General features: G+C 30.0%; 1 protein-coding gene across 1 annotated transcript; it reads right to left on the reverse strand.

Moving 5' to 3' along the window:
* Nucleotides 1-47,135: 47,135 nt before the first annotated feature.
* On the reverse strand, nucleotides 47,136-51,659 carry LOC120634333. Its single transcript, XM_039904842.1, has 3 exons — nucleotides 51,510-51,659; nucleotides 50,851-51,106; nucleotides 47,136-47,458 (listed from the first exon to the last, which is right to left on the reverse strand). Exons 1-3 carry the CDS (start codon nucleotides 51,657-51,659, stop codon nucleotides 47,136-47,138), a joined length of 729 nt encoding a protein of 242 aa, XP_039760776.1.
* Nucleotides 51,660-60,948: the final 9,289 nt, after the last annotated feature.

The following is a 60,948-nucleotide window of genomic DNA, read 5'->3' on the forward strand; positions in this document are numbered from 1 at the left end:
GCAGGAGGAGTTCTCAGCATGTCCTGCGAGAAGTAACGTGCATAGAGATTATACACAGGGTATGCAGATGATATATAATGAAGAAAATCTCCCGTACGAGTTATAAAAAACTTATGGATAGGCATTGTAAGAGTTATAAAAAGCCTACCCTTAAGTATTTACAACTCGTACTGGAGATTTTCTTCCTTTTATATCATCTGCATACCCTGTGCATACCCTCTGTGCTCGCCACTGCCTGCGAGGTGTTGCTTTGTTTATAGGCTCTGTTTATCTACTTAGACCTTCAAACTCCGTACGATGCGTAATTAAGTAGATAGACTAGTGGTTAGGACTTCGTCTTTCGGGGGTACGAGTTTTAAGCAATTAAATATCACTTGCTTTAAATTGAAGGACAAGATCGTGAGGAAACCTGCATGCCTGAGAGTAAACCGCTCGCTCACTTTTGCACGCCTCATAAGTGGAGCGTGAGGTGATGCTCTCGACATCAAAAAACCCAGTCTTTCAAAACTTAAATGATTGTTTTTTTTTAATTAGTATAATATGAGTGCACTAACATCAAGTAAAATAATCTGTCTACCACATATGATATATATTTTATAGGCAATTATTCTTGTTCAATATGGTAAATAATAATAAAACTAATCATTCTTGGACGTCCGTGTGTGTTTACGGATCCGTGTATGTGGCAGAGAAATTGGACGAAAAAATTATCTTACCGGATTTTTTTTTTTATTGTAAAGTAATGCACTGTGCTGATTCCTAGTTAATATTAGCGTTCTAAGTACTGTCGTTTAATTATAATTTATCAAAAACTATTTTTTCTATATGCAAGAGTATGTGGAAAATCAAGATTCACGCATGCGCTATGTAAATTTCGTCTCATAAAATAGCGTGAGACATAAAGATATTAATTTTATTTGTTATTTCATTTTAAAAAACTTGAGTTTTTGTTTTAGGTTTTTTTTTAAATGTGAATGACCGCTATGAGGCGTGCACTTTTGGATTTTCCATCTACTAATTTTAAAATATTATTGTGTTCTTGATGTAAGTGAATTATTATGTTCTTTTTGAAAAATAAATGTCTTTAAGCCGAAACCGACAGAGACATGCCGCTAAGCGATTTAGTCTTACGGTGAATACGCGTAGAAACATATAAGGGGTATGACTAGGTACCGTACTCCCTAACAGGTTAGTCTGCTACCATCTTAGACTCCAACATCAGTTACCACCAGGTGAGATTACAGAAAGTAACCTAGTAGTGAAATCAAAAAAAAAAAACTCAAAGGTGTGTGAAGTCCAGCAATCCGCATTAAACCAGCTTGCTAGACTACGCCCGTTTTCACAAAACCTAGTCATTACCAGACAATTTACTAAACAATATAATAGTTTGTACCATTAAATAAATAAAAAATAATGTGTACCATATAAGGCACCACATACATCTTATATATTTAAACGATTAATTCTTGTATATATATAATTGGAAACTCGGAATCGGCTCCAACGATTTTCATGAAATTTAGTATACAGGGGGTTTCGGGGGCGATAAATCGATCAAGCTAGGATTCATTTTTAGAAAATGTCATTTTATTCGTGTTTTCCGGTAATAACCGATTTGGTGCAACGAAGTTGCACGGCTCAGCTAGTTTTATTAATAAACAAGGCTAACGAATGTTTCAAAGGAGTTGCTGTATTAATAAACTTATTGAATCAAATTAGCTAAAAAGAATAAAAGCCATGGAGACAGTGATGTGAATTAACACTAAAAAAGAGCACGAAAACAAAAGTCCCCTCCAATTTTAGGTATTGTTTGTAACGAGGCATATTATTAACGATTTCTCCTCTCACATCACTTATGAGATTGTTCACAGGGTGTTGAGTTTACACAATCAAACGTGCAAGGTCATATACAGGTTGATGTTTTTCCAGCCTCACAAGGTATCACGTTTCATAGTCTGATGTCTGTTTTGTCTGGCCGTGGCTTATTACCACACTAACGTTCCAGTATGTAACGCATAGAAACCGACTAATGTATGGGTTAAATATAACTGTCGTTTTGTCTAACAGGTTAGCCCAATACCATCTTAGACTGCATTATGACTTACCACAAGATTTTTTTTTTTATATTAATATAAAACAACATTTACAACAATACATAACAACATTTTAAATAAAAGAATAATTGCTGTGTGTTTCTCGAAATAATTCGTAAATAGTTAGTTGGATTGATTAGAATAATCTCTTTGTGTCACCTCAAAACTAACATTCTTCAAACCTCAAAATCGACAAAGGTATTTTGATATGGAAATAGTTATTTTTGATTATTTATAAAAAATTAAGTTCCTGATGGACCGGTCATCTTATTAGAAAACTCTTATTAATTATAGATTATTATCTATAATTAATAAGAGTTATCTATATATTAATCATAGATTATTATAGCCCACAGATAATCATCTATAATTAATAAGAGTTATCATTCAGTTTGGTTGTGTAAAATCGAAGGATTAGAAAAAAGGGAACTTGTGAGAAAGGGAACCTGACTGCGACAAGCAGTGAGACACTTATAGAAGGAGGATGATGATTAGATAAATAATTTGATCCGGGTAAGTCTCTTTTTGTAATTCAAACGGTTTATAGAGTTTATAGAGATTAGGTTATTAAAATTATTAACCTAGCGTTCAATAACGAAAGAAAGGGAGCACCCTGTATAAGTAGAAAAATAAGCAGGTTAAAAATTAGTTGTGTATTGTGAGAAAACTAATGTTTATTTATTCTTTAAAATAAATATTTTATAAATATAAAATAGTAATAGTTTATTTTTATATTATTTTTATAAATAAATAATAGTTTATTTTATAAACTATTTAAAACTAAATAAAATCTAAAACGTCCTCAAAACCACCACAGCGAGGCATACTTCCTAAGATGCTGGCAGCATTGCCCCTTTGGATGGCCAAACTAATTCGTTGGCCAAGGTAACTGCCCGCTCTAGGATCACCGGTAGACTCGATAACCCTTTTCGATAATTCTTTGAATATTTTTTTTTCCTAATTTTTCTTTTTTTTAATTGTAAGATATATAAAATGTTTTTACCATAAACAATATAGGTACTTAATATAATTCATACTTCACCTTCTTTTCTTTCTTTGTTGTAACGCTTTTGCCAGAGTGGTCGTGGTCATCACGATGGGACATTGTTTGTGGCAGTTGTTACTCGCTGTTTGTACGCGACTTCGCACCGAAACACTAAATCGCTTAGCGGCACGTCTTTGTCGGTAGGGTGGCAACTAGCCACGGCCAAAGCCTCCTAGACCAGACCACAGAGAATTCAGAAATTATAAATTCCTGCCTAGAATCGAACCCAGAACTATCTGCTTAAATTCACAGCGCTCGCGGTTACGCCAGGCAGGTCGTCAAAATATTTATTGTATAAGTGATATACTGTCGAAACATGAAATAGATAAAATAGCATGACAGTAAAACGTAATTTTTCGGTTTTCTCCTGTTCACAATTTGCTCTATCATGATTCTGAAATGTTTTTTATAAAACTTTTTCGTAAGTCATAAGTTAAGTGAATTGTTGTTAAACCAAAAAGTCATGATTTGAATAAATTACGACGATCTCTCGACGGTTTAGGTGTAGCTTTGCGCTTTCGATTTTTTATAGTTATAATTGACAGACCGAGCAAGCCTTTTGATGGTAAGTGGAATACCATCGCCTATAACCTAACCTACCCTTAGCAGTAGGTGCAAGAACCTTCCACTGTCAAGCACCGCTCTGTGACCATAAACCCAAGGCGTATATGTTTAACCTAATGTGCCTGTAATTGACCGCCGATTGGCGCAGTTTGCAGCGACCCTGCTTCCTGAGTCCAAGGCCGTGGGTTCGATTCCCACTATTGGAAAATGTTTGTTTGTTTGTTTTTTGGTTTGTTTTAAGTCTTCGATAAATTAAACACAAATACAGAAAAAACTTAAAATAATAAAAATAAAATAGAGCGTGCAAAGGCGGTCTTATCACTAAAGCGATCTCTTCCAGACAACCTTTGACGTTAGGAGAAAAAAAGCGAAGGAACGGGTTGGTGCAGCAATTTAAGTATAAAAAATATATATTTATATATATATACAAAATAATTTTAATAAACTACTTACTCATAAATTCTAATACTACATACATATTATAAAAAATATATATAAGTATATACATATTTAAGCAATATACTACAAACTATAATATTACATAGATAAGAAATTGGTGTTTTTTTGATGAGCATGAATGTTTTTCAGTGCTGGGTGTTTATATGTATATTGCTATTTATTTATGTATTTTATTCATAAAAATATTCATCAGTCATCTTAGCACACATAACACAAGCTACGCTTACTTTGGGGCTAGGCGGCGATGTGTGTATTATCGTAGTATATTTATTTATTAATTTATTTATTTAATACGCTTGGCGGTAGAAATAAACATGGCGGTTGGTAATACTTCCGGACGAGCTCTGTCTCAAATCTCAACTATTAAAGCATTACCAGCCATGGGGCACGGGTCTGCTCTCAGAATGAGAAGGGTTTAGGTCGTAGACTACCACGTGGATAAGTGCGAATTGGTAAAGTCACGCCTTTGAGAACATTATCGAGAACTATAAGTTATGCAGGTGTTTTTAAAGCCTTATATTAGAATTTAAAGCCATATCATATCAATATAATATTTGATAATTAAAAACGCACATAACTCCAAAAGTGGAACGTTAGAGGTACGTCCCGGGGGTTGAACTTGGTGTCCCAAAACGAAGCCATAGTCTTAACCACTAGACGGCAATCAGTGCCTTAAACCGAGAGATTATCTCATCTTATCAAGTATTTTCAAGCCATCATCTTACCGTCAGATGCATTAACCATCGGAAAGCTGTAGATAGAAATAGTAGAATTTACAATTCTAATAAAATAATATTAACTAGTCTATTTAAATCAAATCTAGTTTTGCAAAATGAATATATGTTCTGCAAACTAGTTTTGCTGATTTTGCGACAGTTAATTTTGCGATACTATCGCTTTCCAATCACATTAATAAAGCATACAAATCGGAAATGAATATATGTCTAAAGATATATTCATTTCCGATTTGTATGCCGACGCCGGGGCAAAGTTTTATGAGACTATTTGAAGGCATGCCGGATTTAGCGAAAGTGTAGTAGAAACAATGTGTGGCTATTGAATCCAAACGGCTTAATTATGTAATTTTCGACATCTTGACCGTTTGTGTACAGCACAGACATCATACTTTAGGTACAGAACTAGATGAGGTTTTGAGACAGAGATTTACACTAACTTGCAAGACTTTATGAAAATTAAGCTTAACTTGCTAAACTCTGCGAAAAGAAAGAAAGACAATTTTCGCGGAGTATAGCAAATTAAGCTTAATTTTCATAATATATCATGGCATTCCGCAAAGTAACGCCTGGTTCTTTACAAAATGTGCAGGACTTCGGCAAAAATTTTGAGAATTACAATAAAAAAACATACGGGACATACTTAATCGATCCTCATGAAACTTTGTACACATATTTTTGGAAGTGTTAGAAGTAATATAGGATACTTTTTATCCCGACATTAAGCTCGATTCCTTTGGGAGAGGGGATGAAAGTGTTTGACAATTTACACCATAACTCCGACAAATTATAACCGATTTAAATAATTATTTTTGTACTATAGAGGTTATAATATGTGTTTAATTTTTCCCAACTGTAGTTGGAGATAGAGGACAGAACTCTTCAGCGGACAGCAGCAAACCACACATTTAAGGCTTAGCGATACTGAATAATTTTTTTAGAAGTACTACATTCATACACAACTAAATTTAATGCCACATCAAAAAACAAAATCAAACGCAGACAAAGTCGCGGGCAACAGCTAGTACATAATAAGGCAACACACCTCAAAATCATTCACAGCTTTTTACATAAGCTTAAGCTGGAATAAATCTCTCTGTAACCTCCATTTTACGTGTAGGTGAAACATTCTCGCAGAATGGAGGCCTTCTTATAAAATGCATATAAACTCCAACATAATTCAGTTTTTATACTGCTTCAAAGGATATTTGGACTACCTTAAACTGCAATACTGTACACACATGCATTTACATAACTTCGATCATACCTCAACTCAAAGTGCCATGGAAATTTTGTACCCTAGAAAATTACAATAATATTTCAACATCTTTTAAGATAAAAATATTATTAAAAAACTAACAATTCTCGCTTATTTAATAATTTGTTTGATGAATAATTAATATAATGCAATTGAATGATGTTCGTCATAAGACGCTTACGTACATTTCCGCAAAGTAGCGAGTCTATGTTTTTAAAACTTTTTCTTAAACCGTTCTACGTGAGAGGAAGACAAGCCAAGAGTGTACCACGCAGTGGGCTGTCTGATTAGGCTGTTAATCGTCATTATTACTAAGCGCGAATTTTCTAATGTTTCAAATGAGAAAATACGTTTCTTTGTTGACGGAATATAGGCTCCTTTTACGCCCTGGAAAAAATCAAATTCCCAAGGGTGGTTTACAGGAACATTTCTGTTTAGACCAAGTGTCGTCCTTCTTTTAAGTCTAAACAAAGCAACTAGACTTATTCAACACGAGTAACGCCGCGGGGCGCAGTTAATACTTGATCAAATAGAATATTAAACATGCTTCTGCAACCGTCTTGTCGCCACTTTGCGCTTCACGTAAGTGTTCATCTAGCTAACATAACAGTGACTTTTGTTTTCACTTAACTATGATCTCTCTTTGTTTGTGCGAATGATAACGTTTTATTTAAATAAACACTCTCGAGTAACTGGTATTTAAGTTGTTAGTTCACGTAAGTTTTCTTTGACGCTGATGATGTTGCAGATATTTTGAACCCCGGACGTAAATGACGGGGTGTTAATAGTATGACGCGTGTATGTGTGTGTGTGTGTTTGTCTGTGGTATCGTATTAAACGAATGGATAAACCGATATCGATTTTGTTTTTTTTTTCTTTGAAAGGTGAATAAGTCGGAAGACGTAAGATCACCGCGGCCACTAAATTGCGGATTACATATTTTACAACAACTCGCTTAAGTGGGTATGTAATGAAAGTGCTTGACTAGTAGAATAACGTACACTGCATTGAATGTCGGAGGTTTCTAAATATTTAATTTATATATTACGAAGCAAAGTTAGAGCACAAAAATACTGTAACTTTAAGTTTACAGATAAAGTTGTATTTACTCCATTGAAATGATCACAGGTGTTATTGGCTGATTTATTTCAAGGTCGATTAAATTACATATTATGGCGTACATCTAGCCAATAGTGGAACATAATAGCGTCAGCTAATCAGAAAGTTTAACTGCCTCATTAATTAAGCTGACTGTAGTAGTAGAGTTATGTGCGAAAAAAAAAACACCCGGCTATGTTTGTTGAGAGTTGCAAAAGTGCCACCCTTACTTGAATAAAGATATTTTTGACTTTGACTTTGACATTGTGCTCTGCAGTGGCCTAGTAATGGATTGATATGATGATGAAAAAAATATCTATGCACTCCTGGTGTCTACTTTAAATGTATCTATTTTTAAATAATAGCAGTTGATGTTTATTTTACAAAACTTTCTCCTGTTACTTAATTATTTTAATTGTATAATAATCAACACTGTTTAGAAGATGGAAACTGTTTCTTATTTGAAGACTTTCGACTTTACAAGATAATTGCGTATTCACACCATGATGATGCGCAGGTAGGCTGAATTTAAATAAATAAATTAATGCAATTAACATAAGAGATCTAATTTACGCCATTACGAATATTCCACTCGAAGCACTCTAAAGAAACTTCTACGTGAAACGTTTTTAACATAGTTAATTTGTGAAAACTATATGATTAGACATTCTCTATGTGAGAAAGCTCTAATCAAGTGAATAATAGAAAAAAAATTCTAGGAGAATTACTATGTTGCTTTATTTTTTATTGTTTATTTTATTTATTATCATATATTTTTTTTCATTGTGAACTGTAAAATAATTTTGAAAAAGAGCAATCTGAGTTTCTTGCCGACTCTTCTCGGTGGAATCTGCCTTCCGAATCGGTGGTAGAGTCACTACAAACAGATTGTATTGACATTTCAAAAGTGTTTATAAAGTAGGCTACTGTGCCTACCTTAGGTAAATGAATTTTGAATTTAAAATATTGAATTTAAATGAATATCGAATTTTTTTAAATAAAAATAATTCAAAATTCATTTATTTCAAGTAAGCCTTTGTCTTCAGTACTTTTGAATACTTCACTTTCTGTATTTGGAGTCGCCTCCCGGCTTTTAAGGAGTTTGTTTATCTGTTTTTGAACCACCCAAACCCAAAAAAAAGTTTTACTCTGATAATAATAATACTTTAAACTCTTTTGTTTCACGAAAACTTAACTGGGAACAGCTAAGAACTGCCAAGAAACTCAGCAGTTGCTCTTTTCCAACATCAACATGTACAAACATAAATCTAAAAGCGACCCTGGTCTAAGAAGAGCTTACACCAAATGTAACAGGATATATTTTTTACGCTATCACCATCTCACAGTCAATTAATATTTATTTTAATTTTATTTTCTATAAGCTAAGTTTTATATTAACTTTGAAATTATTAAGAGACATTTCGAAGATTTCATTCGGTAATTTGTTATAAAATATATGCATATATGAAAAAAGTTTCTATAAGAATGGTTAGGTCATTAAATGTGTCATTCAGTACAACGTTGATACGCAGGACGTACGGTACAGGGTGCCTATACACTTATTCGATGCCGTTTAGCTGATTTTGATAAATTATGCATTGTCGATTTGCACACGAAAGTTTCTCTGAAATCGATTCTATCCTATCCAACATGGTAACACCCGTTTAATAATCACCGTATCTACGATTTGAAAATATACAAGGTAGGAAAATTTAATCTCCCAATATATTTTGTTGGTAAGATACAGCTCGCTAACAGATATACGGACTGAAGGCTGGTCATCGCTCAGCAGAGGATTAGTAATGGGACCCATTGGCAGCATTCGTTCACGGAAGTTAGAGCAATTTAAGCTGTAGTAGACATTAATATTTTTTATATTTTTTTTTTGTCATTTCACAACAACGATATTTTTATGATCAATTGATTAGAAAACTAGTGTAAAATCACGGTGTTTTATTTGCACGTACAGAAAGTCTTCATGCTATGACTTGATACACGTCGTCTTTACAGGCCAAAGTTAACTGCAATCTGTAAATTGCGAAAATCCAATCTGCATTCTAGTCTATGCATGCCCAAAATCTTAACCGCATGTACGCATATAATGCACTGGTACGAACAAACCTTCTTCTTTCTCACCTAGATACTTACTAAAACCTTTTTTTTTACTGGTAGGCTGTGGTAGGCCAATGGACTTGTATATCGCGGAAAAGTGTGGAAATACCCGCACGCACCTTTCCGTTTACGACGGGCGTGCTAAATAGAGATGGTTGCGTGACTTAGCGAATAAGTATGCGGGTCAGAGCGACTTGGCACGTGGAGCCGTTTGTCTGGTGTTAGTTTCACGCGAGAAAACGTACTCGTATGGCAGTTATGGGGGCATCTCAATTGCTTTATCTTTGACGGAAAGAGATAAAGGAAATACACATGAAATAACTGGATGGCTGTGGTAATAAGAGAGAGAGAGTTGAAGAAGACCTAAGGATGATGAAAAAATATATCTTTATATTTTTCCACTACAAGTTAGACCTTGATTGCATAATCACTTGCTGATAAGTACCGATGCAGTCTAAGATGGTAACGGGCTAACCTAACCTAACCTGTTAGTGTTATGGCAGTTATTTAAATTCACCTAATCTGCTTTGTACCGGAACGTTAAATCGCTTAGCAGCACGTCTTTCTCGCTAGTGCGGTAATTGGCTACAGCAGATGTCTTCCAACGGAATAGAGAAAATTCAGAATTTATAAATTCCCAAACTGCTTCTGCCAGGATCGACCTCGGGACCTACCTTAAATCACAGCGCTCCCCGCTGCGCCAGGAGGGTCGTGAAATTTCAGTAGAAGTAAAACATCTTGTGATGTAGCTCGTCCGGGGAATTACCACAGCTATGCTTACTTCTGCCGCCAAGAATCATTGTTGCAATGATGGGTCCCGATCTGATCTGCTATGGCAGGAGGCTTCGGCCGTGGCTGGTTACCATCTGGTTACCTATGTCTCACGTGGATGGACACAGGGCAGCATGCGTTGTAGGATGTGTTTCCTGCCTGCCCTACGAAGTGTTTTTCTGTTTTTAGGCTATAGTTTTCCATCTGCCATCAGGTGAAACATCAGCCTGGTCCTTAGTTTATAAAAAATAAAGTACACAAGATGAAGAAGTTAAAAATGATGACTCAAAAATAGATCTAGTGATAAAGCTTCTTGTGACAGATCTCGTACGGGAAATTACTGCCGCAATGCTTATTTCTGTCGCCAAGTAGCATTGCCTGAATAAAAGCCAAAAAAGCACGGTTGCCTGTGCAGTTTTTTTTTTTTTAATATGCCGTATGTGCACACGGCGTTGTAGTTGCTGCTTTGCGGCAGAAATAATCGTGGCGGTATTATTATTTTATTTATTTAACTGCTTATTTGTACACCGCTATAAAGTTAGGGAAATAAAATAAGAATAGAAATACAAAGACGGAAGTAGAATACAAAAGGCGGCTTTATCTTTATATGGTACGGTAGTGCTTCCCCGGACAAGCTCTGTCACAAAAAGCTCAACTAGAATTGATTCAAACATTTTATATTCTGTTAATATTATTTTTGCATTTTGTACGGTTAGATCTTTTAAACTATGCAACGGATCATAATTCGGTTTACATCATAGGATAGAGTTATTTAAGAGAAAGGTTTATATGTAGCATACATGAATATTATAGAAGACAAAAGCAAAGAAATTCAAAGATTTTTAATGTGATGTCGTAACAAACGTATTTTTGTGCGATTCCATTGCAAGCGCTGGCTTAACCTAAGGAGATAGATTAAATTAATATACTACGGAATTGCTAATGAATCCAAACTGAGTATCTACTTTGCAAAGCCTGGGCGGGTCACTAGTATGATTTAGTAAAATTTTTGACAAAAAAGAATCGACCTCGAAATAAAACTATAAAGCAAGAAATTATTTTTTTTACAACATTTTTAAGTCGGTGCATAGTAAAATGTACTAAGAAAAGTTTCTAGTATTTTTCTAAATTTTACATACAATAAAGAATACGATAAAAATATTCAAATCGCTATGGGTGTGCCCATAATATTTCCCTCCCTCCCCTCGATTTTTCCAGGATCCCCCAATAGATTTTCACTAAATTAAAATGGCCCCACCACAAATATGACATGACCAAAAAAGGTACGATCGAATTGACAACCTGCTCCTTTCTTTTAGACGGTTGAAAACACAGTTGCAGGTCTCTTTAAAACCAGTTCAAACAAGTGTGCAAGAATAACGGTTATGATAATATACTCAGCTTTAGTGATGGATTAATTATTAGCAATAGCATTATTTTTTAGCAAGTTTTATTTTAATTATCATTTGATAAATTATATTCCGTTGTGAATTTTGGTGTCGTGCGAATATGACAATGTTACACTATAACACTGGTGACCACGAAAAATACATTAGTTTTAAAAGCTCAAAGGGCATGTTGGTGGTTTAAAAATTAATATCCCAAATGTAATTGAGGATAATAACGTAGCCTTCATCTCATCTCTTTGTAGGAATTTCGTTATAGAAAACCTCAAAAACTAAAATCTTTTTGGTTTAACGGGAATCCAAAAAGAGCACCGTTATCTGCCTTCGGACATGCACACCTTCAACTTTGCATCTGCCTTCACTATTGAATTATATTGAATAATAATTACTGTAGATATTTTTCTAAAGGCAGGCTTGGAGGGTCTAAAAAAAACCAAATGCATTTAAAGTGTGGAATTTAAGTAAAAAACGATGATGATGTCATATGAATTAACATTTAACACTTACAATTTCCGTATATGCCTATTTTGTGTTAGGTTTTTTCACATTTAATCAAAAAACTAAAAACTCATCGCACTGATTGCAAAAAAAATTCTGTTAGTACATTATATACTTAAGTACGTACGTATACTTCAGTATATTACGATATCGATATTATGATAGATATCGATCATAATATCGATATCGATATAGATAATAATATCGATATCGATACTGACATCGATGTCAATATCGATATCGATATTGATATCGATATTACGATATTACGATATCGATTTTATGATAGATATCGATCATAATATCGATATTTTTATCAATTTTAATATCGATATCGATATTATTAAAATCGATGTCAATATTGATATCGATATTATGATCTATATCGATATCGATAACGATACTGACATCGATTTTAATATCGTAATGTACAGTAAAGTAAAGTACGTAATGTACTTAAGTATATAATGTATTTAAGTATATAACGTACTTAAGTATATAATGTATCTAAGTATATAACGTATTTAAGTGTATAACGTACTTAAGTATATAATGTATTTAAGTATATAACGTACTTAAGTATATAATGTACTTAAGTATATAATGTATTTAAGTATATAATGTTCTTAAGTATATAATGTATTTAAGTATATAATGTACTTAAGTATATAACATACTTAAGTATATAACGTATTTAAGTATATAATGTACTTAAGTATATAATGTACTTAAGTATATAATATACTTAAGTATATAATGAACTTGAGTATATAGTGTACTTAAGTATATAATGTATTTAAGTATATAATGTTCTTAAGTATATAATCTATTTAAGTATATAATGTACTTAAGTATATAACGTATTTAAGTATATAATGTACTTAAGTATATAATGTACTGACATCGATTTTAATATCGATATCGATATTGTGATCTATATCTATATCGATATCGATATTCAAATCGATGTCAATATCGATATAGATATAAATCATAATATCGATATTGATATCGATATCGATATATTATCTATATTTCGAAAGTGCTTAAATTCATAATATCGATATTTATATCGATATCGATATCGACATCGATATTTATATCGATATCGATATCGATACTAAAATTGATATCGATATCGATATTAAAATCGATGTCAATATCAATATCAATATCGATATTAAAATCGATGTCAGTATCAATATCGATATCGATATTATTATCTAAATCGATATCGATAAAAATATCGATATTTTGATAGATATCGATCATCGTAATATCGTAATATCGATATCAATATTGATATCGATATCAATATTGATATCGATATTGTACTTAAGTATCGATGTCAATATCGATATCAATATTGATATCGATATTGACATCGATTAAAATCGATATAAATATCGATAATATTATCGATTTCGATACTGATATCGATATCGATATTAAAATCGATGTCTATATCGATATTAAAAACGATGTCAATATCGAGATCAATATCAATATCGATATTAAAATCGATGTCAGTATCGATATCGATATTATTATCTATATCGATATCGATATTAAAATTGATAAAAATATCGACATTATGATCGATATCTATCATAATATCGATATCGTAATATCGTAATATCGATATCGATACTGACATAGATTTTACATAAATTATACGTTTAATTATATAATGTAATTAAGTATATAATGTACTTAAGTATGTAATGTATTAAGGTATAGAATGTTCTTAAGTTTATAATGTTTTTAAGTATATAATGTAATTAAGTATATAATGTTCTTAAGTATATAATGTACTTAAGTATATAATGTATTTAAGTATATAATGTTTTTAAGTATATAATGTACTTAAGTAAATAGTGTTCTTAAGTATATAATGTAAATAAGTAAATAATGTACTGAAGTATATAATGTACTTAATAAATAATGTAAATAAATAAATAATGTACTAAAGTATATAATGTAAATAAGTAAATAATATACTTAAGTATTTAATGTATTTAAGTATATATTGTACTTAAGTATCTAATGTACTTAAGTATATACTGTCCTTAAGTATATAATGTACTTAAGTAAAATTCAAAATTCAAAATTAATTTGTTTCAAGTGGGTCTAATACAAGCACTTTTGAAACGTCAAGTCTGTCCGAGTGTAGTGACTCTACCACCGGTTCGGAAGGCAGATTCTACCGAGAAGGAGCCGGCAAGAAACTCAGCAGTTGCTCTTTTCCAACATCAAAAATTTACATTTTACATTTTAACATTCATTTTTCTATCTTGTGAGAGATGAAAGCGGAGCCGGATGCTTCCAAGCAACCTTGTCATGACATCGATTTTAATATCGATATCGATAACACTATCGAAATCGATATTATTATCGATATTTATATCGGTTTTTAATCTATGTCAATATCGATATCAATATTGATATCGATATTACGATATAACGATATCGATATTATGATAGATATCGATCATAATATCGATATTTTTATTGATTTTAATTTCGATATCGATATAGATAATAATATCGATATCGATACTGACATCGATTTTAATATCGATATCGATACTGACATAGATTTTAATATCGATATCAATATCGATATCGATACTGACATCGATTTTAATATCGGTTCTGACATCGATTTTAATATCGATATTGATATTGATATCGATATTGACATCGATTTTAATATCGATATCGATATCAATTTTAGTATCGATATTGATATGGATATCGATATCGATGTCGATATCGATATCTATTTGAATATCGATATAAATATCGATATTATGAATATAAGCACTTTCGAAATATAGATAATATATCGATATTGATATTATGATTTATATCTATATCGATATTGACATCGATTTGAATATCGATATTGATATAAATATAGATCATAATATCGATATCGATATTAAAATCGATGTTAGTACATTATATACATAAGTACATTATATACTTAAATACGTTATATACTTAAGTACATTATATACTTCAATACATTATATACTTAAGTACATTTTTTACTAATGTACGTTATTTACTTAAATACATTATCTACTTAAGTACATTATTTACTTATGTACGTTATTTACTTAAAAAAATTATATACTTACGTACATTATATACTTAAGTACATTATATACTTACGTATGTTATATACTTAAATACAATATTGACATCGATTAAAATCGATATAAATATCGATAATAATATCGACTTCGATATTGATAACGATATCGATATTAAATTATCACCCCTCAGGTGATTTCAACCAATTCGAGGATGTAATGGAAGATGTCCTTAAGCGATTGTGTATGTCTACTAAAAATGTAATAGTATGCGGGGATTTCAATGTTGATATCTTATTACATAATACTACTACGACTATCTTACTACGACTACGACTTTCGATGAACCTACTAGAATCACAGCAACTTCAGCATCTTGTTTAGATAATATTTTTTTTAACTGTGATATCTTAGGTAAATCGATATTAAACAATTTAAGGTCAGATCATTGTGGCCAACAAATTACTGTTGTTGGTACAAATAGAAATAAACATATTGTTAAGTACAGGCCGATAACTCAGAGTAAACTGACGCGATTTGAAGGTGAAATATCAGCCAAAATTCCTGCTCTCTTTTTTGAAAACTGTCATCCCGACAATCTTTATCGTACGCTTTTCAATGAAATAGAAAGTGCATTTAATAAAGTATTTACTTTTAAATACATAGATTCTAATAATTTCGATGAACCTACTAGAATCACAGCAACTTCAGCATCTTGTTTAGATAATATTTTTTTTAACTGTGATATCTTAGGTAAATCGATATTAAACAATTTAAGGTCAGATCATTGTGGCCAACAAATTACTGTTGTTGGTACAAATAGAAATAAACATATTGTTAAGTACAGGCCGATAACTCAGAGTAAACTGACGCGATTTGAAGGTGAAATATCAGCCAAAATTCCTGCTCTCTTTTTTGAAAACTGTCATCCCGACAATCTTTATCGTACGCTTTTCAATGAAATAGAAAGTGCATTTAATAAAGTATTTACTTTTAAATACATAGATTCTAATAAAAAAATGAGGTTTAGTGATTGGGCGACAATAGGCATTTACAAAAGCAGGGATAAGTTGTATGAGCTATATGATGAAAAACAATACAATCAGACTCCAACCTAACTTGAATATGTAAAAAGTTACTCCAAAACATTTAAAAATGTTTGTAGACAAGCTAAGTCGCTATACATTAAAGATCGGATAGTAAAATCTGAAAACAAAATACAAACAACCTGGAAAATTGTTAATAATGAATCTGGGAAAACTAAATCTCGAGATGGAAATTTTGAATTAATTATTAATAATAATATGGTAACTACTGATACAGAAGTTGCTAGTACTTTTGAAAACTTTTTTCAGAATGTTCCTATTTTGTTAACAGATTCACTAAATTCCTCACCTACTGCAGCTCAGAATTTATTAAGAGGCAACATTAATGAGTGCAAAGTTTTATTTCATTTCAAACATATAGATGCATCGGATATCAGTAAAAACTTCAAGTTGTTAAAATTAAAGAAAACAGGTGATATATGGGGAATGTCGGTAAAGGTAATATCTCAAATTATTGACGTCATTGCTCCTCTTTTAGCCATAATTTTCAATGAATGTGTTGATTTAGGTACTTTCCCGAACCTAATGAAACATAGTAAACTCATTCCTCTATTTAAATCTGGTAATAAAAATGATATAAACAATTACAGACCTATCTCAATCTTACCAGCTCTTAGTAAGATATTTGAAAAAATTATATTAAATCAACTCTTATATCATTTTAATGTAAATAACTTACTACAACCCTTACCCTGAGCAGTATGGCTTCACTAAAGGTCGTAGCACAACGGACGCAGGCGCTAAACTTATAAAACATGTTTATGATGCCTGGGAATGTTCACAGAACGCCATGGGTGTTTTTTGTGATCTATCTAAAGCTTTCGATTGTGTTGATCATAAAACCTTGCTTCTTAAGCTAAGCCACTATGGTATCCAAAACGTTGCACTAAATTTGGTTGCCTCTTATCTCAGCAATAGAACCCAAAGAGTTTGCATAAATGATGCAAAGTCTCAGGGTTCAAATACCTCAATGGGTGTCCCACAAGGCTCGATTTTGGGTCCTTTTCTATTATTAGTGTATATAAATGATCTACCGTACCATGTCAGTGGAACATGCGACATTGTATTGTTTGCAGATGATACATCTCTAATTTTTAAGACTGATAGGAGTAAAGATAACTCTGACGAAGTAAACCGTGTTATGTCGCATGTGTCGCACTGGTTTACAGTTAACAACTTACTTTTAAATGCAAAAAAAAACAAAGTGTGTCGAATTTATCTTACCAAATGTAAAGAAAATTGATAAAAATATAATGATAAATGGTGAATCACTAAAAATAGAGACTTCCACAGTTTTTCTGGGCGTGACCTTGGATAATAAGCTACAGTGGGGTGCCCATATAGGTTCACTAGCGGGTAAACTAAGCTCGGCTGCCTACGCAGTCAGAAAAATTAGACAGATTACTGACGTTGAAATAGCTAGGCTAGTTTATTTTGCGTACTTTCATAGTGTTATGTCTTATGGAATCTTGTTATGGGGTAAAGCAGCTGATATCGAAACTATATTTATATTGCAGAAAAGAGCTGTACGGTCAATATATAAACTTAAATCACGCGAATCCCTCCGTGAGAAGTTTAAAGAAATAGGCATACTTACTGTAGCTTCACAATATATTTATAACAATATAGTATTTGTAAGACAACATATAAGTCTTTATACAGAAAAAGTGGACATAAACAGTCGACTTACAAGAAATGGTCATAAATTAGTGTCATCTGCATATCGTCTGCGTAAGGTACAGGGATCATTTGTGGGATTGAGTATACGCTTTTATAATATGATTCCTAAGGTGATTTTGGACCTGCCAATGCACAAGTTTAAAGAATTTGTTAAAACACATTTATTAGAGCGAGGTTACTATACAATTGATGAATTTTTTAATGACAAGGTTGCTTGGAAGCATCCGGCTCCGCTTTCAGCTCTCACAAGATAGAAAAATGAATGTTAAAATACAAAATGTAAATTGTTGATGTTGGAAAAGAGCAACTGCTGAGTTTCTTGACGGCTTCTTCTCGGTAGAATCTGCCTTCCGAACCGGTGGTAGAATCACTACAAACAGACAGACTTGACGTTTCAAAAGTGCTTATATTAGGCCTACTTGAAATAAATGAATTTTGAATTTGAATTTGAATTTGAAAATTGATGTTAGTATCGATATCGATATTATTATCTATATCAATATCGATATTTAAATTGATAAAAATATCGATATTATGATCGATATCTATCATAATATCGATATCGTAATATCGTAATATCGATATCAATATTGATATCGATATTGACATAGATAAAAATTCGATATAAATATCGATAATAATATCGATTTCGTTATTAAAATCGATATCAATATCGATATCGATATAGATCATATAATCGATATCGATATTAAAATCGATGTCAGTATCGATATTAAAATCGATTTCAGTATCGATATCGATATTAAAATCAATGTCAATATCGATATCGATATTAAAATCGATGTCAGTATCGATATTAAAATAGATGTCAGTATTGATATCGATATTGATATCGATCGTCAGTATCGATATCAATATCGATTTTAATATCGATATCGATATCATTTAAATCGATGTCAATATTGATATCGATAGATCGATCATAGTATCGATATTGATATGGTTATCGATATTGATGTCGATATCGATATCGATATCTATTTTAATATCGATATAAATATCGAGATTGATGTCAGTATCGATATCTATATTAAAATTGATATAAATATCGATATTATGAATATAAGCACTTTCGAAATATAGATAATATATCGATGTCGATATCAATATCGATATTATGATCTATATCGATATCGATATCGATACTGACATAGATTTTAATATCGATATCAATATCGATATCGATAGTGACATCGATTTTAATATCGGTTCTGACATCGATTTTAATATCGATATTGATACTGATATCGATATTGATATCGATTTTAATATCGATATCGATATCAATTTTAGTATTGATATTTATATGGATTTCGATATTGATGTCGATATCGATATCTATTTTAATATCGATATTATGAATATAAGCACTTTCGAAATATAGATAATATATCGATGTCGATATCAATATCGATATTATGATTTATATCTATATCGATATTGACATCGATATTGATATAAATATAGATCATAATATGGATATCGATATTAAAATCGATGTCAGTACATTATATACATAAGTTCATTATATACTTAAATACGTTATATACTTAAGTACATAATATACTTAAATACATTATATACTTAAGTACATTTTTTACTAATGTACGTTATTTACTTAAATACATTATCTACTTAAGTACATTATTTACTTATGTACGTTATTTACTTAAAAAAATTATATACTTACGTACATTATATACTTAAGTACATTATATACTTAAGAACATTATATACTTAAATACATTATATACTTACGTATGTTATATACTTAAATACATTATATACTTAAGTACACTATATACTTAAGTACACTATATACTTAAGTTCATTATATACTTAAGTACATTATATACTTAAGTACGTTATATACTTAAATACATTATATACTTAAGTACATTATATACTTAAGTACATTATATACTTAAGAACATTATATAATTAAACGTATAATTTATGTAAAATCGATGTCAGTATCGATATCGATATTGATATCGATATAACGATATTACGATATCGATATAACGATATTACGATATCGATATTATGATATATCGATATAAAAATTGATGTCAGTATCGATATCTATATTAAAATTGATAAAAATATCGATATTATGATCGATATCTATCATAATATCGATATCGTAATATCGTAATATCGATATTGACATAGATAAAAATTCGATATAAATATCGATAATAATATCGATTTCGTTATTAAAATCGATATCAATATCGATACTGACATCGATTTTAATATCGATATCGATATCGATATCGATATAGATCATAATATCGATATCGATATTGACATTGATTTTAATATCGATATCGATATTATTATCGATATTTATATCGAATTTTTATCTATGTCAATATCGATATTACGATATTACGATATCGATATTATGATAGATATCGATCATAATATCGATATTTTTATCAATTTAAATATCGATATTGCTATAGATAATAATATCGATATCGATACTTACATCAATTTTAATATCGATATCGTTATCAATATCGAAATCGATATTATTATCGATATTTATATCGATTTTAATCGATGTCAATATCGATATCAATATTGATATCGATATTACGATATTACGATATCGATATTATGATAGATATCAATCATAATATCGATATTTTTATCGATATCGATATAGATAATAATATCGATATCGATACTGACATCGATTTTAATATCGATATTGACATCGATTTTAATATCGATACCGATATCAATTTTAGTATCGATATTGATGTGGATATCAATATTGATGTCGATATCGATATCTATTTTAATAACGATATAAATATCGATATAAATATCGATATTATGAATATAAGCACTTTCGAAATATAGATAATATATCGATATCGATATCAATATCGATATTATGATTTATATCTATATCGATATTGACATATACAGTATATAATGTATTTAAGTATTTAATGTTCTTAAGAATATAATGTACTTAAGTATAAATGTACGTAAGTATATAATTTTTTTAAGTAAATAACGTACATAAGTAAATAACGTACTTAAGTAGATAATGTATTTAAGTAAATAACGTACATTAGTAAAAAATGTACTTAAGTATATAATGTATTTAAGTATATAATGTACTTAAGTATATAACGTATTTAAGTATATAATGAACTTATGTATATAATGTATTGACATCGATTTTAATATCGATATCGATATTATGATCTATATTTATATCAATATCGATATTCAAATCGATGTCAATATCGATATAGATATAAATCATAATATCGATATTAATATCGATATCGATATATTATCTATATTTCGAAAGTGCTTATATTCATAATATCGATATTAAAATAGATATCGATATCGACATCAATATCGAAATCCATATCAATATCAATACTAAAATTGATATCGATATCGATATTAAAATCGATATCAATATCGATATCAATATTAATATCGATATTAAAATCGATGTCAGAACCGATATTAAAATCGATGTCAGTATCGATATCGATATTGATATCGATATTAAAATCTATGTCAGTATCGATATCGATATTATTATCTATATCGATATCGATAAAAATATCGATATTATGATCGATATCTATCACAATATCGATATCGTAATATCGTAATATCGATATAAATATCGATAATAATATCGATTTCGATATTGATAACGATATCGATATTAAAATTGATGTTAGTATCGATATCGATATTATTATCTATATCAATATCGATATTTAAATTGATAAAAATATCGATATTATGATCGATATCTATCATAATATCGATATCGTAATATCGTAATATCGATATCAATATTGATATCGATATTGACATAGATAAAAATTCGATATAAATATCGATAATAATATCGATTTCGTTATTAAAATCGATATCAATATCGATATAGATCATATAATCGATATCGATATTAAAATCGATGTCAGTATCGATATTAAAATCGATTTCAGTATCGATATCGATATTAAAATCAATGTCAATATCGATATCGATATTATGATCTATATCGATATCGATATCGATATTAAAATCGATGTCAGTATCGATATCGATATTGATATCGATCGTCAGTATCGATATCGATATTGATATCGATCGTCAGTATCGATATCAATATCAATTTTAATATCGATATCGATATCATTTAAATCGATGTCAATATTGATATCGATAGATCGATCATAGTATCGATATTGATATGGTTATCGATATTGATGTCGATATCGATATCGATATCTATTTTAATATCGATATAAATATCGATATTATGAATATAACATCTATATCGTAATATCGTAATATCGATATCAATATTGATATCGATATTGATAACGATATCGATATTAAAATTGATATTAGTATCGATATCGATATTATTATCTATATCAATATCGATATTTAAATTGAATAAAATATCGATATTATGATCGATATCTATCATAATATCGATATCGTAATATCGATATATCGATATCAATATTGATATCGATATTGACATAGATAAAAATTCGATATAAATATCGATAATAATATCGATTTCGTTATTAAAATCGATATCAATATCGATATCGATATAGATCATATAATCGATATCGATATTAAAATCGATGTCAGTATCGATATTAAAATCGATTTCAGTATCGATATCGATATTAAAATCAATGTCAATATCGATATCGATATTATGATCTATATCGATATCGATATCGATATTAAAATCGATGTCAGTATCGATATTAAAATAGATGTCAGTATCGATATCGATATCGATCGTCAGTATCGATATCAATATCGATTTTAATATCGATATCGATATCATTTAAATCGATGTCAATATTGATATCGATAGATCGATCATAGTATCGATATTGATATGGTTATCGATATTGATGTCGATATCGATATCGATATCTATTTTAATATCGATATAAATATCGATATTATGAATATAAGCACTTTCGAAATATAGATAATATATCGATATCGATATTATGATAGATATCGATCATAATATCGATATTTTTATCAATTTTAATATAGATATCGATACTGACATCAATTTTTATATCGATATATCATAATATCGATATTGTAATATCGTTATATCGATATCGTAATATCGTTATATCGATATCAATATCGATATCGATACTGACATCGATTTTACATAAATTATACGTTTAATTATATAATGTTCTTAAGTATATAATGTACTTAAGTATATAATGTATTTAAGTATATAACGTACTTAAGTATACAATGTACTTAAGTATATAACGTACTTAAGTATATAATGTACTTAAGTATATAATAAACTTAAGTAAATAGTGTACTTAAGTATATAATGTATTTAAGTATATAAAATACGTAAGTATATATTTTTTTTAAGTAAATAACGTACATAAGTAAATAGTGTACTTAAGTAGATAATGTATTTAAGTAAATAACGTACATTAGTAAAAAATGTACTTAAGTATATAATGTATTTAAGTATATAATGTACTTAAGTATATAACGTATTTAAGTATATAATGAACTTATGTATATAATGTACTGACATCGATTTTAATATCGATATCGATATTATGATCTATATCGATATCGATATCGATACTGACATAGATTTTAATACCGATATCAATATCGATATCGATACTGACATCGATTTTAATATCGGTTCTGACATCGATTTTAATATCGATATTGATATTGATATCGATATTGATATCGAATTTAATATCGATATCGTTATCAATATCGATATCAATATTGATATCGATATTACGATATTACGATATCGATATTATGATAGATATCGATCATAATATCGATATTTTTATCGATATCGATATAGATAATAATATCGATATCGATACTGACATAGATTTTAATAACGATATCGATATCGATATCGATACTGACACAGATTTTAATATCGATATCAATATCGATATCGATACTGACATCGATTTTAATATCGGTTCTGACATCGATTTTAATATCGATATTGATATTGATATCGATATTGATATCGATATTGATATCGATTTTAATATCGATATCGATATCAATTTTAGTATTGATATTGATATGGATTTCGATATTGATGTCGATATCGATATCTATTTTAATATCGATATTGTGAATATAAGCACTTTCGAAATATAGATAATATATGGATATCGATATCAATATCGATATTATGATTTATATCTATATCGATATTGACATCGATTTGAATATCGATATTGATATAAATATAGATCATCATATCGATATCGATATTAAAATCGATGTCAGTACATTATATACATAAGTTCATTATATACTTAAATACGTTATATACTTAAGTACATTATATACTTAAATACATTATATACTTAAGTACATTTTTTACTAATGTACGTTATTTACTTAAATACATTATCTACTTAAGTACATTATTTACTTATGTACGTTATTTACTTAAAAAAATTATATACTTACGTACATTTATACTTAAGTACATTATATACTTAAGAACATTATATACTTAAATACATTATATACTTAAGTACACTATATACTTAAGTTCATTATATACTTAAGTACATTATATACTTAAGTACGTTATATACTTAAATTCATTATATACTTAAGTACACTATATACTTAAGTTCATTATATACTTAAATTAAATTCGATATCAATATCGATATCGATACTGACATCGATTTTAATATCGGTTCTGACATCGATTTTAATATCGATATTGATATTGATATCGATATTGATATCGAATTTAATATCGATATCGATATCAATTTTAGTATTTATCTTTCACTTTCACGATATAATAAGGTACTTAAGTATATAACGTATTTAAGTATATAATGAACTTATGTATATAATGTTTTTAAGTTTATAACGTCCTTAAGTATATGACATCGATTTTAATATCGATATCGATATTATGATCTATATCTATATCAATATCGATATTGACATCGATATTGATAACGATATCGATATTGATATCGATCGTCAGTATCGATATCGATATTGATATCGATCGTCAGTATCGATATCAATATCGATTTTAATATCGATATCGATATCATTTAAATCGATGTCTATATTGATATCGATAGATCGATCATAGTATCGATATTGATATGGTTATCGATATTGATGTCGATATCGATATCGATATCCATATCTATTTTAATATCGATATAAATATCGATATTATGAATATAAGCACTTTCGAAATATAGATAATATATTGATATCGATATTATGATAGATATCGATCATAATATCGATATTTTTATCAATTTTAATATAGATATCGATACTGACATCAATTTTTATATCGATATATCATAATATCGATATCGTTATATCGTTATATCGATATCGTAATATCGTTATATCGATATCAATATCGATATCGATACTAACATCGATTTTACATAAATTATACGTTTAATTATATAATGTTCTTAAGTATATAATGTACTTAAGTAAATAATGTACTTAAGTATATAATGAATTTAAGTATATAACGTACTTAAGTATATAATGTACTTAAGTATATAATGAACTTAAGTATATAGTGTACTTAAGTATATAATGTATTTAAGTATATAATGTTCTTAAGTATATAATGTACTTAAGTATAAATGTACGTAAGTATATAATTTTTTTAAGTAAATAACGTACATAAGTAAATAATGTACTTAAGTAGATAATGTATTTAAGTAAATAACGTACATTAGTAAAAAATGTACTTAAGTATATAATGTATTTAAGTATATAATGTACTTAAGTATATAACGTATTTAAGTATATAATGAACTTATGTAGATAATGTACTGACATCGATTTTAATATCGATATCGATATGATGATCTATATTTATATCAATATCGATATTCAAATCGATGTCAATATCGATATAGATATAAATCATAATATCGATATTGATATCGATATCCATATATTATCTATATTTCGAAAGTGCTTATATTCACAATATCGATATTAAAATAGATATCGATATCGACATCAATATCGAAATCCATATCAATATCAATACTAAAATTGATATCGATATCGATATTAAAATCGATATCAATATCGATATCAATATCGATATCAATATCAATATCGATATTAAAATCGATGTCAGAACCGATATTAAAATCGATGTCAGTATCGATATCGATATTGATATCGATATTAAAATCTGTGTCAGTATCGATATCGATATCGATATCGTTATTAAAATCTATGTCAGTATCGATATCGATATTATTATCTATATCGATATCGATAAAAATATCGATATTATGATCGATATCTATCATAATATCGATATCGTAATATCGTAATATCGATATCAATATTGATATCGATATTGATAACGATATCGATATTAAAATTGATGTTAGTATCGATATCGATATTATTATCTATATCAATATCGATATTTAAATTGAATAAAATATCGATATTATGATCGATATCTATCATAATATCGATATCGTAATATCGTAATATCGATATCAATATTGATATCGATATTGACATAGATAAAAATTCGATATAAATATCGATAATAATATCGATTTCGTTATTAAAATCGATATCAATATCGATATCGATATAGATCATATAATCGATATCGATATTAAAATCGATGTCAGTATCGATATTAAAATCGATTTCAGTATCGATATCGATATTAAAATCAATATCAATATCGATATCGATATTATGATCTATATCGATATCGATATCGATATTAAAATCGATGTCAGTATCGATATTAAAATAGATGTCAGTATCTATATCGATATTGATATCGATCGTCAGTATCGATATCAATATCGATTTTAATATCGATATCGATATCATTTAAATCGATGTCAATATTGATAACGATAGATCGATCATAGTATCGATATTTATATGGTTATCGATATTGATGTCGATATCGATATCGATATCTATTTTAATATCGATATAAATATCGATATTATGAATATAAGCACTTTCGAAATATAGATAATATATCGATATCGATATTATGATAGATATCGATCATAATATCGATATTTTTATCAATTTTAATATAGATATCGATACTGACATCAATTTTTATATCGATATATCATAATATCGATATCGTAATATCGTTATATTGATATCGTAATATCGTTATATCGATATCAATATCGATATCGATACTGACATCGATTTTACATAAATTATACGTTTAATTATATAATGTTCTTAAGTATATAATGTACTTAAGTATATAATGTACTTAAGTATATAATGTATTTAAGTATATAACGTACTTAAGTATATAATGTACTTAAGTATATAACGTACTTAAGTATATAATGTACTTAAGTATATAATGAACTTAAGTAAATAGTGTTCTTAAGTATATAATGTATTTAAGTATATAAAATACGTAAGTCTATAATTTTTTTAAGTAAATAACGTACATAAGTAAATAATGTACTTAAGTAGATAATGTATTTAAGTAAATAACGTACATTAGTAAAAAATGTACTTAAGTATATAATGTATTTAAGTATATAATGTACTTAAGTATATAACGTATTTAAGTATATAATGAACTTATGTATATAATGTACTGACATCGATTTTAATATCGATATCGATATTATGATCTATATTTATATCAATATCGATATTCAAATCGATGTCAATATCGATATAGATATAAATCATAATATCGATATTGATATCGATATCCATATATTATCTATATTTCGAAAGTGCTTATATTCACAATATCGATATTAAAATAGATATCGATATCGACATCAATATCGAAATCCATATCAATATCAATACTAAAATTGATATCGATATCGATATTAAAATCGATATCAATATCGATATCAATATCGATATCAATATCAATATCGATATTAAAATCGATGTCAGAACCGATATTAAAATCGATGTCAGTATCGATATCGATATTGATATCGATATTAAAATCTGTGTCAGTATCGATATCGATATCGATATCGATATTAAAATCTATGTCAGTATCGATATCGATATTATTATCTATATCGATATCGATAAAAATATCGATATTATGATCGATATCTATCATAATATCGATATCGTAATATCGTAATATCGATATCAATATTGATATCGATATTGATAACGATATCGATATTAAAATTGATGTTAGTATCGATATCGATATTATTATCTATATCAATATCGATATTTAAATTGAATAAAATATCGATATTATGATCGATATCTATCATAATATCGATATCGTAATATCGTAATATCGATATCAATATTGATATCGATATTGACATAGATAAAAATTCGATATAAATATCGATAATAATATCGATTCCGTTATTAAAATCGATATCAATATCGATATCGATATAGATCATATAATCGATATCGATATTAAAATCGATGTCAGTATCGATATTAAAATCGATTTCAGTATCGATATCGATATTAAAATCAATGTCAATATCGATATCGATATTATGATCTATATCGATATCGATATCGATATTAAAATCGATGTCAGTATCGATATTAAAATAGATGTCAGTATCTATATCGATATTGATATCGATCGTCAGTATCGATATCAATATCGATTTTAATATCGATATCGATATCATTTAAATCGATGTCAATATTGATAACGATAGATCGATCATAGTATCGATATTGATATGGTTATCGATATTGATGTCGATATCGATATCGATATCTATTTTAATATCGATATAAATATCGATATTATGAATATAAGCACTTTCGAAATATAGATAATATATCGATATCGATATTATGATAGATATCGATCATAATATCGATATTTTTATCAATTTTAATATAGATATCGATACTGACATCAATTTTTATATCGATATATCATAATATCGATATCGTAATATCGTTATATCGATATCGTAATATCGTTATATCGATATCAATATCGATATCGATACTGACATCGATTTTACATAAATTATACGTTTAATTATATAATGTTCTTAAGTATGTAATGTACTTAAGTATATAATGTATTTAAGTATATAACGTACTTAAGTATATAATGTACTTAAGTATATAACGTACTTAAGTATATAATGTACTTAAGTATATAATGAACTTAAGTAAATAGTGTTCTTAAGTATATAATGTATTTAAGTATATAAAATACGTAAGTCTATAATTTTTTTAAGTAAATAACGTACATAAGTAAATAATGTACTTAAGTAGATAATGTATTTAAGTAAATAACGTACATTAGTAAAAAATGTACTTAAGTATATAATGTATTTAAGTATATAATGTACCTAAGTATATAACGTATTTAAGTATATAATGAACTTATGTATATAATGTACTGACATCGATTTTAATATCGAAATCGATATTATGATCTATATCGATATTGATATCGATACTGACATAGATTTTAATACCGATATCAATATCGATATCGATACTGACATCGATTTTAATATCGGTTCTGACATCGATTTTAATATCGATATTGATATTGATATCGATATTGATATCGATTTTAATATCGATATCGATATCAATTTTAGTATTGATCTTTCACTTTCGAAATATAGATAATATATCGATATCGATATTATGATAGATATCGATCATAATATCGATATTTTTATCAATTTTAATATAGATATCGATACTGACATCAATTTTTATATCGATATATCATAATATCGATATCGTAATATCGTTATATCGATATCGTAATATCGTTATATCGATATCAATATCGATATCGATACTGACATCGATTTTACATAAATTATACGTTTAATTATATAATGTTCTTAAGTATATAATGTACTTAAGTATATAATGTACTTAAGTATATAATGTATTTAAGTATATAACGTACTTAAGTATATAATGTACTTAAGTATATAACGTACTTAAGTATATAATGTACTTAAGTAAATAGTGTACTTAAGTATATAATGTATTTAAGTATATAAAATACGTAAGTATATAATGTATTTAAGTATTTAATGTTCTTAAGTAAATAACGTACATAAGTAAATAATGTACTTAAGTATATAATGTATTTAAGTATATAACGTACTTAAGTATATAATGTACTTAAGTATATAAAATACGTAAGTATATAATGTATTTAAGTATTTAATGTTCTTAAGTATATAATGTACTTAAGTATAAATGTACGTAAGTATATAATTTTTTTAAGTAAATAACGTACATAAGTAAATAATGTACTTAAGTAGATAATGTATTTAAGTAAATAACGTACATTAGTAAAAAATGTACTTAAGTATATAATGTATTTAAGTATATAATGTACTTAAGTATATAACGTATTTAAGTATATAATGAACTTATGTATATAATGTACTGACATCGATTTTAATATCGATATCGACATCAATATCGATAACCATATCAATATCAATACTATGATCGATCTATCGATATCGATATTGACATCGATTTAAATGATATCGATATCGATATTAAAATCGATATTGATATCGATACTGACGATCGATATCAATATCGATATCGATACTGACATCTATTTTAATATCGATACTGACATCGATTTTAATATCGATATCGATATCGATATAGATCATAATATCGATATCGATATGGACATTGATTTTAATATCGATATCGATATTATGATCTATATCGATATCGATATCGATACTGACATAGATTTTAATACCGATATCAATATCGATATCGATACTGACATCGATTTTAATATCGGTTCTGACATCGATTTTAATATCGATATTGATATTGATATCGATATTGATATCGATTTTAATATCGATATCGATATCAATTTTAGTATTGATATTGATATGGATTTCGATATTGATGTCGATATCGATATCTATTTTAATATCGATATTATGAATATAAGCACTTTCGAAATTTATTTTTATTTTTATTTATTTATTTCCAACTTACTTTCCAGTTTACAGGAATTTCCTAATGCACTAGCGTAGATACTACCTACACACTAAACTTTACAAGAGTAGCAAATGCACCACAAAGCAACCTTTGTGAGTTCAGTCAGAGTACAACAAAACAGATCCGTTCTCTCAGCCATGTCGTTTAGGGTGCGAATCGCGCGCGTCAGCGGCGCCTTGTTGAGCAAGTTGGTTCGTCCGCGCGGCACCGCCAGCAGGGGCGGCCTGCGCCTGCGCCACACGAACCGGTCCGGGGCACAGAGATTAATCTGACCTAAAACGTCCGCATTATGCAACTTCCCCCTAATTATTTTAAACATATACAATATAAGTGTTAGCTCCCTCCTAACTTTTAGCTCGTTATACCCTACGATACCCAGAACAAATAGTGTTGGGTACATTAAGGGATAGTATGGGTATACCCCATAAAGCCTCATGTACAGGTACCTAACGAATTTATTTTGCACTCGCTCCAACATAAGGCTATATTTAACCTCATGTGGAGCCCAAATGACTGAGTTACTTTCCAATTGGCTCCTAACCAGAGCATTGTACAATGCTATCACCGCTTTTATGTTATTGAATACCCTAACTGTACGAAGTAGGAATCCTAAATTTTTGAAAGCTTTCTTACAGCATTTTATAATGTGATTTCCAAAAGTAAGCTCCGAGTTCAAACCAATCCCCAAGTCCCTCACCTCTGAAACTCTTGTCATTGATACCCCATCGATGTTGTAATCATACCGGATGGGTGACCGTTTCTTAGAGAATGTGATTGTAGCACATTTTGAAGTGTTAAATTGTAAGTGATTGTCCTTACTCCATTTGACTACTCTATCAATGTCTTGCTGCATCCTCGTACAGTCATTCCCGTCATCCACAGTCCGAGAGAGCTTGAGGTCGTCCGCGAAAAGCCAACACTTACAATCCTGGATCACCTGTGGCAGGTCGTTTATCATTAATATAAACTGCAAGGGTCCCAGGTTGCTGCCCTGACTCACACCGGATCTAGTGTAATACGGTTCTGACCTATGACCCCTATATTCTACGTATTGTTGCCTATCTCTTAAGTAACTCGCAAAAAAATTCAGTAGATGCGGAGTGAACCCAACTGCTGCTAATTTTTTGAGCAAAACATCGTTATCCACTAAATCGAATGCCTTACTAAAGTCAAAATATGCTGCATCAGTTTGGCCCCCGTTGTCAATTGTTGGACCAATCACAGACATATAAGAGAGAAGGTTGCTCGTAGTACTCCTCCCTGGCCGAAATCCGAGCTGAGCGTCCGAGAGTTGCGCGCTCACCTGGTTGTAAATTATTTTATGAATAGCCGACTCTAACACTTTTGCTGCTGTGGACAGTACCGCTACCGGCCTGTACCCCTCCAACTGTGTTCCTGATCTACCTTTTGGTACCGGGATGACTCGAGTTAATTTCCACATTCCTGGAAACACAGCTTCCTTCAGGCACTGATTGTATATGTGAAGCAACGGTTCTGCTAAAACGAATCGACAGTCTTTGAATAGGTAAGGTAGAATGCCATCTGGTCCCGCTGACTTTTTCGGCTTAAGATGTTTGAGTGCCTGCCTTACTTCATACAAGGTCAATCGGTCCATATGTACCCGCGCCGCTCCGTTCTCTCCACCCGCTGCTGCTATGGCCGCGCTAACATTTAATTCGGCTGGCTCTGAGTTATATACGGAATGAAAATAGTGAGCAAACTCTTTAACGCATTGCTCCGCAGTCAACGTTAACCCGTTCTTCAACATTTTTTGTGGACCCCTACTACTTCTTTTTGATTTGGTAAAGCTCCAAAACGATAATGGATCCTTGAGGAGTTGTTCCTGAACCCGGCGCCTATAGTGCTCGTGATCTTTTTTTATCACCATTTTTACCCTTGTCCTACACTGAGAAAACGCGTCGTAATCAGCTCTTGAGTTACTAGCTTTATACCGTCTATGAACATTCGCTTTTAATTTTATGTTGCGAATTATTTCAACCGTGTACCACTCGGGATAATTATATCCCGGTGCTACAGGGCTTCGCTTTTTTCTCGGGACCCAGTCATCAATAGTTGACGTAAGAATTTCATAAAATAATTTCAAACTTTCCTCCAACTGTAACGCCGCATACACAGGAGTCCACTCTGCTGCCGCAATTGCTGAGTACAGTGATACAAAATCAGCCTTATAAAAGTTCCAGCCGATAGGTGCGTGCGGGCTCGCTTCAGGTAATAATGCGTCAGACTGACGTGAACGCAACGTCACTGCGATCTCGAGTGGCGGATGATGCGCATCAACCGGCACAAGCGGCGCCGCGACCGCGCGCACTTTCACACTCCCGTCCGCCGATAACGCACTCAGAACAAGATCCAAACATCTGTCATTACAATTAGCTATTGTGTTACTCTGAGTAAACTCACAATAAGTTTGAAAATATTCAAAATAATTATTTATATTTACCGAACACGAATACAAGTTAAAGTCTCCTACTACTACTACCTCGCTATAATGATTACAATGTTCCTCAATTATTCTAAACAATACCATGTATTCACTCTCACAACTATTTGGTGGTATGTATGCCACGCGTAGCAAAAACAAAAACCGCTCGCGCCTGTGCACCGTTGCAGAAACCAGTTCGAATGAATGTGCGTCGATGTTGATGTCGCATTGTACTCGACGTAGTTCCAAGCGCGGTGCGGCCACGAGAAACGCGCCGCCTTGTTTGCGCCCGTCTGCTCTGTCACATCTTAAAATCGTGTAACCTGGTGGAATTAATTCCGCGTCATGGATGGACTCATTGCAACCGGTTTCTGTTACTGCGAACAAATCTGCGGTAGAGGAGGCCACCCCCGCGTAAAATTCATCTAGTTTAGTTCGCAGTCCCCGTACGTTTTGGTAATATAATTCCAAACATTTATTATGACTATTTGTCCTCCGATCTTGGGTGATTGGCTGTCCTACGAAACCAAACCCATTCACAGAATTCGACATTTACCGGCCAAATTTCTGATTGACACAACTGATCATATTTAGTCTCTGGTACCCCTATTATAAATGATGCATAATCTCGCTCAGTCTTGTGTTTTATTTTCTCAATTATGACTGGTACCTCTTTTATTTTATCTCGAATAAAATTTTCCAAATTTTCCTCAGTAGTGTCCTTCTGAAGTCGCCAGACATGTAAAATTTTTTTCTTTTCCATTCCTTTTATTTCAGTTGACTGTGTACTACCTCCTCTTTTTACTTCACTATTAGGATATCTGCTTTTCTTCCTCTTCACTACCGTCCAGGATCCATTCTTTTCATCACCTGCCCTTTGAGATCTTTCTTCCCCCGTTGGTTTCGCGGCCCCACGATTTAGTGCATCTCCCTGCATTTTCCCAGTCTGCTTAAGGGCGTTTGCAAAAGATCGCAAGGTTCTCTCCTCCTCAACGTAAGCACCCGGAGGTTTCATGGCCCCACACTTTTGTGCAACTACCTGCGTATTTTGATTATCGCGTATCTCACCGGCATTAATAAAAGATCGCTTGGACTCTCCATGTACTTGAGACAATTCCTTAGGCACCTGACTTTGCACCGAGCTTCTAATAGCACTAAGTGCAGTTTCAAGGCACTCATTCTTTTCCAACAATGATATGACTTTAGATTCTGATAAATCTACTTTGTTAGCTTTTTGTAAGACTACCTGCATCGACTGCTTTATCACGCGCAACTCTGATTCCACCATCGAAAATCTATCTAAAAGAAGTGTGTATTCCTTCTTTTGCTCTTCCAACCGAGATTTCATTTCGAGACGAAATTCCCGCATCTCCTCAAGTATTCTATCTTCGGCCTCCATCCTAGTTTCATCCAGAACGACCCGATTACCACGTACCGTGTTCACTTTGCAGCTGCTTGGAGTAAAAGTCTTGTTTAAGGTGATACCTCGAACTGGAGTATCCGCGTTATTCCCTTTCGGGACGGCTCGCATGCACTCTGGGCATCTCCAACTTGCTTTGTAATCCTCTGTCATTTCTTCAAACTGCTCCTGCGATACCGCTAAACAGTTTAGGTGGTATATCTTCCTGCATTTTTCATATGCACATTCCATATATAATATATCGTATATCACAGCACTGCATCCATTACATTTAGTACTCATTATTTAAGTCTTATTCAATCAAACACGTCCGCACCTAAGCGCGTACTTGCGCGATTGTTATATTTACCACAATATTTTGTACAACGTAAGTTGTTGAAATTCTCAATAATTAACTACTTTAGTCGATAATGACATGAAATATAGATAATATATCGATATCGATATCAATATCGATATTATGATTTATATCTATATCGATATTGACTACGATTTGAATATCGATATTGATATAGATATAGATCATAATATCGATATCGATATTAAAATCGATGTCAGTACATTATATACATAAGTTCATTATATACTTAAATACGTTATATATTTAAGTACATTATTATTATTATTACATTATTATTACATTATCCAATTCTTTGGGTTCCATAGAAGTGTCATACTTGGCAGAGGCAAGAAATAGTTGGTCTGCTCTTAGTTCCAGTATTTTGCCGGTTTCTTTTTCTTCACAGAGACAGTGGGACGACATTATTTGCAAAAAAACTTTTGACACACTTTTAGACCTAATGCCATCTAAAAGAGACCGTGCTCGTCTTCTCGATCTCTCTGCTAAGGAGTCCGGCTACTGGCTACATGCTCTCCTTCAGTTAACCTGGGCACTATGTTAGACCACACCACTCTATCGGTGGTGATTGGTCTTAGGCTTGGCGCCTCTATAATTCGGCTGCTTCCAGTGCCGAGCAGGCCAAGAGGCGTAAATATGAAAACCTGGATAGCAGCTTCATTTTTGTGCCTTTTGGTGTAGAGACTTTGGGACCGTGGGGTCCGGAGGCAAGAGCCCTTTTCAAAGAATTATCGAAAAGGGTTATCGAGTCTACCGGTGATCCTAGAGCGGGCAGTTACCTTGGCCAACGAATTAGTTTGGCCATCCAGAGGGGCAATGCTGCCAGCATCTTAGGAACTGTGCCTCGCTGCGGTGGTTTCGAGGACGTTTTAGATTTTATTTAGTTTTTAAATAGTTTATTTTAGGTTATAGTTATGTATTAATAAAAATTATATTTTAGAGATAATCAAATAAATAACATTAATTAGTACATTATATACTTAAATACATTATATACTTAAGTACATTTTTTACTAATGTACGTTATTTACTTAAATACATTATCTACTTAAGTACATTATTTACTTATGTACGTTATTTACTTAAAAAAATTATATACTTACGTACATTATATACTTAAGTACATTATATACTTAAGAACATTATATACTTAAATACATTATATACTTACGTATGTTATATACTTAAATACATTATATACTTAAGTACACTATATACTTAAGTTCATTATATACTTAAGTACATTATATACTTAAGTACGTTATATACTTAAATACATTATATACTTAAGTACATTATATACTTAAGAACATTATATAATTAAACGTATAATTTATGTAAAATCGATGTCAGTATCGATATCGATATTGATATCGATATAACGATATTACGATATCGATATTATGATAGATACCGATCATAATATCGATATTTTTATAAATTTTAATTTCGATATCGATATAGATAATAATATCGATATCGATATCATTAAAATCGATGTCAATATCGATTTATTTTAATATCGATATAGATCATATAATCGATATCGATATTAAAATCGATGTCAGTATCGATATTAAAATCGATTTCAGTATCGATATCGATATTAAAATCAATGTCCATATCGATATCGATATTATGATCTATATCGATATCGATATCGATATTAAAATCGATGTCAGTATCGATATTAAAATAGATGTCAGTATCGATATAGATATTGATATCGATCGTCAGTATCGATATCAATATCGATTTTAATATCGATATCGATATCATTTAAATCGATGTCAATATCGATATCGATATTATTATTTTAATCGATATTGATAAAAATATCGATATTATGATCGATATCTATCATAATATCGATATTGTAATATCGTAATATCGATTACGTACATTATATACTTAAGTACATTATATACTTAAGAACATTATATACTTAAATACATTATATACTTACGTATGTTATATACTTAAATACATTATATACTTAAGTACACTATATACTTAAGTTCATTATATACTTTAGTACATTATATAATTAAACGTATAATTTATGTAAAATCGATGTCAGTATCGATATCGATATTGATATCGATATAACGATATTACGATATCGATATTATGATAGATACCGATCATAATATCGATATTTTTATCAATTTTAATTTCGATATCGATATAGATAATAATATCGATATCGATATCATTAAAATCGATGTCAATATCGATTTATTTTAATATCGATATAGATCATATAATCGATGTCAGTATCGATATTAAAATCGATTTCAGTATCGATATCGATATTAAAATCAATGTCCATATCGATATCGATATTATGATCTATATCGATATCGATATCGATATTAAAATCGATGTCACTATCGATATTAAAATAGACGTCAGTATCGATATCGATATCGAATTTAATATCGATATCGATATCATTTAAATCGATGTCAATATCGATATCGATAGATCGATCATAGTATCGATATTGATATGGTTATCGATATTGATGTCGATATCGATATCGATATCTATTTTAATATCGATATAAATATCGATATTATGAATATAAGCACTTTCGAAATATAGATAATATATCGATATCGATATTATGATAGATATCGATAAAAATATCGATATTTTTATCAATTTTAATATAGATATCGATAAAGATAATAATATCGATATCGATACTGACATCAATTTTAATATCGATATCGATATCAATATCGAAATCAATATTAATATCGAAATCAATATTAATATCGATATTTATATAGATTTTAATCGATGTCAATATTGATATTAATATTGATATCGATATTACGATATTACGATATCGATATTATGATAGATATCGTTCATAATATCGATATTTTTATCAATATCGATTAAAATAATAATATCGATATCGATACTGACATTGATTTTAATATCGATATCAATTTTAATATAGATATCGATATAGATAAAAATATCGATATCGATATCAATATCGAAATCGATATTATTATCGATATTTATATCGATTTTAATCGATGTCAATATTGATATTAATATTGATATCGATATTACGATATCGATATAATGATAGATATCGATCATAATATCGATATTTTTATCAATATCGATTAAAATAATAATATCGATATCGATACTGACATTGATTTTAATATCGATATTGATATTGATATCGATATTGATATTGATATCGATATTGACATAGATTTGAATATCAATATCGATATCAATTTTAGTATCGATATTGATATGGATATCGATATCTATTTTAATATCGATATAAATATCGATATTATGAATATAAGCACATTCGAAATATAGATAATATATCGATATCGATTACAATATCGATATTATGATCTATATCGATATCGATATCGATATTAAAATAGATATCAATACTAAAATTGATATCGATATCGATATTAGAATCGATATCAATATCGATATCAATATCAATATCGATATTAAAATCGATGTCAGAACCGATATTAAAATCGATGTCAGTATCGATATCGATATTGATATCGATATTAAAATCTGTGTCAGTATCGATATCGATATCGATATCGATATTAAAATCTATGTCAGTATCGATATCGATATTATTATCTATATCGATATCGATAAAAATATCGATATTATGATCGATATCTATCATAATATCGATATCGTAATATCGTAATATCGATATCAATATTGATATCGATATTGATAACGATATCGATATTAAAATTGATGTTAGTATCGATATCGATATTATTATCTATATCAATATCGATATTTAAATTGAATAAAATATCGATATTATGATCGATATCTATCATAATATCGATATCGTAATATCGTAATATCGATATCAATATTGATATCGATATTGACATAGATAAAAATTCGATATAAATATCGATAATAATATCGATTCCGTTATTAAAATCGATATCAATATCGATATCGATATAGATCATATAATCGATATCGATATTAAAATCGATGTCAGTATCGATATTAAAATCGATTTCAGTATCGATATCGATATTAAAATCAATGTCAATATCGATATCGATATTGATATCGATATTACGATATTACGATATCGATATTATGATAGATATCGATCATAATATCGATATTTTTATATATTTTAATTTCGATATCGATATAGATAATAATAAGACATCGATTTAAATTTTGATATTGATATCGATTTTAATATCGATATCGATATCAATTTTAGTATTGATATTGATATGGATTTCGATATTGATGTCGATATCGATATCTATTTTAATATCGATATTATGAATATAAGCGCTTTCGAAATATAGATAATATATCGATATCGATATCAATATCGATATTATGAGTTATATCTATATCGATATTTACATCGATTTGAATATCGATATTGATATAGATATAGATCATAATATCGATATCGATATTATAATCGATGTCAGTACATTATATACATAAGTTCATTATATACTTAAATACGTTATTTATTTAAGTACATTATATACTTAAATACATTATATACTTAAGTACATTTTTTAACTAATGTACGTTATTTACTTAAATACATTATCTACTTAAGTACATTATTTACTTATGTACGTTATTTACTTAAAAATATATATACTTACGTACATTATTTAATTAAGTTCATTATATACTTAAGTACATTATATACTTAAATTCGTTATATACTTAAATACATTATATACTTAAGTACATTATATATTTAAGTACATTATATACTTAAGAACATTATATAATTAAAGGTATAATTTATGTAAAATCGATGTCAGTATCGATATCGATATAACGATATTACGATATCGATATAGATAATAATATCGATATCGATACTGACATCAATTTTAATATCGATATCGATATCATTAAAATCGATGTCAATATCGATATCGATATCGATACTGACATCGATTTTAATATCGATATCGATATTATTAAAATCGATATCGATATCATTAAAATCGATATTGACATCGATTGGAATATCGATATTGATATAGATATAGATCATAATTTCGATATCGATATTAAAATCGATGTCATATACTTAAGTACGTTATATACTTAAATACGTTATATACTTAAGTACATTATATACTTAAATACGTTATATACTTTAGTATTTTATATACTTAAGTACGTTATATACTTAAGTACATCATATAGTTAAGTACACTATCTACTTAAGTACATTATTTACTTATGTACGTTATATACTTAAGTACGCTATATACTTTAATACATTATTTACTTAAATACGTTATATACTTAAATACATTCTATACTTAAGTACATTTTATACTTAAGTACATTATATACTTAAATACGTTATATACTTAAGTACGTTATATACTTAAGTATGTTATATACTTAAATACGTTTTATACTTAAATACATTATATACTTAAGTACGTTATATACTTATGTACGTTATTTACTTAAATACATTAAATACTTAAGTACATTATATACTTAAATACATTATATACTTAAGGACGTTATATACTTTAGCACATTTTATACTTATGGACGTTATATACTTAAGTACATTATATACTTAAGTACATTATATACTTAAGTTTCTATATTATAATCGATATCAAAAATATCTATATTATGATCGATATCTATCATAATATTGATATCGTTATATCGATATCAATATTGATATCGATATTGACATCGATTAAAATCGATATAAATATCGATAATAATATCGATTTCGATATTGATATTGAAATTGATAAAAATATCGATATTATGATCGATATCTATCATAATATCGATATCGTAATATCGTAATATCGATATCGATATTAAAATTGATAAAAATATCGATATTATGATCGATATCTATCATAATATCGATATCGTAATATCGTAATATCGATATAAATATCGATATAAATATCGATATTATGAATATAAGAACATTCGAAATATAGATAATATATCGAAATCGATTACAATATCGATATTATGATCTATATCGATATCGATATCGATATTAAAATCGATGTCAGTATCGATATCGATATCAATATCGATATTATGGTTTATATCTATATCGATATTTACATCGATTTGAATATCGATATTGATATAGATATAGATCATAATATCGATATCGATATTAAAATCGATGTCAGTACATTATATACATAAGTTCATTATATACTTAAATACGTTATTTATTTAAGTACATTATATACTTAAATACATTATATACTTAAGTACATTTTTTAACTAATGTACGTTATATACTTAAGAACATTATATAATTAAACGTATAATTTATGTAAAATCGATGTCAGTATCGATATCGATATAACGATATTACGATATCGATATTATGATAGATACCGATCATAATATCGATATTTTTATCAATTTTAATTTCGATATCGAAATAGATAATAATATCGATATCGATACTGACATCAAATTTAATATCGATATCGATATCATTAAAATCGATGTCAATATCGATATCGTAATCGATACTGACATCGATTTTAATATCGATATCGATATTATTAAAATCGATATCGATATCATTAAAATCGATATTGACATCGATTTGAATATCGATATTGATATAGATATAGATCATAATATCGATATCGATATTAAAATCGATGTCATATACTTAACTACGTTATATACTTAAATACGTTATATACTTAAGTACATTATATACTTAAATACATTATATACTTTAGTATTTTATATACTTAAGTACGTTATATACTTAAGTACATCATATACTTAAGTACACTATCTACTTAAGTACATTATTTACTTATGTACGTTATATACTTAAGTTCATTATATACTTAAATACGTTATTTATTTAAGTACATTATATACTTAAATACATTATATACTTAAGTACATTTTTTAACTAATGTACGTTATATACTTAAGAACATTATATAATTAAACGTATAATTTATGTAAAATCGATGTCAGTATCGATATCGATATAACGATATTACGATATCGATATTATGATAGATACCGATCATAATATCGATATTTTTATCAATTTTAATTTCGATATCGAAATAGATAATAATATCGATATCGATACTGACATCAATTTTAATATCGATATCGATATCATTAAAATCGATGTCAATATCGATATCGTAATCGATACTGACATCGATTTTAATATCGATATCGATATTATTAAAATCGATATCGATATCATTAAAATCGATATTGACATCGATTTGAATATCGATATTGATATAGATATAGATCATAATATCGATATCGATATTAAAATCGATGTCATATACTTAACTACGTTATATACTTAAATACGTTATATACTTAAGTACATTATATACTTAAATACATTATATACTTTAGTATTTTATATACTTAAGTACGTTATATACTTAAGTACATCATATACTTAAGTACACTATCTACTTAAGTACATTATTTACTTATGTACGTTATATACTTAAGTACATTATATACTTAAGTACATTATATACTTAAGTACGTTATATACTTAAATACATTATATACTTAAGTACATTATATACTTAAGTACATTATATACTTAAGAACATTATATAATTAAACGTATAATTTATGTAAAATCGATGTCAGTATCGATATCGATATAACGATATTACGATATCGATATTATGATAGATACCGATCATAATATCGATATTTTTATCAATTTTAATTTCGATATCAATATAGATAATAATATCGATATCGATACTGACATCAATTTTAATATCGATATCGATATCATTAAAATCGATGTCAATATCGATATCGATATCGATACTGACATCGATTTTAATATCGATATCGATATTATTAAAATCGATATCGATATCATTAAAATCGATATTGACAACGATTTGAATATCGATATTGATATAGATATAGATCATAATATCGATATCGATATTAAAATCGATGTCATATACTTAACTACGTTATATACTTAAATACGTTATATACTTAAATACATTATATACTTAAGTACATTATATACTTAAGGACGTTATACACTTAAGTACATTATATACTTATGGACGTTATATACTTAAGTACATTATATACTTAAGAACATTATATACTTAAGTACGTTATATACTTAAGTTCATTATATACTTAAGTACATTATATACTTAAGTACGTTATATACTTAAGTACGCTTTATACTTTAATACATTATATACTTAAGTACGTTATATACTTAAATACATTCTATACTTAAGTACATTTTATACTTAAGTACATTATATACTTAAATACGTTATATACTTAAGTACGTTATATACTGAAGTATGTTATATACTTAAATACGTTTTATACTTAAATACATTATATACTTAAGTACGTTATATACTTATGTACGTTATTTACTTAAATACATTAAATACTTAAGTACATTATATACTTAAATACATTATATACTTAAATACATTATATACTTAAGTACATTTTTTAACTAATGTACGTTATTTACTTAAATACATTATCTACTTAAGTACATTATTTACTTATGTACGTTATTTACTTAAAAAAGTTATATACTTACGTACATTATATACTTAAGAACATTATATACTTAAATACATTATATACTTACGTATGTTATATACTTAAATACATTATATACTTAAGTACACTATATACTTAAGTTCATTATATACTTAAGTACATTATATACTTAAGTACGTTATATACTTAAATACATTATATACTTAAGTACATTATATACTTAAGTACATTATATACTTAAGAACATTATATAATTAAACGTATAATTTATGTAAAATCGATGTCAGTATCGATATCGATATTGATATCGATATAACGATATTACGATATCGATATAACGATATTACGATATCGATATTATGATAGATACCGATCATAATATCGATATTTGTATCAATTTTAATTTCGATATCGATATAGATAATAATATCGATATCGATACTGACATCGATTTTAATATCGATATCAATATCATTAAAATCGATGTCAATATCGATATCGATATCGATACTGACATCGATTTTAATATCGATATCGATATCATTAAAATCGATGTCAATATCGATATCGATATCGATACTGACATCGATTTTAATATCGATATCGATACCGATATTAAAGTTGATAAAAATATCGATATTATGATCGATATCTATCATAATATCGATATCGTAATATCGTAATATCGATATTTATATCGATATAATGATTTATATCTATATCGATATTGACATCGATTTGAATATCGATATTGATATAGATATAGATCATAATATCGACATCGATATTAAAATCGATGTCATATACTATAGTACGTTATATACTTAAATACGTTATATACTTAAGTACATTATATACTTAAATACATTATATACTTAAATACATTATATACTTTAGTATTTTATATACTTAAGTACGTTATATACTTAAGTACATTATATACTTATGGACGTTATATACTTAAGTACATTATATACTTATGGACGTTATATACTTAAGTACATTATATACTTAAGTACATTATATACTTAAGTGCATTACATACTTACGTACATTATATACTTAAGAACATTATATACTTAAATACATTATATACTTAAGTACATTATTTACTTATGTACGTTATTTCCTTAAATACATTAAATACTTAAGTACATTATATACTTAAATACATTATATACTTAAATACATTATATACTTAAGTACATTATATACTTAAATACGTAATTTAATGCAATTTTACCAAATGTAAAGAAAGTTAATAAAAATATAATAATAAATGGAGAATCACTACAAATGGAAGATTCCACAGTTTTTCTGGGCATGACCTTGGATTGTAAGCTTCAGTGGGGTACCCGTATAGATACACTAGCAGGTAAACTAAGCTCGGCTGCCTACGCCTTCAGGAAAATTAGACAGATTACTGACGTAGAAGCAGCAAGACTTGTTTACTTCGCGTACTTTCATAGTGTGATGTCTTACGGGATCTTATTATGGGGCAAAGCTGCTGATATTGAAACTATATTCATATTGCAGAAAAGAGCTGTACGGTCAATATATAAACTTAAATCACGTGAATCCCTCCGTGAAAAATTTAAAGAAATTGGTATACCTACTTACGGTAGCCTCACAATACATTTATAACAATACAGTATTTGTAAGACAACATATTAGTCTTTATAAGCAAAAAGTGGATATAAACAGTCGACTTACAAGAAATGGTCATAAATTAGTGACATCTGCATATCGTCTGCGAAAGGTGTAGAAGTCATTTGTGGGATTGAGTATACGCTATTATAATATGATTCCTAAGGTAATTTTGGACCTACCAATGCATAAGTTAAAAGAATGTGTTAAAACACATTCATTACAGCGAGGTTATTATACAATTGATGAGTTTCTTAATGACAAGGTTGCTTGGAAGCATCCGGCTCCGCTTTCATCTCTCACAAGATAGAAAAATGAATGTTAAAATGTAAAATGTAAATTTTTGATGTTGGAAAAGAGCAACTGCTGAGTTTCTTGCCGGCTTCTTCTCGGTAGAATCTGCCTTCCGAACCGGTGGTAGAGTCACTACACACGGACAGTTTAGACGTTTCAAAAGTGCTTGTATTAGGCCTACTTGAAATAAATTAATTTTGAATTTTGAATAAATGAATTAGTTAAACTCGATTTAAGAGATAGCTATCTGACGTTGTCTTGCAATAAGCTTTATTTGAATTCGCTATATTGCACCTACAGTATTCATATCCTATTAATAAACAGATCTTGATAAAAATGCCTTGAAAGTTACCTCTTTCGTTGGTACAGTACTACTGTTGTATTAATTTTCTGTTTGTACATTTGTAGATATATTAACAGTGTGAAATATAAGATTTGCAATTAAACAAACAATTTTATTTTAAATTCTTTATTTGTACGAGTCATTTGACGGACATGAAACTATATGGAAAATATAACGAAATATAAGGAGGTATAAACAGTAAATAATAAAATACTAAATAATGTATAAGGCAAATGATGAAATATTTAAATATTATACAGTTGTATAAAGTGATAATAAAACGATATTATAAATTACATAATACTATAGCAAACTAAGAATTAATGAGTAACATGATAAACTATGAGATAAATGAGAATATTAAAGATACGATAGTAAAATAAGATGGTAATACCTATTAACAAAGTAAAATTAAAAGGCAAAATTATACAGCACTAAAATCATGAATACGTAAAATAATAATTATATACAATATTTACAAAATATACATCATAGCTTTACATAAAATAAAATAAATCTTCTAGTTATATAAAATATAGGTAATCTAAAATAAAAATGATATAATAATATAATAATACATTATAAAATATATATTATTAGGACTTACGGAAAAGGACTAGGACTAGATCACAAAGATATAGTAACAAGTATAATAAAATATTTGTTTAAAACAAAATACACAAATACGGATACCGTATAGGGTCTGAAAAGAATATACTAATATAGTATAACAAGAGGGGATCATACAAACTCAGAACATTTTTCGGAAAACAAAAACAACAAATTAATCGTTCATTACCACCCCTTACAAAGGGGCTTCGATTAATAAATATTCAATAAATATCCTTAAAACTATCAAATAAATAACTCATAACGCACGCTTTATATTCGAGTTTTCGTTCGTATACTTAAGCAAATAAATAAGGCCTAAGAGTGCTCCTTGTGCTACTCTCCTTTTTTGGCCTTAATCGGATTTAATGTGACCGGAGTAGGCTAAGTTTTGTGCCTCATCAATTGATCTGCCCCAACCGTGTCCACTGCTAGCATAGTGTTCTTCGTGGTGTGGGTGAGCAACGACTTCATAGCTAGTTTCATGGTGTTTGCTGGCAAGAAGCTTCTTTAGAGCAATAATACCAGCAACGAGAAGAGAAATCTTGGCTAAGAGGACAGCTTTAGCGGCTGCGAAGGCGATGATACCGAGGAACAGGGGAATGAGTGCCAAGATCTTGAGCTTAGCGATGGCTAAGAGGGGAATGAGCTGCTTGAGCTTCTTCTTTTTGCCTCGAGCTGAAAAAAACGTAAGTAAATTTGAATCAATTGTAACATTATTTCTTAAAAACGTAGGTAGAGTTACCATGAAGCTGAATTTTTATGTGTTTCAAATTAAAGCTAACATTATTTATTACTTCAATCACTACTGTACCATGATCATCGGAAAATTCTTTAATCTATACTGATTACTAATTTATTAAAAAATGTTCGCTTTAAGGCATCATTGTTAGTAAGCTAAAAAATTTAAATAACGTGAAAGTCACTAGTATTATTTTTATGTTTAAAACCTTAAGTCATTCTTGTAACGCTCATTTTATTCAAGATTTCTTAAGATTCTAGAATTTTACGTCCTACCAGAATATTATAACTACATAAATAAAAATTGTGTTATTTCATTCTCTCTAAAATACAACTTATATGACACAAATATTAATGTAGGTTCATTTTTTATAATTTGAAGAGAAAGAAAGAAAGCACATTAGTTTGTGCTGCAATATTAACAGGGATACACGAAACAAATTAAAGTAGTTAAACTAAGTTACAACTGAAACTATGAAATCCATCCAATCCATATCCAATTTTAATCAAACAAATATTTAGATAACATGTCTATAATCGTTTCTATGAACGAAATGGTTTGTGCCTAGCAGTGGTACATTAACAGGCTTTGGATGATAACGATCAAGATCCATATGGTTTGTATTATATTGACGGTAACTCTGATATTAAACTTTATCAAGCTCGACTTATGTGAATCAACCTTTACTGATACAGATATGATTGGAAACTTAATGATATCATTTTGATTGACCATTACGATACGTCATATCCACAATTTAGTTGCACAAAGTATAACACCGATCATCGAAGTGGCAGATCAACTTTCTTTAAAAGAAGACTGTCTGGGAGTGGCCTGCTATGGGCCGATTTCTCGATGACTCGCAAGGAAACCTGTTCTCTCTTGAAAGCTCGAAAGGACTTTGAACGGAAGCGTCTAATGACCGTAGGAGGAATGTACCACTTTCATGGCCTAGTGCGGATCCGTAATAATATGTTGACCACGTAGTAGGCACGTGGTTCGTGTATTGATTGTATGAGAACGGAATGTCGTATTGGTTTTATGAATGAACGATTTGATTATGTATATAGGATTATAGTGTTTCTACAAATTATTATGCCGTCGGTTCATAGTCTATATTCCTTGGAACGTTATTTTGTCGTGCTACTGTTAGGCGATTTTATACTATGTATGTCAACACATGTGTTCCAATACTTAAAGAAGTTTTGGTATGATGTTAAATGAGCTTTTAGCTACGGTGTTATACTATTGTATCATTATACTATTATATTATAACATGACTTTAATTGACCTTTTGTATTCAAGAATGCTTACAAGTTTAAAGCGCGTAAAGATTCTAAATTCTAGATCAGAAGTTAAATTTCAATATTGTACAAGTTCACATCACATTCTTAGTAATTTTATAATTATGTCGATAAGTATTTATAATTTATTATTTTTAACAAATGTAATATTATAATAATCTTGGAAAAAACGAAAATACTTAGGGCTTATTATATATTTTATGTATACGTTTATTAATTATGTACATAGTATAACATATTGTTATAATATGTAGCATCGTCGGAAAAAATACGAATTATATTTCTAATTTTTAAAAAACTAGAGGCGTAGTAACCTCACCGTTAAAATATTGACTACACTACACTACAATATTATTGAAAATATTCACTCCTACAAAAATAAAATCTGATGTATAATATTATAGTCCGAAAAAATAAGAACGATTTAACGTGTCGAAACGGAAAGTTTTCTAGAGTATCATGTATTATTCATGACATTATTAAAATATGATTCGTATTATTATGATATTATAAGATTTCTAATGAGCTTTGCTGATAGACATTCACCGTTAAGTGAAATGGGACCTCTAGTTAGTGTACAAGTACAACACGTGAATGGACTTTCAATGTTCAACATATTATACGTTGAGTTTCCCTTCTTTGTTCAAATAAATTAACTCGCTAAACTATCTAAGGTCAAATAATGCGCTTCCGTTTATGATGATATGAGTTTACCATCTTTTATAGTTATTTTGTCATTTATTTCTACTTATTATCCTTAGAAATGTATAATGTCAAAAAATTCCAAATTCATAATTCATTTGTTTCAAGTAGGCCTACTTTATAAGCACTTTTGAAGTATGTCTATTTGTAGTGACTCTACCACCGGTTTGAAAAGCAGACTCTACCAGTAAGAAACTCAGTAGTTACTCTTATATTAATTTATTCTATGAATCCTATGTTATCGTTATATTGTATATTTATCACATTTTCCAAATTATAATTTATTCATATATGTAGTTCGCAACGTTGAACCTAAATAAAGCATAATGCATCTGCTGTTTAAAAGGAAAAGTGTTGCGGTCTCAGATTGATTAAATATGAACGACAGCGTCATGGCAAAACGATAAATCGTGAGTCCGACCGTCAACGATCATAATAAAGTTTTAGGGTTCCTTCATCGATATTTGTGCACAGTTTTATTTCATTAATTTTATATTTTTATTTAAGTGTTTAGTTTTTACTAGGTGAAAATATAATTACTGGACATTTTTGCTATAATTTAAAAAAACAAAATTTAGAAAAGAATAAGAGACGTCACAATGACATAGATTCTAGTTATTATAACAAACAGTAAATAAAATCCGTTCGAAAAGACAATGAAACAGTATCTAACGTCTATAAAAGGAACCAGCAGTTGGATTTTAATCATAGTAGTTACGATGGCAAAAATGAAATTATATTATAAAGTTATTAAAAGAAATGGAAAAGTTTACTTTGTACTGAAAAATCACGAGCTTTTAAAGAATAGATGCTTGTTATGATGATAAAATACTTTATCAAATATATATAAAAACATATATTTATTGTAACAATATAACAGTAGGTTGACTTCTAAAATGTATTTAAACAAAAACCGTTCACACTTAACCAAACCGCAGTAAAAGTTTTGCTCCATTTTTAACATTGTGTTAATTCAACTTTAATTAACGAGTCATCTCTTTTATTTAGTTTCCCCTGACCTACTTTAATTTTATTTACTTACTTTTATTTTATTTCACCACCTTTTGTTTCTTTCTTTGCTTTTATTTCATAACGAGCTTATGTAAGATCGTGATTGTGCTTAAAAACGAAAGTTCGCGATTCATGTTTACGGTTAACCAAACTTTAAACCATATTAAGGATTTTTAATGTAATTTAAAAATCCGCTATAAAATCAGTAACGAGAGTTAATGTTATTACTGAGTCTTTATCAGCTTTTTGTATTAATTTATTCTCCTATTTATGACGAACAATTACATTTTAATCAACTTTAAAACACATACCTTCTTCAAGAGAACGCTTCATGCCTTCAACTGCTGAAGATGGTAGACGGAATTGGATCACATGGTTTTCCAGGAAGTCTGCAGCCGAGTCAACCAGTCTGGACTCCACTTGCGCCTCCCTAATCTTCGGCTCGTCTGCTAAGGGCTCGTAAGCTCTCGCGGATCTTGGTGATCCAGTTCCCAAAAGGGTTACACCTTCAACCAGATTCATCTCGCGGGCTGATGATAAACTCTCCACATATTTCATCGCTTTTTCCTGAAACCAAAAATTCTAAATTTAGCAAAGAAATAACGATCACGAAAATAGTGACTTATTGATACGTAAATTTATACAATAATAATCTAATTAGCCCACTTAAGTGTTTAAATTATAAGAGTGACATTATTTTATGACTGATGACACGAATTTTGCACGTAAGGAGAGAATTTGAAAAATCTAAAGTCACCTAAAATTGTGTCAATTTAAAATACACAATGATCAATTGATGCAAATTTTAACTATTCCTCAAATTTTAACCACATGTCTATAAAATTTGCCTCATAACAAACTGTCTTTCGTAAATACGTATTAAAGATAGCGTTTGGTCTGATACCGGGCACATGAAAGGATACGAGATAATTTATCACGATACACTTAATTCACTTTAAATCACACACACCTTTAAGCACAAGGACACATCTCCGTCAACGCACTCTTTGACAACTCCGATGACGCTTCCGACTAGGCCGGGGTCGTTCGCCTCCTTATCCAGGGCCGGCATCGCCCGGGCCCCGGCTATCAGAAATAGGACAAATGCGTAAAGCCTCATGTTGATTTACCACCCCTACGGAAATCCAACACAAAGTGTGGGCCTCGATGAATAAGCGGAGTGTTTTAAGCCAGCTACCCCACTACCGGCGGTCGCAAGAAAAGTGAACTTAAAGGCGGACGATTAAACTGGTACGGGCGAAATTGTTTTATGTTAATACGGGCACTTGACGTGTTTCATTGCACTTGATTTCGGACTCTGATTCATCCTTCTATCGTTTATACGGTTCAGTTGGCTGGCCGTTACATGCGTGGGTGGTTTTACTATTAAATGCGTAAAATTTTGTGTGAATGAATAATCTCGGTTTTTTGGCAGATATTCTGAAATTATATCTTTATAATAGAGTAAATTTTAATATCAAGGCTATTTTTGTATATAATTTTTTTGATATAGAATAAAATTGTAATACAAAATTAAAAGGTAAAAAAATATATATACATTTACATATATCATTAATTTCTAGCTCTAATTATTTTAATGATATAATTGTATATATATTGCTGTCTACGTATTTAATAAATCATAAATCTACGTAATATTTTAATGATTTATTAAATAATGACCTTTAAGAATAGCAAGAATTATTTGTCCTTCGTTAAAAAGATTTTGCAGCATTATTAGTTCAACTAAATTAATAGTTTAAGTATTACGTTCTGTCTTGTTTTTATTTAAGTAATATATAGTTTGACGTTGTAAAACATTCAATTTGGTCGACATTCTCGCAATATAGAGGTTTTATGATACAATAATATTAATGCTATGCTTAATACCTAATTCAAGAAGTTAATTTTCATGGAGTGTGAATTTTTTATGTTTTCTAGTACCTACTCCAAAAAGTGGAGCGGTTTTTATTTAACAAATAGTACATAGAAGTAAGTTTATTTTGACCTGTATAATGGCTTTACCACGTACTGAAAGCTATTCAAAATCATTAATTGTTCATTATACAGATCAGCGTTTTCACTCTTATTTTTAACTCTCTATTCTAGTTAGGTAATGTTTTTAATAATATGAAATACTAAAAGATCGCTCTCTTCACCAAATTATACAATATAATAATTATTTTAATTAATTTAAATTTCTCTCTAAATTAAGAACTACGGAAAAAAATTCTAATAATGTACCTTGTATATTATATACATTATTTGGATGTTAAAATAATCTAATTTTCTAGAAGAGGCTATGTTCTTTATATACGGCTATACTTAGAGTGACATTAATACCGACTTTGTTAAATACAATAAATTCTTGACTAAACTTAGAAATACTATAAAAATTGTGCTTTTATTTTTCACAAATAAACAAAGTGAAAAGGATTGCACTACTGACTACAGACCTGTTAATTAATAACCCAAATTGGCACTATTTTTACCGATTTTTATCCCAACTTAACTTTTGATTTGACATATGCAAATAAAAACATTAACAGTGTCGAAAATACACCTTGAGAGCGGCTGGTAAATCTGTGCCATATTGCCATACTCATGTATAACCGTAACATGTTATTTAACAAGTCTCTGATCAATTATGCACTAGATATACATTCCAATAAAAATTGTAGCACAAAAAAGATTCGATTTTATTTATTACTGTTCGCAGTTCGGAGCTGACTGTTTAAAAATATTTAATGTTACTCAATATAGTAACTATTTTGTGCTATCGAAAATAAAAATTCTCTCAGTTTTATTGTGCTTAAGTACGTTAAATACAAAAAAAGCGGACATAGAATTTGGGCTACGAATAATTCGGCCTGCTTTTCGGGGATAAGAAATTCGCTGAGATATGTATATTTTAAAATAACACTTGCTATAAAGCGGTAAAGAAAACCTGCATGCCTGATAGCTCTCGATAGTGCTCTCAAATGCCTGTGAACTCTACCAATGTGCACTCGTCCAGCGTGGTAGACGTGGATGTGTATTGTCGTAGTATATTTATTTATGCTCGGATGAGACCAGTGCCCTTTAGTGGACCGAAAATTTTTGATAAAGAGCTCAAACGCGTTGGTTTTTAACCAGCCAAACTAGAAAAAACTTTTTTACGGACCGTTATTGACGACTGCCAGCAAATCTAGTATGTTATTGATCAAAGTAAGAAGGTCTTGCTTTTCACAACCTTGTACTTAAGTAATTAATATAAATAGAGAGTTTTTTTTCGCACGAAAAGAAACAATGGATACCTTCATTCGACCTAATCATCACATCTGCACTTTCCATCTATTTGCAACAAACTGTCTCACCTTAGTACAGTCAATAAGAACTAATATAAGTATTATATATAAAAATTAGAAGGATGTTTGTATGTAGTAAGACTGTACTCAATTGATTCACAGTTAAAAAACCACTGACTCAAAACAAATCTAATTATTTATAAATTATAAATTAAAAAAAAAACTTTGACGTTCAATATAGTCTACATTATTCTACTAGTCGAGCCCTTTAATTCGATATTCATTGAGGGAGTTGTGGAAGAATTTTTATCTGCCATGTTGTGGCAGCGGCCACATTGGACCGAATTTCATCAAACATAATAGAATCTAAGGACACCCTATTCAAGGACAATCTATTTCTTTTTTTTTTACAGTGAATCCATTCAAACCAAACAAACATACACACGCAGACATGTGAAACTAATAACACCCCGTCGTTTTTGCGTAGTCGGGGGTTTAAAATTGTAATTACTTATAAAACGTATGCTATATTTTGAAAATTAAGCTTAATTTGTCATCCTCCGCGAAAAGCAGGAGAATCTGATGAATAATTGTATTGAATCATTGTGGAGTCAACATCTCTACAATGAATCACTACAAACATCTCCTGAGAATGCTCCGGTTTCGGAGCGAAACGTGCGTAGAGGGTACATTGCCGTAGATCTTTTTGGTGTGGAGTATAAGGATTGAAGAAATTATAAATTACACCATAGAAATTTAGCTTAATTTTCATAATATATCATGGATTTCCGCAAAGTAACGCCTGCTTCTATCCAATATTCCATCCAAACAGTTTGCTATATGACTGTACCTGCTAAGTTTATACAGTTCCATTAATTATACAGAACATTGCATTACTAATGTGTTTACACATCCAAATACTTTAATTTATTATTTCATTTATTTTAGGGGAAAGCGTTATTTTACGCTACAGTAAACAATATAATTACATATTTGCATTAGAAAGAAAAAAGAAGATTAATTGCATTAATAAATTGTAATTAGCCGCTATTTGTCTGGTTACTAATTGCGATATAACAAAGTTGTGGGATTGAGTTTTCTTTACTATGCTGAAGTACACTATAAAATTACGAGTATATTAAAACAATTTATATTATTTTGTATACATTTGACGTTTGTTTTGTATCCACCAATCCGCTCTGGGCCAGCGTGGTGGACTAAACTCTTCTTTATCGGGCCTCTATAGGTAGTGGGCTAATAAAGGGCTGACAATGACGATGTTGCTACATTTGTTTGTAGTCTAGTGGTTGAAATTTTTGCTTTTATTTTCGGGGGGCCAATTTCGTTTCCCAGCACGCACCTCTTACTTTTCCAAGTAATGCGCATTTTAAGCAATTAAATATCATTTGTTGCAACAATAAGCCTTCTCCATAACGTTCTCAAAGACAATAATAGGATTCCTAAGGTAATTATAGACCTACCAATGCATAAGTTTAAAGAATGTGTTAAAACACATTTATTACAGCGAGGGTATTATACAATTGATGAGTTTCTTCATGACTAGGTTGCTTGGAAGCATCCGGCTCCGCTTTCATCTCTCTCAAGATAGAAAAATGAATTTTATGTTGGAAAAGAGCAACTGCTGATTTTCTTGCCGGCTTCTTCTCGGTAGAATCTGCCTTCCGAACCGGTGGTAGAGTCACTACACACGGACAGACTTGACGTTTCAAAAGTGCTTTTATTAGGCCTACTTGAAATAAATGAATTTTAAATTTTGAATTTTTTGCATGTGAAGTCCATCAATCAGCACTGGGCAAGCGTGGTGGAAACCCTTCTAATAGTGGGTACATACCCGTGCCCTGTAGTGGACCGGTAATTGATATGATGATGATGATGAAACATTTGTTTGGAATAATACAACACTCCGTTTAACGAGTATGCCTTAAAATATTCCGATTATATTACAGACTGTCCTACAAAGTATCAAAACCGGATTATTCCGAAAAAATCCGAAATTAATAACAGCAGCGACGGTAAAATAAAAGCATTGATATATAATTATCATTTTTGCAGCCTTTTGGGTATAGGGGCAACAGATTTCCAAAAAGAGAAGGTTCAACTTTACCTTGCGCTCTTACTTTAAAATATATCTGTAGATTCTGAAAGGCTATCAACAACTTCTTAACAGCCCACTGGTGGGAACAGGCCTCAGGATTGAGGCCTTTTTCGGCGTGGTGGAAAAGCTTTATTGCTACTTCCGTTCCTTGTGCAGGACGGAGGTCATGTGGGACTCCCTACTCTGAAGAGGGAATACCCAAACTAAAAACCACCACGGCATGCCCCTCTTGTTAGGTTTGTTAGACGCCCGGGGAACTACGATAATAGGCCCATGACGCTGCTCCAAAGGAGGTTGGTGAGCTTTAAACACACGGATAGCTACAGCGCACGGGTACCTTAAGATATACCGTTTTTATAAGAGAGAGTTAAGATTAAGTTATAGTAATAATTGATGCAGTGATAGCCCAGTGGGTAGGACTTCAACTTTACTTTCGAATCCCACTTTTCTAACACGCACGCATCAACTCATGGAGGAAGGAGGAGACCCGTGCCCTGTACTGGACCGGTAATGGGTTGATATTATGATGATGTGAACATGATTCTACTAGTTAAGCCCTTTCATTTGTTACCTATATTGAGCGTGTTGTGAAAAAATACTTAATCTGCCATTTTGTGGCGGCGGCCATTTTGCATTATATATTATATAATGTATTAGTGATGAAGGAAAATTAAATAATTTCCACCACACGCATCATGGTGAGTATATAATAATTGACATAAAATAAATTAACACTGACGATCTCCGCTGAAGGTACAATTTATGATTTCATGCCTAAAGTGTGGAGAGAAAACGACCTGGCAGTACTATCGCGTGAGCAAGTAGGTACTTCACTCGATTTAGTTTCGCTCTCTTCTTCTAAAAAGCTGATTGCATCCACCCTAGTTGGCTTGTGCTCTACTTTGTGCTTTTTTCCAATAAATAAATAAATATACTACGACAATACACACATCGCCATCTAGCCCCAAAGTAAGCGTAGCTTGTGTTATGGGTACTAAGATAGCTGATGAATATGTTGAATGAATATAATACACATAAATACTTATAATATACAGATAAACACCCAGATACTGAAAAACATTCATGTTCATCACACAAACATTTTCCAGTTGTGGGAATAGAACCCACGACCTTGGACTCAGAAAGTAGGGTCGCTGCCCACTGCGCCACTCGGCCATCTAAATCCAATACAATTTAGCCCTTAAAACAAGCCCGTCAAACCGAGGTGATTGGTGATGTTACAGTCTAAAATAGTAGCAGGCTAACCGCAGGCTAACCTTTTAGGGGTATGGCAGCAATATAATAATAAATAAACAAGCCTTTAAAGTACAAGCCCTTCTTTTTCGGTATATTGGAAAATGCCTCAAATGCCCCTGGATGGATAATATTTACATAAGGTCGGATATAAGTACGCGTGATTTTCGGCACTCCATGCACATCCTAATTTCATTAAGAGAAGAAGCCACAACTCATCCCTAATATACTTCACTATCTTCATCATCATCATCATCATCACTTCAACCGATTGAAGTCCACTGCTGGACATAGGTCTTTTGTAGAGAGTTCCAAAATCCACGGTCCTGGGCCGCTTGTTTCCAACGGCTCCCAGCGACTCGTTTGATGTCGTCTGTCCACCTCTTTGGGGGCCGACCAACACTGCGTTTACCTGTGCGAGGTCACCATTCCAACACCTTGGAACCCCAACGTCCATCGGTTCTCCGAGCTATGTGCCCATTTCCACTTCAGCTTAGCAACTCGCTGAGCTATGTCGGTAACTCTGGTTCTTCTACGGATCTCCACATTTCTGATTTGATCACGTAGAGGTACTACACATTCTTAATAAAATAATAAATAAACTATTACACTTGTTATTCCATAAATAAAATCAAAATCAATATAAATCTTATTTCATATCAGCCTGTGTTAGTAACTGTGAGCGCCACTTTTGTTTTATGCACCAAATGACCAACTACTAAGAAACTACTACTAACTTCAAAAATAAGTTGACAATTTTGTTGACACAAATCTCTGAATCAAACAAAGATTTCAGGTCTAAAAGAACTGTGGTATTTTCCAATTTGTATCATTAGAATTTTCAGACATCTCAATTTGGTTTAATTTAGAGATGGAGACTTTTGTACCACCTGCACATGAAATATGGATCAACTAATTTACAAATTGAGCTTTTTGTGGCAGAGATCGTTCGAGGAATAACTACTTCCATGCTTATTTCTGCCGGTCTAAGATTCACGCAGCCCTGCGATAAGTTGTTTTTCCACTTACCATCAGGCGGGTAATCTGCTTGGTCAGTCAATGATATTTAAAAAATTTAAATGACATTGTGAGATGGTGATAACAACAAAAAAACACCCGGCTAAGTTTCTTGTGGGCTTCTTCTTAGACCAGGACGCGTTTGGAACCCTCGTAGCAACAATTTGAGAGTTACAAAGAAAGTAATTTGCGTGTTTTAGTTGTTATTTTTATTTAGTGTGTCCTTGAGATTTTTTTTAATTATGTGTGATAAATGTATCTTGGGCAGGCGAATTGGAAAACTGTGATGTTTCTCTCTGTATGTAAATAAATATAAAAAAATATGCATTCAACACCAGTTAAGACGTTTAAGTTACGTTACGGTGCAGGCCCTAAAGATGATAGACGACCCATTATAATCTTATTATTTATTCAAATGCAAATCGTTTCGCTATCTTTAGTTGAGATCTCACGGCACAAGGCAGATGCAACTTTGCAGAACATTTAAGATTCATTCAAGAAGCATTCTATGGAATACTGCAATGATAACTATTGATACTTGCAGCTTTTAAACTTTTACATTTTCAACATTTCATTATCTTCTTTGTATCCCACATTTAGACAGAGGCCTTCCTTTGACTTTCAGAGAGATTTCAGAGATTTCTTAAAATGCGGGCTAGTAAGATCTAACTATAAAACGCTCCAAAACATTATGGGAAGATAAATGAACGCTGAAAAGGATCGGAAAAAAGAGAACGCAGCCTGATTAGACAGACACCTTTATGCTGCCCGCGTATAGCGGTTCCGAGAAGGAAGGTCATTGAATGAATGTTGGGGTTTTAGTCCGTAAGGCTCTTAGTGATTCCACACCCAGTGGAGTCGGGCATATGAACTAGTGTAGACCTGCAGACATCCATGAGTATTTCCTCCAACCTAGAATTAAAAAGGAAAAGAAAAAAGTAAGTTCTAACAATTAAATCTTCTGTAATACTGTTACAAATAACTAATCATCACTACTTGGAAATTCTGGTGACAAAAAATTAAAACAAAGTTCGACAACTTTAATGTTTTACAAAATGGCGTCTGGTTTTCGCCATATTGAATTTTTATTCCTGTTTAGTAACACATGCAATTAATTGACGTAAGAATCATCAAGATTGCCCCGCGCGTTTGGTCTCTAAAACTGCACTTAGTAAAAAGATATATAGGCGGATAAACACATTTCCGGTGCAGTAAAACTATTAACATAAAAAAAATTATCTTGGCCTATGTCAGTAATCATCAACCTTATTTATATAGCTTTTCTGTGGCAAAGGAGACCTGTGTTCAGCAGTGGGACATTATGATGAGGAATAAAATTAATAATAATAAAAAAAATACTTTAGGATAATAATGTATCAAGATTGAATAAGCGCAATATTGGTTTTGCGAGAGACAGTAGCAAGTTAATTGGTGTGGTGTGGCAAACGTGTTAAAAGCTGTTACGATTTCTAACTAGATGTGTATTCGTAGGGACGGTACAAACAATACTGGCCTATAAAGTTATTATTGAACACGGCTACTTTTAACTGACTCTCAACTGCGTCCCAGTTGTAATGAGGCTATGGCAAAAAAAGTTCACAGTACATATAACAGAAAAACAAGCATTAAAGGAAATAATGAAATCCAAGTTTTGTCAAGATTTTTTAATTTATTGTAAAGAACTATCGCCACCTTTGAAACTTTCTTACATATTTTTTTTTATTTTTATGACCTGTTGATGATAACTACCATACGTTAACTTTAAAATAAAGCTTCGAGAATTCCAAAAGCCAACACACACATGCGGATCTATTCCTGGTTTTATTTGTTTACTCTGTTCCTAAAGGTCGTAGTGGTGTAATAAATATGTGTCTAAAATTAGGCAATCAAATCCAAAAATCGATTTGTAATACTCGGCGGGTTAACTTTCACCCCCTCATATCCAATTCCGTCTAACAAATAACCTTTCCTTCCCTTCAAAGGAGGTTTCGGGCATGTTTGATTATAAATCCTGACCCATACTGAATTACAATTTTATTTGCCAACCTAAATACCAATTTTCTTCGATAAAAATTGAAAAATGTCGAACTTTCATGCTGAATTTAATCCCTTTCAACCTATCCTCAATTTATTAGTGTTAGACAATATATCCCCCCCATTTGAACGTAAAACAGTAGAAAAATCATAAAATTTTTGAACTTCAAAAAGTCACACGTCTCGCCCGATTGGTATTGTAATGATTCATTATTTAAAAAAATCATTTGATTCCTTGCACGTCTGAGCCTTGCCCACTATAACTTAAAGTGTATTGTTGTTCCTTCCGTATTTATAAATAAATATAAATTATTCTACGATGCAATCAAGTACTCAAGGTTAACGAAACTCTCTATTCAATTAACTAGTTATTCAAAATTGGTTCCATAGTACACATAATACATTGGACTATTGTGCGAAGGGTAACATTACGCATGGAATATTCCTTGAGAAACGCTCATCGCTTTCTTCCACAAAACATAACTCACAGACGGGCTATAATTTTTGACAGCCGAATGAAAAGGTGCAGCGATCCTGCTTTAATCCAAGGCCGTGGGTTCGATTCCCACAACTGGAAAATGTTTGTGTGATGAACATGAATGTTTCTCAGTGTCTAGGTGTTTATCTAAAAATATTCATCAGCTTTCTTAGTACCCATATCACTAGCTACGCTTACTTTGGGGCTAGATGGCGATGTGTAT

Source organism: Pararge aegeria, chromosome 23 (assembly GCF_905163445.1).
Source record: "Pararge aegeria chromosome 23, ilParAegt1.1, whole genome shotgun sequence".
NCBI classification, from domain to species: domain Eukaryota; kingdom Metazoa; phylum Arthropoda; class Insecta; order Lepidoptera; family Nymphalidae; genus Pararge; species Pararge aegeria.

Excerpts from the sequence above, each read along its gene's own strand:
- LOC120634333 (XM_039904842.1), bottom strand. The coding sequence starts at position 51,659 with ATGAGGCTTTACGCATTTGTCCTATTTCTGATAGCCGGGGCCCGGGCG. Across the intron at positions 51,107-51,509 it reads ATGTGTCCTTGTGCTTAAAG|GAAAAAGCGATGAAATATGT; the intron begins GTGTGTGTGATT and ends TTTTGGTTTCAG. Across the intron at positions 47,459-50,850 it reads GAAGCGTTCTCTTGAAGAAG|CTCGAGGCAAAAAGAAGAAG; the intron begins GTATGTGTTTTA and ends CGTTTTTTTCAG.